The sequence below is a fragment of the Lemur catta genome, chromosome 14 (assembly GCF_020740605.2).
Source record: "Lemur catta isolate mLemCat1 chromosome 14, mLemCat1.pri, whole genome shotgun sequence".
In the NCBI taxonomy this organism is placed as follows: Eukaryota; Metazoa; Chordata; class Mammalia; order Primates; family Lemuridae; genus Lemur; species Lemur catta.
In genome coordinates this window covers 21016041-21076988 of record NC_059141.1, presented here as the reverse complement: position 1 = coordinate 21076988, position 60948 = coordinate 21016041, and the positions used below count along the sequence as shown (strand labels likewise).

General features: G+C 42.1%; 1 protein-coding gene across 7 annotated transcripts; it reads right to left on the bottom strand.

The window, feature by feature from the left end:
- Positions 1 to 1223: 1223 nt before the first annotated feature.
- On the bottom strand, positions 1224 to 42216 carry STN1 (STN1 subunit of CST complex). Of its 7 annotated transcripts, none has more exons than XM_045568459.1 (11): positions 42157 to 42216; positions 35728 to 35891; positions 29315 to 29410; positions 23938 to 24009; positions 18158 to 18325; positions 17324 to 17447; positions 16049 to 16223; positions 12144 to 12239; positions 11327 to 11446; positions 8250 to 8322; positions 1224 to 1990 (listed from the first exon to the last, which is right to left on the bottom strand). In XM_045568459.1, the coding sequence occupies exons 2-11, from the start codon at positions 35858 to 35860 to the stop codon at positions 1833 to 1835; spliced, it is 1215 nt and encodes a 404-aa protein (XP_045424415.1). In that variant the 5' UTR covers positions 35861 to 35891; positions 42157 to 42216; the 3' UTR covers positions 1224 to 1832. The 7 variants fall into 7 exon arrangements, with proteins under 7 accessions (XP_045424415.1, XP_045424416.1, XP_045424414.1 ...); XM_045568460.1 differs by lacking the exon at positions 42157 to 42216 and adding an exon at positions 36531 to 36546; XM_045568458.1 differs by lacking the exon at positions 42157 to 42216 and adding an exon at positions 36208 to 36372.
- Positions 42217 to 60948: the final 18732 nt, after the last annotated feature.

The window sequence follows — 60948 nt, the reverse complement described above, 5'->3', positions numbered from 1 at the left end:
ATGCAGAAAGTATTTCTAGGAGGAGGGGAGCAGTTAACTATGTTTGTGTTTACATGTGCTCCATTTTTAAAGACATACACACAGAAACACTCTGCATAGATACATACATACACACACAGGGAACTTTAGATCAATGGTATTATACAATATAAACAGATCTATAACTTGATTTCCCTCTCACTGTATCTGCTGGGAACATAGATTTAGTGAGAATGGCAATACTATCTGTTTGCTCCATCATTTTAGAGGCTGCATAGTATTTCATTGTGCACATAAACCACAATTAACTTTTTCAGTATAGATATATATTTTCCCCAGTTATAGAATTCTGGATTACACAGCAATAGCATCTTGTGCTATGATCCTTTTACACTTGTGTGGTGACCTCCTTGAGATAAACCCCTAGGAATGGAGTTGCAGTGTGCAAGGATGTGCCCTTTTACACAGACTCTAGACTCCTTCCTGGGCAGCTCCACTACTCAAAGATGTATTCACTATGGAACAGCTTCTGACCTCAAGGAAGAACCGCCGGGATGTCATTCCAGGCAGACCCTATTCTACAGGCACCCTCTCAATACAGGGCAGCTGTCTGTATAATCACTGTTAGAAACCAGCAAAGGTTTCAGTCATTAGAAAAGTCCACAACAGACATAATCTGCCAGTACTAGCTCTCAGCCTGACACACTGAGCTGCAGCTGACTCCTCAGTGTGAAAACCATTCCATTTCCAGGGCGGGGGGAGCAACTCTCCAGGCCTGCAGTCTAGCCGAGCCACTAAGGGTTTACTGCATCAAGAGCAAATGCAGCAGACAAAGACAGCGTCTTCTGTGCAATGTGCCTTCTGTGAAATGACTGTAATTAACTCCAAATCTTTCCCCACACTTTATTTTCGCTGGTTTGATCTGTCATTTTGCTGTTAGAACAAGCCTACTGCATACCTCAGATGTTTTCCCTTTACCTTGTCATTCCGAGCAAAAGCATGACTCCATCACCTGTCTGGGCACAGACCGAGTCTTTGTCTGGTGGTGTCAGCACGTCCTGCACACTCAGCAGCAACCTTGAAAATAACATCTGCTGCCTGCCAGGCAACGGCTGACAGCCTCTGGGATCTTCAGGGACATTGAGGGATGATGCACTTAGTCATGCACCTCTGTAAGTGCACGGAAATGTACCGAGGCACCTTTTGATTCAGAGGGAAACAAATGGAAAATGACAAACACAGAGTCAGGCCTGGGATCCCTGTTTATTCCCATCTCCAGGTAGCTCTGTAAGGAACATAAATCCAGACCCCAGGCCCCACCACTGGTGCTTGAGCTACAGAAACCACAGGCAAGTGACACTCAAAAAAGGCAGTACCCTCCTAAGCCAGTTCTTAACCATCAAGGGAGGCCCACAGAAATGCCTCTGATAACCTGAAGTTTTAAAAAGTCTAGAACTGTGTGGTCTGGCAGTGTGTGCTTCAGTTCCACAGCACGTGGGCCTTTGTCCCGTGGTGTCCCTCTGCCACGTAGAGCCTCCACACACACATGCCGAGGAAGCTGCCAACACTGTTTTGTCCCCATTCTGCTCCATCAGTGATGCCCAGCCAAGAGGTCAACAGGGAGGGTTTTCTTGTATGTCATGGTGAGGTTAGTTATTGTCTCTCAAGGTTACAGCAGGAAGAAGGAAGCCAACAGCATTTATGTCAAATTCCATTCTCTGAATGACCATATTTTGTAGTGTATTAGGAGGTAACTGCCTTCATATAAGCCCTTGCAGGATGTGTAAAATCAGAGCCTGGGGGTGAACACCACTTCATCTTTCTCGTCCGCACGTGTTGTCTGCGGCCTCTGCTCAGAACACCGTGTAGTAGTGCTCCATGGTGCTGACGATGTCACTCTGGTCCTCCAGGAGCTCCAGAACCTGCCGCAGCACAGCCTCACTCAGGCCCGAGTGGATGCTCAGGCGAGCACAGGCCAAGATGTGCAGGAAGTGGCAGCCCTTCTTGGCGTCTGTGGGAAAAAGGCAAGAGGTTGAGCTTGGACACAAGTGTCAGACACTCCTCTGCCCTCTCCCTCCACACCTCCTGAACTGGCACCTGCATTTTGACAAGATCCTCAGATGAGTTTGATGCACATTAAAGTCTCAGATGCACTGGTCTAGATTATAACAAAAACAAAAACAAAAAAACCTCTTCTTAGGCCCCATATGTCATCACAGCAACACAGACCTGCTGCTCAGGGACTCTGACATTCAACTTTGAAGGATTCCCAATAAATGACTTTATATCCACAACCTAATGGATTTTTAGTGTTTGATAAGCTTTTTTCTCTAGTGCAATTACACATGTAAGTGCACATATTCAGTGCTAAACCTCTAGCTACCCCGGTGGGCGCCCCCCTGAGATGCAAGCAGAGCTGGTTTGCTGCGTCCCCTGTATTCCTTCCCGTAGTCCTGATTTGATGAGGCTGCCATGGTGAGAAGGGATTCCTGCCTTTGGCCTGTTCTCATGTCTCCCTTTGTGGCCTCTAGGAAGTCTTGTCTGTGATGGTTGTGTTCTATAATAGTAACCTCTTACCCTCTGCCCCAAACTAAGACGATTTGGTATATAATGATACAAGTTCGGGTTTAGTAACCTCTTGCCCAGTTGAAATCAATTATTTAGAGCAGTGGTAAGTCAGGCTGAGGGTCGTGACCATTAGGGGATCATGAAATCAATTTTTGTGGGTTGTGATTAGCGTTCTTTTTCTTAGCAAACAGACTAAAATAGACCAGAATAGAAAATTACAGAATATATTGCATTATAATTGGATAAGGATTATTTTGTGAAACTTTATTTCATATATATATATATATATATATCTTATGCATCAGAATTATATAATTTATTGGGACATGACATAAAATGTATTTCTGAGTCAAAGTCGAACCTCATTGCTATAAACAGGCCCTTCCCAGTTTTCAGTTTAAACTCCATGGCAGGGCCAGGCATGCCCTTCCCCTGTCATATACCAGCACCTGGCACACAAAAGCTGCTCCACACAGCCACTGAATGTTGTTTTCAGATGAAAAAATAACAGGCTCCAGGAAGGTGCTCAAAGAAGCATTGCGGTGTAGGGCAAAGCATGGTTCGAGATTCGGTGTGCCTTTGTAGCCTTGGCAAGCCAGAGCATCCATAAGCCACAGTATTCCCAGCTACGGGGAGGGGACCACCTCTGAGGCTCAGACTCGGCTGCAGTGGCTAACGAAGACTTGCTGTATTCTGACCTCTAGTGGCTGCGCCCACTCACTACACTTCCTCACTGAGATTGCGGGTCTCCACATTTCCAGGCTGTTTCTTCAACACCCACTCGATAAAGGCTTCCTAAACACCTACAGTGCCTGTAGCACTCAGCAAGGGGGAGCAAGTAGAGCGTGGGAGACAGACAGCTGCCGCCGGAGTCCATCAGACCTGAATTCAAGTCCTGGCTCTACGACTGGGGCCAAGCGGCTCACAGTGATACGGTGGTTATGTGGATAAAAGACCCACGGTGGGTACTTCTCGTGGGGAACTAATATGATTCTATCATTATATCCATAACCTAAGAAGATGAACGTAACTTAGTGTCTGCTCTAAAGAAGCTTCAGGCTGGGCACGGTGGCTCCCAACTGTAGTCCTAGCTACTCTGGAGGCTAAGGCGGGAGGACTGACCAAGGCCAGGACTAGTTTGGGAAACAGCAAGACTTTGTCTTAAAAAAAAAAAAAATGAAAAAAATTATCCAGACGTGGTGGCACAGGCCTGTAGTTCCAGCTACTCGGGAGGCTGAGGCAGGATTGCTTGAGCCCAGGAGTTTAAGGCTGCAGTGAGCTATGACTGCACCACTGCACTCCAGCCTGGGCGACAGAGCGAGACCCTGTCTCTAAAAAAGAGGCAGAGGGGAAAGGAAAGGAAGGAAAAGAAAAAGGAAAAGACTCACAAGGAGGAAAAGCTGAATAGCATGGCGGGGGGGAGGGGGGCACCCTGGTGATGGAGGGTGAAGGATGCCAACCACACCAGCGCTCACAGCAGAAAGGAGGACCAGGAATTTCCGTGCCACTTGGCTTTTAACCTTAGTTTTTGTAAGGCCCAGATGCTCAGGCTCAGAGTTCTAGCCATACATGGGCCCCTAAGCAGCGATGCTAACTGCCCCTGAGGCCTTCAACTATTTCTTCATAAAGGCTGCTTGTCTGTCTAAGGGTTGTCTGGTGAGGCTGTTCAAAAGTGACCTTCCAGTCACATGGGTAACATGAACTTAGACTCTTCTCTATATGGGTAATTATTAGAAAATAGTAAAAGGAGTAAAAGCCAGCAAGCAATTCCCCAGCAGTTAGCACAATGATATCACTCAACTCTTCTGGAACAAACCCACAAGCCAAAGCACACTTTTCTGAAGTGTCTGCCTTGCAGCCAGTTATCTTAAAATGCACCTCAAAGTTATCAAAAACGATAACTGCACTTTATATTTTTCCAAGTACATTTGCATATAGCCTCATTTATTCCATGCCTCCACCAGGAACCCCAAATGCCCATGCTCTAAAGACCCAAATCATATTAAGATAAACTTCAGATATAATCCACTACTGTAACTACAAAAGGTTTGGAATTGCTTTAACAGTCTTTTAAAAAAAATTGTCATAAGTCAAAAAAACATTACACCAGTGTGAGTGGTGTCATAAGGTGTTCAGTTTCCACACAAAGCAGCAGTACTATCCAGCTCTAAGGACAGTAAGAATGAATTTGAGCTACACACATGTAAGCTTTTTAAAAAGCTAATGGTATAAAGTCATCATCTAGTGAAATGCTGCCATTTTAGAACCCACCCATCAAATGTTCATCTTCTTAGGTTTGAAATAATTTGGTCACATAGGAGAATATTCCTGTGCTTAGAAAATAAAAGCTGAAGTTTTTAGTGACTCTAGCTAAAATCTGTTTTCTGTACTCACTTTTCAATTTTTCTATAGGTTGGATCATTTTCAAAATAAAAAGCTGGGGATAAAAAGACATCTTCAATGTGGAACTCTTTCTTTTTGGGTAATTTGACATTGTTGCACCAATATTTAAAGCCAAACTCCAGGTTTTTTTTAACTTTAGCCCAACAATAACAGCAAAATCCACACACAGATTCTATCTGAAACGCCCTCCTTCCAGGGCAATGTTAAATAGAGAGTGAGGCTTCCAGACTCCAGGCTAGAGAGTAAGGGCTATTACCTGTGCCATCAGGAGACAGAACTTTGTTTTTATTTAACCCTTTTTTGGGTAGCCCTAACTACATGCATAAACAATTCATTTACTTCTCCAACAACCCATCATGTAGATACTATTATTCATTATCCCCATTTTGCATAAAAAGAACCTGAGGCACAGACTTGCCCAAAGTTACATAGCTGCAAAGTGGCAGAGCTGGGATTCAAACCCAGGTAAGGAGGCCCCAGAGCCCAGCTCCTCACAAGGCCACACTGCCCATCTTTAGACAACCCATATCAATCCTTCCGGGACCCAGACTGGGCTTGATGTTCATAGTTCTTTCATTATTGTAGGTTTAGCCTTTGCTGAGACACTCATAAATGACTAAAGATTTCAAGTCCTTCTACAAGGAAACACTCAATGCTATATTTTGTATGAAAGGTTAGAAACAAACTAAAGGCCCAGCAGGAATGGTTAGATCAAGGGTCTATCTACACATATAATGGGATACGGTACAGCTATTAAAGAGACTGGGGCACTTTTACATGTACTGTTGCCAAATGACCTCCAGAAGCCGATGTTACACCAAAAATACAAGATGTGGGACAATGTGTATTGTTTGTTAACCTTTACTTATGTTTTCTCAAGAGGATAAACTATACAAATATGTTTGTGAGAGCACATGACATCTCTAGAAGGATATGCAAGAAACTAGTAACAACCACTGCCTTTGCAGAAGGGAATACGGAGGCGGGGGTGCAGTGCTGGGAGGGAGTCTGACTTTTTTGTGTGCACTTTTGCATTGTTTGATTTTTTTTTTTTTTTTTGAGACAGAGTCTCGCTCTGTGGCCTAGGCTAGAGTGCTGTGGCATCAGCCTAGCTCACAGCAACCTCAAACTCCTGGGCTTAAGCAATCCTTCTGCCTCAGCCTCCCGAGTAGGTGGGACTATAGGCATGTACCACCATGCCTGGCTAATTTTTTTCTACATATATTTTTAGCTGTCCAGATAATTTCTTTCTATTTTCAGTAGAGATGGGGTCTCACTCTTGTTCAGGCTGGTCTCGAACTCCTGACCTCGAGCGATCCTCCCACCTCGGCTTCCCAGAGTGCTAGGATTATAGGCATGAGCCACAGCGCCCAGTGTGTTAGATATTTTTATGATGTGCACACATGATTATTCAGAATAACCGGTAAGGCTATATGTTATGGTATTATGAAGAGGAACAGTAACAGCAGATTCTAGGACAGTGCCTATGAGGTTTTTCATCAGCATTCTTAGTTACTCAGGCTCCAGAATTCAGCTCGTGGGAGTTGGTTAGTGGCAGGTGATTGGCTTGTGGCATTCTGAGGCTGGCTGGTAGAGTCTGTCCGCCCTGACACTTACTGAAGCAGGAGCTGGCCTGTGGGTGGACGCAAAACCTGCCATTCTTAGAGCCCCTCTGGGCACCTAGGTTGTTAGGTCCTCCTAAGAAATAAGCGTGAATTCTTTTCATTTGCTTCACCAGCCCTAGGCTTAAATCTATTCCATTCCGAATTCCAGATCAAAATAAGCATCTGGGCCAGTGCGCTGGCTCACGTCTATAATCCTAGCACTCTGGGAGGCTGAGGTGGGAGGATTGCTTGGGGCCAAGAGTTGGAGACCAGCCTGAGCAAGAGTGAGACCTTGTCTCTACAAAAATAGAAAAATCAGCTGGGCATCGTGGCATGTGCCTACAGTCCAAGATACTCAGGAGGCTGAGGCAGGAGGATAGCTTGAGCCCAGGAGTTCGAGGTTGCAGTGAGCTACGATGATGCCACTGCACTCTAGCCCAGGCAACAAAGTGAGATTGCCTCAAAGAAAAACAGAAAAAAAAAGCATCTGGCCAGGGGGCCTGGGACTAGGATGAGTACAAGGATATTATCTTGGGAACATCTTCTCATCCCTTCTTAGCTGAACAATCCCACATTGCACTGCTCTCAAAAGCTCCTTCGACTGTGGATAGACAGGGTTTTCCCTCAATTAAAGGATACTTGTTGTTCTGAATGAAGTGAACAGAGTTCATTCACTTGCATTAAAAGAATAGATTCCTTTGAGTTTATTTTAAGATGTGTTGTCATACCACTCTGGGATCTGACCTCATTGGTTCTTAAAGGCCAAACAGGGCTGCATACCATAAACACCAGGGCTGGTGACCTGGCCCAGCTCCACCCACTGACTCAGTTGGGCGCAAGCCCAGGCTCAGGGATGTATGGGCTGAAAGAACTGGAGGTGGACTTCTCTGCAGACCAGGGGACCTGGAGTCATTAGCAAACCTTTCCAACACTTGTTATTAACATATGTTTGCAAATAGTAGACTTTGAAAAGTCATCTTTAAGACTGATCAGTTTACATGGGATTTAAAGATAGAACTAATGCTTTCTTCTCTTTCTAACTAGTGTGAAAATGGTAATGTTCATTGTCAGATGAGCTACAGTTTGAGTGTCTAACCACTAGGGGCTGAACTAACTCCACTAAAACCATTTTCTAAACCATTTCTTTTGCAAATTGTTTCCAAGATGAATGAATCATATCACCCATAAACTGTAATGTCTAAACCCATTCCTTCCAACACTCAAAGGCTTTCAAGTTCAGAGAGAGGGAAATGTCAGGTTCATGTTCAAAGAATAAAGGGCAAGCATGAAATAAGAAATCACACAAATTAGAGAGAACATAAGAACGAGAAAGATATCAAAAAGTCCTGGAGTGGCGGCTTACTTCACCGTATCAGAGTCATCTGGGGAGCTTACCTGTCCACCCCTCCCCATCCCCTACAGAATCAGAGTCCCCAGGGTGGGAGGTGGGCTTGTTTAAACGAGCTCCAAGGTTGCATCTTATGTGCAGCCAAGGTCAGAACAAGTGTGCTAACCTAACACCCACTTTAGAGAGGAGGAAACAGAGGCTCGGAGAGGGCTGGTGCCCTGACCATCCTCTCCCTAAGTCACTACTGGGAAAATCTGCAGGGCTCCTGACTCTCCCCTCAGTGCTCTCTGGGAGGAAGCATCCCCTTCCACGGCACCAGGGTGTCACCTGTACATGGTACCACTTACGGTTTGGTTTCTGGCAGTCTTCCCGAATGATCCGGTGGATCTTTTTGTGCAGGTCTTTGTCTTCTCTGGTTACCTAAATAGGAAAAATAGTTCAGAGAGAGAGTGTGTTCTTAGGTAACACAGCAGTTGTGTCATCCAGACTCCCAGATTGGCATTTAGGATAGTTTCTAAAGATTTCATAACAATCCTCCTCCCTACTCCAACAACAGGGTTTTTGATACTCGGCCTATTGTCATACCAGTTTTGTCCCCAAGCAACTCACTGCTCCTTAGTTGGCCCAGAGGACACACCCCTGGGAGTTGGTTCATTGAAGCCATAAAATAAAGAAAAGCTGGAATTATGTACTTTTAAGAAGCAATTCTCTTCTTTAAACACTTGTAACATGTTCATAAAATTTCTTTTATTTGTTATATTTTTGAGATAGGCATAAGTGATCAAAGCCTCCGATCTCTGCCCCACGACTCCTTCTTCTGGGCCCTGACACCTGTCTTGTCTTGTATCAGTTTTCTTCCTTCTCCCAACCACAAGGAAAAATAAAAGAAAAAAACTATAAGGACAAGCTAGTATGAGAATAAAACTAGCCTATCCACTGAAACAAAAGGCAGATAATAACCTAGTTTCTTTCTCAACCAGCTCAGGTAAGAGGAAAGCAGCAAATGGGTTTCACCTTCATGTTTAAGAGTAAATCTAATAACAGAGAAGAGAGAGAGAAAAAGAGAAAGGAAATAAGAGAGAGAGGGAAGAAAGTGAGAGAGAAGCATTCAAACAAACAGCTGTAAGTTTCCTCCTTAGAGACAGCCCAAGACTGCGTATGACCAGACTTACTGGAGATGCTGGTAACACCTGCCTGTTCTCCACTCACAAGGTCGTGGTGAAGATTAAGTAAGGTAAGGTGCGTGAGCTGCTGAAAGTAGGAGAACACTATACAAACACAAGTGTTGACTTTACTGTGATAACCATTTCCCTGAAGCAGGGCCTCAGGGGAAAGGAAATCTACAAGGCAATGGAGGAGTAAAGTCAGAGAAGGGGCCAAGAGACCTATTCTTGCTTGATTACCCTGTTCAGACTCACAGTGATTCACGGGAGGAAGTGCCCGGCCCGCCACACCTCGCCCTGCACTGCCGTTCCCAGGAAGGGCAGCTCCCTGCATGCCTGGGAGGAATGTGTGTCCCAGGGGCTGACTCAAGGTGAGCTGCCCCAGGAACCTCTCCAGCCTCCCAGGAGGCAACCAGCTCAACCACCCGCACCGGGCCTCCCATCCAGGTGGTATCCTCACCCTTACACAGACTGGGATACCTCTTTCACAGGTTGTTCTCGTAATATGTAAATCATAGCTTTACTTCCCAAAACTCTCTAAAATGAGGAATCACCAGGGTATATCAAAATCAGGAAATGTCCTATTAAGAAAGGCTTCCTCTCAGGAATCTTGTCTATAAATAGTGAGACTTCTGGGATACCTTGGAGTGTGGATCAGTCTCTAGAAGAATCACATGTGACTGAGGCCACATCTATCCTACCATTATCAGTGGTCCTGAGGGGACCCATTTTCAGCTTAGCTCCTCCAATATTAAAGGAACGCAGCAAGAGGCGAGCTTTTAACTCAGAAAGAATGAAGAGAACAAGCAGTTGTATTCCTGTTGGGACTAACAACTGGCACAGCCTTTAGGGAGGCCAATCAGACTGTGCTGACCAAAAGCTTAAGTGTACACACCCCTTAGTACCAGCAACTCTCCTTTTAAGAGTCAATCTTTTTTTTTTTCTTTTTTTTTTGAGACTGGGTCTCACTCTGTAGCCTGGGCTAGAGTGCAGTGGTGTCATCATAGCTCACCGCAACCTCAAACTCCTAGGCTCAAGCGATGCTCCCACCTCAGCCTCTCGAGTAGCTGGGACTACAAGTGCGTGAAACCACACCTGGCTAATTTTTTTATTTCTTTTGTAGAGGTGGGCTCTCAGTACCTTGCCTAGCTTGGTCTCAAACTCGTGGCCTCAAGCGCTCCTCCTACCTCAGACTCCCAAAGTGCTAGGATTATAGCCGTGAGCCACTGTGCCCCGTCTTAAGAGTCAATCTTACAGAAATACTGACCTAAATTCATAAAGATAGTTGTGTAAAAATAGCCCTAGCAACACTATCTGTGAAGCCAAAAGTTGGAAACATAGTAAGTGTCCATCACAAAGGAATGGCCACAAAATTGATAGCAAGTACCCATAGTATGGAATGCCAGGAGGACACTGAAAGGAATGAGGTAGATGTCTAAGTACTAATGTGGAAAGTTGCCTGTAATGTGCTATTTTGGTACCAAAAAAGTCACTGAGCATTACTTAGAGTAGCAGTTCCCAACTGTCCTGGGGACATCTGGCAGTGTCTGGACACATTTTTGGTTGTCACAACTGGGGAGCTGCTGGCATCTAGTGGGTGAAGGTCAGGGATGCTGCTAACTATCCTACGATGCACAGCACAGTGCCTGTAACAATCAATCATCTGAGGTTGAGAAATCCTGATTTAGAGTATGGTCACATTTTTTATAAAACAAAAAAGCCACAGGAGCACATTTTTATATGCGTGCATTTGTAAACATACAGATAAATGTCTAGAAGGATATATAGTTGTCCCACAGTAAATATAGGAGTTGGGTCCAGGACCACCAGCTTATACCAAAATCTGTGCATACAGCTGGCCCTGCAGAACCCGAGTATATGAAAAGTCAGCCCTCCTAATATATAGGTTTCATATGCTCGCATTTGGTTGACAGAAGTCCACATATAAGTGGTGGACCAGCACGGTTCAGACCCATGTTGTTTAAGGGTCAACTGTATTGTTAAAGGAGGTACACTGGGGAGAGATAAGGGCCAACTTTCACTTCTGACTTTATGTACCTCCTTAATAAGTTTTAAAAACAGTAAGTTGTTATTTGTAAGTAATATATTTGTCTCGAACTCCCAGCCTCAAGCAATCCTCCTCCTTTGGCCTCCCAAAGTGCTGGGATTACAGAGGTGACCCATTGCGCCCAGCCTGTAAGTAATAAATATATGTGTAATTGAAGCTATGAAGGAGAAAAATTAAGTTGAAGGTCTCTTACGTAGTACAGATTATCAAAACCACCATCTTTCTGGAAGACGAGTCCTTTTTCCTGCAGTAGCTGTATAGCATTCTTAAATATACTATGAATCGCCTTGGAAGTGATTTCCTTATTGTCCACCTGTGCAAAGAGGAAAAAAAAAAGAAGGAAAGAAATAAGTCCTGCCTAATAGCATCTGAGAACAACTCCCTAGACCAACTGGTTCATGAATTTGCCTAACAGGCTTTTTATCTGCTGAGTCAGAAAGATGCAGAAATGTACCAGCCTAGCAGGATGTATCTAGGAGTACTGAGAAGTGTGCTCTGGCAGGCCCATGCTCCTTAACTGTTCCATACTTTAGTTGTGCTTTTTTGTTTAATTCAATAATAGGTAGCGGAGAATCAAAAAGGTACTCTTGCTGTTGGACAATCTTTGACTTATTTTTTATACAGAACCAAAATACTGTATACATATTAGCCCCCTTCTCCATTAAAACTGTGGCTATATATAATCTCTTCCTAGAGACTTCAAGGATATTTACACATATTGAAATAATTTGGGGATTCTGGCACAGAGTAAGTATTAAACAGTAAGTGGAGGGCTGTGGAGGCAAACAGCTGTGCAGAGACCCACTGGGGGGGTCCCCCAGGCTGAGGGTGGAGATTGGCCCTCGAGCGAGGCAAGAACCCACCTGGAAGGGACCTCTGCTGCTGTCAGCTCTCCATCTCCTCACTTTCAATACTTCTTCCCTTCTCTAAGAGACAGATTTGCCTAGAGAGGCTAACAGGTCATCCTATTTTTTATTCCCAAGGAAGCTAGGCTATCACCTATGTCCCACCTTGGTTAACTGGACAGTGTGCTTCTCGAGTTGGGGACTTTGTACTTCATCTCTGCCACCCCCTCCCTGGCACACGTCAGGCGACCAATAAAGTATCTGTGAGGTGAGTGGAAACAAGAATCCCACTAGAGAGGCTGTATCCTTATTAGTCCACTGGTGATTTTCTATTCCTTCTCAAAACAAAGAAAATCATGAACAACAACTGTCCTTCAAGGTACAGATCCATTTTTAACAGGATAGAAATTTATCAAGATATTAAAAAGATGAGAGCTCCAAAGAAATGTGGCCAAGCTTCCCAAAAAGTGTTTGAAGGCAACGTCCTACCTCTAATGAAAGGTACTTACAAAGGCCATCTAGGGCAATATCCATCGTTGATGAAAAAGAAAGTGTGGCTGAGATTTGCCGATGACATTTCCTCAAGGTGACAAGGAAAGAACCTCCAGATGGTCTCAAATGTTGCCAATTCCATCCCTAAAGAAATCTTCTCTTTCTAGAAGAGGCCTTCCAAACAGGTGTTTTGTTAATCTAATAGATGCTGTTTCACAAACGTGCTCTCCCGGGCTAAAGACGACAGTCTAACACTCTTAATTAAATTAATAGTCTAAGGTTTTCCCTAACAGAACAAGCTGGAGAACGTGGTCATTAGGACGTCAGGGCCTAAAAACTGGCAAACATTCCAGGGTATGACAGCATCCATTTTCTGAAGGGAGAATAAGGCTGAGAAATATTTGACAACTCCCACGGGCAGAAAAACTATCTGGGCGTGTTTAAAATAAACACCTCACCTAGCAATTGTCAGTCGTATTTCTTTTTATTCACGAGGGCTTAGGGCAAAGCTGCTTTTAATTTCATACATGAGTGCTCTTTCTTAAGGGACCCTCAATCAACCTGATAGAGACTCCTTCACAAACCTCTATAACCACTTAATCTTTATAATTCTGAGAGCTATCTTCTCTGGTCAATTTAACGTAAGGATTCTAAGGGTCGGGTTTATTACATCTCTTAGCAAGACAGAAATACACTGGAAACTAATTAGAAATGATTGTGACACGATTATTCCTGTCATTAAAAATGATGGTTATCCCCAGACCAGACAGAGCCTGGTTCCTCCTTCCGGACTTCAGTAAGATCAAGTAGCAGGAAGAGAGAATGCTGGGCCTGGGAGATTAAAAACAGTTTCAGCCGTGAACAAGAAGGACTCCACAGAAATGGCTCCCTGTAAATATAAACAACATGTGAAGCTTCCTTTCCAAAAACATTTGCCTCAGCTGACCCGGGGACTTGTTTCCCTGGCCTGATTCTAAAGACCAGTCTCAAGGGTAAAGCCTCAATCGTCTCTTCCTCCCAGCAGCTTTTCCTGGACAGGGATCTGTGTCTTTCTTGTCTTTTTCAAAAGAGCAATAACAGACTTGTCAGATTTAGGAAACCGAAATTGCTCACAGACACAAACAGCCACTAGCTGAACAAGCCTTACCAAGCCTCTCCTCATCTCAGGTCAGGAACTGGGTGGATCCTGAAATATATATAGTCCTCACTCCCAAACAAACTCAACATTCATCCAGCTGTCAAAGAAACAATGGTTTTGCAAGACCTGCTTATCATGTTTCTGGATTTGCTAAGAAGGGCCAGTATGAAAAAAAAAGAAAAAAGAAAGGAGGAAACATTCAAGCCTGCTCTCTCTCTGCCTCTAAACTATAACGCCACCACAATGATTTTTTTGTTAAGCTTTCATCTGTACGACAACAGAAAGTGCCAAAGGATCTAGGGTTTCACCATCATTGTGAAGCATCTTTAGTCTCCCAGGCCTCTATTAAACCGAATTCAATTTAATGACACTGACCTCTCCAACCAGAGCAATGTGAGGGACTAATTCATAATTGATGGAAAAAAGTTTCCAAAGACAGCAAATATAGTGCCTTATTCATTTCTTTTTAAACATGCAGCACTGGGCACACACAAGTTTCTGCTCTAAGCATTTTTAAAAAGCTATCACACTAAAAGTTTTCCACAGGTCATTCTGAATGCAGGAGCCTTTTAGTCCTCAAAGAGTCCTTAAGTCTCTCTCTCTCACTTAATTATAGCTATCACAGAAGATTCTTCATGTGAAGAATGCGGTCTTCACTAAGCTTTAAATTTCCTTCCAAACATGCTGATAGAGTCATCAGAAGTCCTAGGAGGTCAATTTGGCTTTGAGCCTCCTCTAAATGATTAAGTGGGCAGGTCAATCTTGCTGTCAGCAGACAGTTGGAGAGCTGCAACTGTTTAGAAGCAACCTTGGCAAAGAATAAAGCAGCCAGTCATGACCCTTTCCACCTCGGTGTTTTCTGAAATTATATCCCTCTTCTCCCCATATGAAATCATGGGTCACTGGGCACATCAGCCTGTTGCCTAAAAGAGATAATTAAGTGCACAAACAAAACTGAGACGCAGTGGCCGTGCCTAGGAGGTCAGAAGGGTGACCTGGTATCTGTTCTAATAGAATCGCGAACAACTTATGTTACCTAGTGAGGGCATTCACAGCAGCCCTGTTGGTAATGGCAAGAGACCAGAAAACATGGGAATGGTCCAGGAATGGAGAGACTGGTTAAATACATTACGGTTCACATCACAAAAGACTGTAGTGGCAAATCCATGTACTGACAGGAAAGGATCTATAAGACGTGCTGAGCCATGAAAAGCTAGGCCTCATAGTAAACTACAGCTTGCTACCATCTGTGTAAAAAAGAAAGGGCTATAACTACTTACAGTTTATAGCTGCACAAACCATATCCAGAAGGATATTCAAGAGACTAGTAATGGTGCTTGTCTCTGGGAAAAGGAAGCAGGCGAGAAGATGCGAAGGAATCTTACTTTTAACTATATGCTTTCTGCGACCATTTGAACTTTTAAAAAACCCCACTCATTCCTTCAATCAACAAATAATTACCGAGAACCTGCTTTATGCTAGCCCTGTTCTAGGCCCTGGGTGGAGAGCAAAGAACAAGAGAGACACAGAATTTAAATTCTGGTCCAGGAGCAGGTGGGCCAACAAATAAATACTAGTGATATTACAGATACGAAAACAAGTATAAGAGTCAGAGACCAAGTGGTGATTTATCAGAGCGAATGGCCAGGGAGGGCAAGAAGGTGACACTTAAGCTGAGATCACTCCCTGGTAGGGTAAAGAAAAGAAATAAAAATAAATAAATGGTGTTACAACATCAACAAACCTAAGAACTGTAATGAAAGGGAAAGCCTAAAACCAAAGTCTCAAACAATTCTTTTTTTTGCTAGACCTCATGTTTATATAGGTCAAATAATTCTTAATTCCAAGCAATAAACAAACACCAAGCAACCAAACAAGTTCACCTACAATACTAGGGGTAAAAAATACAGAGGCAACTCTTTTTAAGAAGAATAAAAACTTACTTAAGTGTTCTTGAAATTTTACGGATAAACTAGACTGAAGACAACTTGGTCTTTATTTAAACTCCCAAAACACAATAGGTTAACCTTATTCTGAAAAAGGGAGAAAAAGTCATTAAAAACCATAGTTCAGGTTAAAGACCTTGCTGATTAATAAATCATCTTGGATGGGTAATTATCTCCTGTCATCTACTTCCCCCTCACTTGGCTTCTGCTGAGATTAAACACACATCTCAGTGAGTATTAACAGCTAAGTACTGTAAACCTTATACTATTATTATTTTGTACTTGACGATTAAGTGTAATGAGATTAAGTAAGGAGGGGGGAAAGGGCAGGTACAGCCTCATTTCAAGTTCTTAGTGGTCAGTTGTTTCTTTCCAGAATAGAAACATGTGATAGAACCATCACCTCTGTTCCCTGGCCCACCCTGTTAGTCTTAATGCCTAACTGCAGACTTGGGGCAGCGACTGGAATTCTCACGTGGGCAGGCTGCACTCACTTGGTCGGAGCCGGCGCTGTGAATCACAGGCTGATTGGCAACGGACAGCAAAGACTCCACTATCTCCAGCTCCTGCTGGTAAAAGGTCTGCACTTTGTTCTCCATGAGGAATTCTTTGGCTTTCTCACTTAGCAAACTCGTGAGACTGGTGAGGTCCAGGGCACCTGGATTGCTGCTGGGGGGAGAAAAGCCCCACAGGAAACTGTCACCTTTGTTCCTTTTTGGTGTGCAAAAAACAGGAAGTTAGGTAGAAAATGCAACACTACATTGATGCTCGTTTTTGACATAAAGAGTAATTCATACAATGAACATTGTGCAGTTATTTAAAATTATGAGGTGGAACAATAGGAACCAACAGAGCTAGCTATTCATGATAGATTGAAAAAAAAAAGTCAAGCTGCAGAATAGCATGTAAGGTATGGTCCCATTTTTGTATAAAAGCTAATGACAACCTGCAAAATATATGGGTGAATATTCACGGTTGTGTAAGCACAGATCTAAAAGAGTACACATCAGCCTAGGAACAGTGGTAACCTCTGGAGAATGGTACTAATGTGGGAGACAGGAAAATGGATAATTTTCACTTTTTATTTTACATAGGTCTATAGTTTTACTTTAATATAGTTTTTTGAATATGTAATATATTCACATGTTAAAAAACATTAAAGGGTACACAGTGAAAAGCTCTTTTATTTTCTTTCCATCCTACCTCTCAGTCCCCACCTCCAGAGAGCTGCTGTTATTGGGTGTCTCTGGCTCCTCTCAGAGTTCTATGCATATATTAGCATATAATGCATATAAATATGCGCATATTCTTGTTCCTCCTAGTCCTCCCTGGTTGGGAATGACTGGTGTAGCTTTTCTTATAGGCTTTTGGTTACGATGTGCGATGGTATAACATTTCGATCAGGATGTGCCTGGGTGCAGTTTTCTTCAGGTTTCTTGCCTTAGGGTTTGTTGAGTTTCATGGATCTGTAAGTTTATAGTTTTTACCAACTTGGGAAAATGGTATTATTTCTTCTAAGTGTGTTTCTCTGCTCCCACCTGCACTCCTTCGGTGACTCCAATTGCACACATATTTTCCTTACAACAACCCTAGAACATCTGTACTATTATCTTTGCAGATGAGGAAACTGAAGCAAACAGAGGATTAGAGCACTTGCCCAGAGCCCCACAGCAAGAAGCAGATGATTCAGGATTTGAACCCAAGCTGATTCGAGCATGTGGGCTCCCACTGCTTGGCTACGTTTTCAGCAGTGACAAGACACAGCTTACCTCATTGCCTCTTCTTTCTCTAGGGCTGGGCTGCAGAAAGGCTGGTCATAAACTTTCCTGTAGAGCGTGGGCAGCTCAAGCATCCTTGCAACTTGAACGTCCCACACTGGATCATCCACTTTATCTAACAAGCACCAGAAAAAAGAAGCCACAGAAATGACATTGAGATCAGTTCTTCCCCCTGTCCAAAGTGCTAGCAAGACAACAGTAAATGAGGCACTGGGTGGGCCTCCTTTCTCATGGGTGCTCAGGGGTTGCCAAGTGGTTCCCAGGCATCCTGCAAGAGGGAATGCAATGCCCCAAGCGCCACAGGTGTGGCCACGGCTTAGGCTGGGACTGGGAAGGCACATCAGTGTGTCATTCCTCTGTTCCTCTGGTGGACAGCCCCTGTCCTTGAGATTTCCAACTGAAAACCAGCCAGCCCAGCACAAAGGGAAGATGATGGAGGACTGCCATATAGCTGTTTTCATTTAAAATCAACAGACTCAATGGTGTTCAAGAAATTTCCATCTTTGAAGAAGATGAATACTCTGCCCTAATGGATTGACACTTAGACCTACAAAGTACTTTGGAAACTCTACTATGTTGTCCAAATAAACTTGCCAACTATATATAGTAAATGATTCATTTTCTTTCCCAATTTATAATTACTTCTCTACAAAATTAAGAAATGCTGCTTTTCTAAAGAAAGCATGTTACACAATGTTATTCCTCCCATTAAATAGAGTTAAATCTTATTTGAACTTTTTGTAAGTCTGACTTCTAGCTGAATAGGAGTTTACTAGACACACGCCCAGAATAACAACCAATGTGGCAAAAATCTTTTACACTTACAATAAGCGGTGGCATGAATTTCTCGCTCTTCCCTGTACGTGCGGATATAGCCTCTGATTCGGACAACATCCCCAATTTCTAACTTTGTTCTCTGTTCGATAGCCTCTTGTAGCTTCTTAAGTTTTGAGGCTAAGCTCTGCTCTCCTGCTGTACTTGGAGCAGCTGTAGCTGTTTAGAGCCAGAAGGAAAGAAAGTTATAACACAATCTCCTCTACCCATTTGTGACATGGTTTTAGGGTAAGACCGACACAATACATTTATTTATTCTACTTCTGATTAGTGGCTCTACTGTAGGAAATCCGCATAACCTTTGGAAGTCCTCTGCTGAGCAAACGGTATAAGCTGTAATTATTCAAGAGCAGAGTGCAGGGAACGGAGTCTGGGCGCAGGCCCTGTGGGGAGTTCCAGTGCGACTCCAGCGCCTTCTTTCTGGCCCCTGCACTGCCAGTGCAAAGGGCTCCACATAGTCCAAAGCTGAATTCTGGGCAGAGTTCAGCCAGGCATAGTGGCAATAGGTCTAAACAACCTTTCCATGCGTCCTTGAAGAGAGACTTGTCCCACCTAGGCGCTCAACATCCTAATGTCTCACCTCTCCTCTCTGTTGGGCAACTAGGCTAATCTCTGTCTCTCTCTCTCTCTCACCACACACACACACACACACACACACACACACACACACACACACACACACACACACACACACACTCTTTCTCTTACTTTCATACCACTTAAAACTATAAACTTCATGGTGACAAGAATCCAATACACATTCAATTATGAATAATTTCTATCACTGAATTTTACTTCCAAATTGTATTAAATAAGAATAGGGGCCAGGCGTGGTGGCTCACGCCTGTAAACCTAGCATTCTGGGAGGCTGAGGTGGGAGGATCGCTCAAGGTCAGGAGTTCGAGACCAGCTTGAGCATGAGCGAGACCCCATCTCTACTAAAAATAGAAAGAAATGATCTGGACAGCTAAAAATATATATAGAAAAAAATTAGCCAGGCATGGTGGCACATGCCTGTAGTTCCACCTATTCGGGAGGCTGAGGCAGAAGGATTGCTTAAGTCCAGAAGTTTGAGGTTGCTATGAGCTTGATGCCACGGCACTCTGGTCTGGGCAACAGAGCGAGACTCTGTCTCAAAAAAAAAAAAAAAAAAAAGAATAGGCACGAAGGTCTGGGTACTACAGGTGTTCTATGGACTTTACAATGTATCAGCAGGTCTAATGCTCACAACCACTTCTGTTTATTATTAACCCCATTTTAGAGGGGAGGAAGCCAAGTCATAGAGGGCAAGCAACTTGCCCAAAGTAAAACGGCTAGTTAGCGACAAGCTGGCGCTTGAACCCAGGCAGCCTCTAGCTTCAGAGCCTTCCTGTTACCCTTTATTCTCCGCTGCCAGCCCCTGGAGATACTCACATTTTCCAGGTACAGCTGGTGGGTGTAAAAGATTTTGTGTTCTGTTTTTCTGCCTAGCATAATTTTAAATATACACATGTATCCACAGAATCTACACAACTCACATTTTATATAACAATATAATGTTCTGTCTTGTTAACATGCCACAGTTTGTTAGCTAGTCTTACTAAATCTTTCCTTCCCTTTTAACTATTTTTAAATTTGATTTTATCACTAGCACCGTATGTGGGCAGTACAGCTTAGAGGTGAGCACTTGGCTACTGGGGTCAGAAAGACCTATCTTGAATTTCAGTTTACCTCCTACTAGCTGTGTGAATGTGGGCAGGCTGCTTAACCTGCCTGTGCCTCAGTTTCCTCTCTACTCTTATGCCTCAATTTCTTCAATTATGAAATGGTGATGATAGTAGAGTTTAATCTCATACACAGAGATTTTGTGCATGATTTAATTTAACCCTTATATTATGTGCTCAGCACAATTCCAGATCCATAGGAAATACCCAATAATGTAAGATATTTGTAATAATGAAGGATTAGGCCTTCAAGACAAAATTATCTTGTTTTCTTTGGGGTCTTTCATTAGGGATTACTAAATAAAACAGTACAAATTGGTTTTAAACTACATTATATATTGTGAGAACATTTGCCAGAAAAAAAATCATCAAACCTCTGTTTTTACATGATGTCAGCAATGCATGCATGCTCACAGCTTCTACATTTGCTTTTTGCTTTTTTATTTTTTTATTTTTAGAGACAGGGTCCTGGCTCTGTCATTCAGGCTGCAGTGCAGTGATGTGATCATAGCTCACTACAACATTGAACTCCTGGGATCAAGCAATTCTCCCACCTCAGCCTTGTGAGTAGCTATGATGCACACCACCATACCTGGCTAATTAAAAAAAAATTTTTTAGAGGCAGGGTCTTGCTATATTGCTCAGGCTGGTCTTGAACTCTTGGCCTCAGTGATCCTCCCACCTCAGCCTCCTGAGTAGCTGGTGGATTTTTAATACCTTAACAAATACATAATGATTCCATACGTTTTATTTTGCTTTTAAATTATAGGAGAGGCTATATGTTTTTATATACTATGATCTACTCTCTGTTATTTCTTTATGGATAAGCCCATCATCAAAATTAATCTAATACAATTTTGATAACCATGGCTTTGTAATGTGCAGAGGCATTAATTTTCTTTTAATACATCTACTAAACCAAGGGAAACAGCAATGTAGGGAGCACAGAGAATTTGTGTATGCAGTGACCAATACCTAGGAACTCAGGAACACCCAAGAACAATCAGCATTAACGCTGCTTAGCTTACTGTGTTTCTTAGAAAATCCCCAAGCATTGGCTGGGTGCAGTGGCTCACACCTATAATCCTAGCACTCTGGGAGGTGGAAGCAGGAGGATTGCTTGAGGCCAGTTCGAGACCAGCCTGAGCAAGGGCAAGACTCCATCTCTACAAAAAATAGAAAAAATTTGCCAGGTGTGGTGGTGCTCACCTGTAGTGCCAGCTACTTGGGAGGCTGAGACAGGAGGATCGCTCACGCCCAGGAGTTTGAGGTTGCAGTTAGCTGTGATGACATCACTGCACTCTAGCTGGGGCAAGAGAGCAAGACTCTGCCTCAAAAAAAAAAAAAAAAAAAAAAAGACAGAAAATCCCCAAGTACTATTTTTTAAAAGGCTGTTCTGTGTTCCTATCCCCAGGTCCTCTTCTACTTAGGCTGAATTTTAAAGGTATATATAAATTTCATTGCCATTATCCATATGTTATAGGTGATAATAAATGCTTCATATAGCACCATTGAAATGATCAGACTGATGGTTGGTCTGAGGAAAAGAGGTCTGGCTTTCATTTAATGGGTGAGCCAAATTGCCAAATGAAGGCTCAAGCTGTGTAATTTAATGAATATAATGAGATGGCTGGAGCTTGACGGAACTTCACTTTAAGCAGTCTATTCCATCATGAAAGATAAATCCCCTAAAATTCTAATATTAAGGGCCAGGCTTTTTAAACTTTGCTCATAAGCTAAGTCCAAATGGTACATTCAATGTGACATTTATGGGAGTTAATATTATATTTTCATACTTTCACTGACTGGAACATGATTTTGACCCAGATTAAATTTTGTTTAAAAAAATTAGTCTTCATTGGCCATTTTCCAATGGAAAGCTTTTAAACTGAGGGCAATTAAATTAAAAGGAGAGAATGGGCTAGTTGGGAACAATTTAAAAACATCACTTCACATGTAACATGATGAGAATCATTTTTAGGCTTTCTCCTGGTCCTCTTATACTCTCTTTGTATTTGCAAAGCAATTGTGAATTAAGGCTACCCACTGCAATTCTTCATCTATTCATCTGCTTACTGATATTTTAAAAAACTCATTCAGTATTAATAGCTATTTTGTTGATCTAAAAAATTACTAACTATAGCAGTTATATAATATTTCTGATGATGCCATCTCTTTAAAAAGAGTTAATTTTTTAAACTAATGTCTAAAAAAGGTGTGCAAACTATAGCCCACAGTCCAAATCCATCCACACCCTGTTTTTGTAAATACAGTTTTCTTGGAATGCAGCCATGCCCACTTGATTATGTATTATCTATGGATGCTTCTGTGTTACAATGGCAGGGCTGAATAGTTGAGATACAGACCCCATGGTCCCCAAAGCAGAAAATATTTACTATCTGGCTCTTTACCAAAAGTTTGCTGACCCTCCATCTAAAACACGTATGCATGTTCAAACTACACCTTCTGACTGAGGATTGTGACAATAACCATAAACCCATAAGTGATTTTAATACTGCTATGGTTTGAATGTTTTTGTTCTCCTCAAAACTCATGTGTTGGAAAGTTAACGCCCAATGTGACAGTGCTGGAAGGTGGGGCTGACTGGGAGGTGTTTAGGTCATGAGGGCTCCACCCTTCTAAATGGATTAATGCTGCCATAAAATGGGCTTTTAGGAGTGGGTTCTCCCTGTTCTGCTCCTCCCCTCTGGAGGATGGATGCAACATTCAAGGCACCATCTTGGAAGGGGAGACCTGGCCCTTACCAGGTACTAAAACCTTGATCGTGGATGTTTCAGCCTCCAGCACTGTGAGAAATAGATTTCTGTTCTTTACAAATTAGCCAGTTTCAGGTATTCTGTGACAGCAGAACAAAACAGACTAAGACAAATACTCTAGAAATATATAAAAATCCAGATATCTGATTGTCTTACAGGTTTATTTCTTACCCATGAGATACCTGCATAAAACCCTGTTGTCTTCCTTAAATTTATCTGCAAAGGTTCCTAAGCAAAGCAGTGTTGTTGATTTAGATGTTCCCAAATTAGGAACGGGAATTCCAAAGTTACATGACACTGATAGCAAAATTTTAAATGTAAATACATCAGAAAATGAAGCAAATGACAATGCCACTGGTCAGTATAGTCAAAGAAGGAAGCTGAGACTCAGACAAGTAATGGCCAAAAGGAAAAAAGAAACCATTCCAAGCATTAGACATTCTCACCACATATAATACAAGTAGATACTATATGTTAACTATTAGAGCAGGCAATGTTTATTAAACAATCCCAGCATGTATGGCACCAGACTGTGTATGTTGTAAAACACAGACAAACAAGGTTCCCATTTCTGTAGCTTTTCTAGAGCCAAAAATGATCACCAATATTGCATAATTTTTTTTATTATTAATAATATTATGAACTTAACTTTAAAAACTAAGAGTTATTAAAATATATTCAAATAACTCCAATTTTGTTTCAGTTATCGTCAATATGTTCAATACACAATTTTAAAGTTCATTTTCAGTTTATATTACTTATTGGATAACTTTCAAAGGAATTCTATCTTATCTTCTCATCAATCTTAGAATTCCTGGTATATTTTTGGAACATTAATAGAGATTTCAGAAAATCTGGATCATGGTAGGACAGAAGTTAGTGGCAACCATGTGGGAGGAACAACCTTCAGAATCTTCTTTGGTCAAGTGATATAGCCAGACCAAGGGATTCAGACCTGACTGGTAATTAGGCTAAAACATCTTGACTTACATAATAACTGGTATGGTAAAAATGAACTGCTCAAACTCCCAGTAACCTGCACACATTCCTGAAGGCTTAGGAGGAAATAAGCACCAAAGAGACAGAAGAAGGAAGAGCCCCTGGTTCCCCCAGGGTCCCAGTCTTCCGAGCAGCGCTGCTCTGAGCACATGGGTATGGTGCTTCAAGTGGATCAGTGTAATTCACCAGTGGATAAAGGTGAAAGTTTAGCCCTATAGCTGTTTTGATGAGCTACTTCGAATAAAATCCATTGATTAGCTGAAAAGTAAAGGAACATGGCAAATAAAATTACCTGATGAAGACTCTTTGGTATTGCTTGACTTTTTCCAGCAGATGCAGTTTATAACTCCAGTGCCATCATCCACTGCAAGAGAACGGTAGAAGGGCAGAGGAGAGATTTGGGCATGGCTGGTAAATTAGCGTGTTGTCACTACATTCAGCCAGCCCGAAAGACGACATTTCACAATGGCCTGGAGGGGCAAATCCCTTATCAAACTCCCCTTCCACCTTTAGAAACAAGCTCTCAGCATACCCTAGTATGAACTGCTTGCCTGCATAAGTCAGTATAATAATACATCAGCTCAACGAGATGTATGTATTCAGCATTTTACTTACCCTACCTCAAGGGTACCAATGATTCTTGTCTACAACTCTCTACTAAAAATGATGTTCTCAGGAAGTTAAGTGCAAAAATCTCAATGACGGCTCACATAAAAAAAATCAGCCTTTCCCTCCCACCCTAAAACAAGAAAGCATCACATGGTCTGTGGTTAGAGGCACAGGCATTTAGAGCACAGCCTTCTGTCACCATTTCTCTTTGCTGTTGTGCTGACTTAACAAAACAAAGCATTCCAAGTCATTTGGCCTGGGCTTCTCTTTGTGGAAGAGCTTCTGCCCAGTCCTCCCCACTGCAGGGGATGTAAGGAAAGCCAAGCACATCACAGAAGGGCACCATTTTATTTTTATAATAGAAAATAATTATTCCCTGGCAACAAAAACAATACTGGTCTGGCTAATTTCATTCCTAGTGCAAAAAAAAAAAAAAAAAAATCAAACAATTCCTATTGCACTTGGATTTATAACTATAGAAAAATTTGGAGATGGTTGCTACGGGATAATGGGCATTTTTTCTTTGTCTAATTTCTGACAAACTCAAAAGAGAGGTTGCTAAGCATTGGGTCAGTAGGCCTCATAATTAAAAAAAAAATCATCAACTAGACTGTTATAAAAGCACACATAATGTAGAAGAAATATAAGGCAAAAATTTTTTTATTGCTGGCTTAAATCTGTGTTGAAAGAAAGCCAAGAAGAATATTTCTTATACAAAAATAAATCCTAGATGGGTTTCATTTCATTAAATATACAATAGGTAAATTAAGAAGACGTGGATAAATATTTTTAACCTTGGGCTTATAGTTGGCGAGGACAGACTTCTTTAAACAGAACCTAAAAATGAGAACTCATTAGAAAGTCAGATACGTTTGACTACCTAAAAAATAATACTGGACAGCAATTTTCCAAATGGTAGGGTTAGTGCTTTAATATGTAAAGAGCTCATATAAATTAATAAGAAAAAAAATGGCTGGACCTGGTGACTCACGCCTGTAATCCTAGCACTTTGGGAGGCTCAGACAGGAGGATCACTTGAAGCCAGGAATTTGAGACCAGCCTGGGCAACAAAGTGAGACCCTGTCTTTACACCAAAAAAAAAAAAAAATTAGCTCGGTGTGGTGGCATGCACCAGTAGTCCCCACTACTTGGGAGGCTGAGGCAGGAGGATCGCTTGAACCCAGGAGTTTGAGGCTGCAGTGAACTATGATGACACCACTGCACTCTGGCCCAGACCCTGTCAGAAGTCAGCTCTTCCAAACCTTCTTAGATGCACAATCAATTGGATTCATCAGGAATAATAAGAACACTAATGACCATGTCCATTTATTCAGTACTTACTATGTTCCAGGCATTGCTAAACAATGTAAGTTGGGTGCAGTGGTGCACGCCTGCAGTCCAGGTACTCAGGAGGCTGAGGCAGCAGATTCACTTGAGCCCAGAGGCTGTAGTGCACTCTGATTGTGCTTGTAAATAACCACTGCACTCCAGCCGGGGCAACGTAGCAAGACCCCATCTCTTAAAAAAATTTTTTTGAAATGTATATGTCATTTGACTTAGCAGTTACTTTCACTAATTTATCCTGAGAAAAATGGAACAACTACACAGATATATACATCTTATATAAGGCTGTTCACGTAGTATTACTTATAATACTGCAAACTGGAAATATTAAATGTTTATAAATATGGAATTGGTTAGTAAGTTACAGTGACATACTATATAAAATACTAGAATAAAAAATTATAATGAAGATCTATGTTCACTGCTGTAAGACAGAAATTTTATACATAATCTTATATATAATCTGATATATGTAAAACATTAAACACTATATTTTGACAGAAATTGGTTTTAAGACATTAAATGCTAATAGAAGCTTCTTTTGGAGTTTGGAGAAGGAACTCTATATTCAATGTATACATTGACTATAAGCCTACCTTCATAAACTTTAAGATGAGAAAGAAATATGAATAAAATTACTAAGGAAATAAAGCATTTCTATATTTCCTCAATATTATGAACATGCTGGGAATATTAGGAAGAATGTTCACCTAAACACTGATACTGTTTTTGCCTGATTTATAGTGTTTTACATGACTTTTATGTACTTCATTAATATTTCTCTAGCTTATATTTTTTTTATAACAAGTATCATTTTAAGAAGCAAAACAAATCAATAAGGACATTTTGAGTTTAAAAATATATGACACTTCTAGGCTGGGTGCAGTGGCTCACGCCTGTAATCCTAGCACTCTGGGAGGCCAAGGCAGGCGGATTGTTTGAGCTCAGGAGTTTGAGGCCAGCCTAAGCAAGAGCAAGACCCCGTCTCTACTAAAAATAGAAAGAAATTATATGGACAGCTAAAAATACATACAGAAAAAATTAGCCAGGCATGGTGGCACATGCCTGTAGTCCCCGCTACTTGGGAGGCTGAGGCAGGAGGATCACTTGAGCCCAGGTATTTGAGGTTGCTGTGAGCTAGGCTGACGCCATGGCACTCTAGCCTGGGCAACAGAGTGAGACTGTCTCGAGAAAAAAAAAAAAAAAAAAAAAGAAAAATATATGACACTTCTAGATACACCATTTCTCTGGACAGTTGGAAACCTTGACTTATGATAGAAAGTAAAAAAATTAGCATATGTACACATTCTAGAAAATATGAGGTCATTCTGGCCTTGACTGTAGCCTCCTAAGTTAGGTCTGAGCTGGAGTTGCTGCCAGGTATTCTGTGCACTCTGGGCACTGCCACCAACTCCTCTGACTTCCCAGGTTTGACCTCTCCCAACAGCCCCCAGGCTGTGGCGCCCAGAGGGCTGGCTGCTGGAATGCCCCAGAAAAGAAGCATCCTTGCAGTGCAGCACAACATCCTCCCAGGCTGGGCACCACCCCCTGAGCCACTGGCCTTTTGTTTCATCCCTGGGACGAGTCAATGTGAGCAGGAAGCACCCCCAGCACAGGCCAGTGGTGAGTCAGGGGAAGCAGGACCTAGAGCAGCAGGGAGGGGCCACCTGGTAGGTGGCCAAGAGCCAAGCTGGGCTTGAGGACAGCAGGGAGAGAGGCAGCTTTCCCAAGAACTGAAGTCACAAAAGCATTTCTACTCTCTATTACTTCAATGTTCACATGCTTTTCATCTTCCCCTAGCCCCCAGATGTGTCATGCTCAGACACTCACTTAGAGAGAAAAGCTTATTGGGAAAGAGTCAAACATATCACCTTAACCTTTTCATAATGGGAAAGGGGTTAACTGAAGTCTCTTTATGTCACATGCCTAATATCTAGCCTGGTTCTAGAGCCAGGACTACAGGCCTCAAACAGCCTCATTTATTTGATCTGAAAAACAGAAAACTAAACACCAGACTCAGTTGACTTTTTCTTTATAGTGGGAGTTGGGGGTGGGAAAGAAGGGGAGAGAAAAATCAGAGTGAGTTATACAAGACTACAGAGCACAAAGGAAATCAGTAAATAGTACACTGGACCCACAAACCTCTACCGGTTAAACCTTGAGCAAGTGAGTGAGCCTTAGTTCTCTCATCTACAAAGTGGAAATAATATCTGTCCTTTCTATTTCGAATGATTAGGGGGAGAATAACATGACATAATGCACGTAAAAGTGCTTTGTGAATTGAAAGGCACTATTATTTCATCATTGGTGTTTGGAGAAGAATCACTTTATTATACTATAGACAATGTACTTGCCCACAGCTGGGTACACTGCAGAAACTTAGCAAATGTTTGTTGAGTTGTCTGGAGAAAAACAGGCCCAATATCTTTGGAAAAATAAAGCAGAGACTCAGTATGGGAATGCCTGACAAGACAATCTATTTCAAAGTTAAAAAAAAATATGCTAGGAAAAAGCAGAAGGCAGAAGAGATCTCATCCCTCACATGTTATTTTACAAGCACAAGACAATCATCTTCAGGAAAGTGAATACATGTTGAAGAAAGGCAATGACATTGTATCTATAAATTATCAATCATGTGGGGACTGCCAATGATTTGTTCCTGGTCACAAAGTTCAAGTGCCTTCTGTTTTTCCCCAAATAGAGTAAGAACATAAATCCAAGGCAACACCACCACAAGTGACAATGTCAATTCCAGCAAAGGTCTGGAATTCAAAGTTAAGCTTCTCACAAAATATTTGGCTTGTCCTCTTAACGACAGAGAATTTTAGAGTTGCACAAGGCAATGTATTAAAATGCTTACAGTCAACTTGCCGAAAAAAATCAAGACTCATCACACTAAAAGCACATTGTAGCAATTCCTCTGGTGTCCAAAATATAAAAATTCTCATTTAGTTTCCATGATCATGAAGGAGGGGGAATTTTCTGATAATGGATATTTACCCCCTTTGACTACCAAAAGGCTCTTTTAAAAAAAACTGTTCTGGATATAAATCTTTAAACTTTATTTTTCATACCTCCTTGTTTTGTTAAAGTCTACTTAATCTGGTCTTTAAATTTTATTTTATTTTTGAGTTTTTCAAATTACTACCAACTTTTTTTCCCATTTCAATAGATTTAAGGTGTAACAAGTGTTTTTTTGTAACATGGATGAATTGTACGATGCTGAAGTCAGGGCTTTTAGTGTATCCATCACCAGAATAGTGTATGTTGTACCAGATAGGTAGATTTTAATCCCTCAACCACATTTCATCCTCCCCCTTCTTAGTTTTCAATGTCCACTACATCCTTTATTGGCCTTTTCTTTTCAAAGCAATCTATATAACCATGTACTACCACCCTTTGCTATTTACAGCTATGCCCTCAGGTATCAGGTGTCTGTCCTGTCCATGGGTGATTCTAGACTGCTGTATTTTAATTGTTCCACCTCCTAGCTCCCAGCAGCTATCACATCACCAAATTCATCAGTGTCATTCCCACTTGCTGCCTCATTTGACGCTCAGTCCATGTCTGGGGCTCCAAGGGGCTCCCCACAGAGGAAAGTGCATGGGCTACGTGAGGGCCCCCAGCTGCTCTAAAAGGCTGGGTGGCTTAAAATCCAGATTTCTGTCAAGTGGGGACCTTCTACGTAACCCCATTTCAGACACAATTGTTCTTACCTCCATAACCGTAGAAAGCATCTTTTTCTCTTGTTCCAATGACTGTTCCCAAGATATCTACCTGTTTTATTGGATGCCCATTGTAAAAAAATATACCTAAAATTAAAAAAAAAAGCGAAGTCTATATAATGTATGACATTTCCTGATTCATTAAATGTTAACAGGGGTGGGAGGGCTGTGAAAAATCAGTGGCATGCTGTTTACTGAAAGTCCAGACTTCAGAATCAACCCTTAACAAATAGCAAGCCCCAAGAAATTCAGATGTCTTTTCCTCAAAGGTCTTAAGTAGAAAGCTTGGCTTTAAAGAAGCCAGTACAAAAAAAGAGAAAACCAGTGTTGCCCAAGTAGATTTCGTTAATTTGCTCTCCACTTGTGAAAGTGAAATGTACCTGCCTGTGGAATGCTTACAAGGGGCCCGAAAACAGTCATTACAGGATGGGACCAAACATAGTGTTGTATTTTGAGTGACTGGAAAAAGGACAGAGAAGGAAAACCGTGAGAAAGGTTTCTTTGGCTTGTTGTAACAAGTGCTTTTCTAAGAAACCAGTCATCATTTCTTTGAACTGGCAATAGTATTTTTTTAAAAAAATGGTAAGTAGGTTACAAAACCCTACTCTTTGGGGCCAGCAGATTACAACTCAAAAAACTTCTCCTTTTAAAACTCTATTTTCAAAACGTAGAGGACAGAAACCAGCAGACAAGTTCCTGCCAGAGGAGAAACCTGAGAGGGGGACCTACCCACTGACATCCAGAGGCCTTTTGCTGACTTGGGGACAGGACACAGGCAGAGGGACTCCTGGGGGCGGTGAGTCCCTGATGATACCAGGGCTGTCATGGCTCCTGCAGAGGTTCCCCTCTGCCCCCAGCCCCACCCCAGCATCCTCACCTGAGCTCCCTGTTTCAGCTTAAGCTGCTTGTGCTGTGTTCCTGTCACCTGCAACTCAAGAGTCTCTGCCTAACAGCCATTTGAGCCCCCCCTTTCCCCTCATGATGGCTGAATTCTTTACTTTCAGAAACAGGTTATAAACTTTTAAATGGCGATTTCCTTTTTAAATAAATATATGAATTGTAAACTTGATCACTTCAGGCATTTGGCCACCTCTGCCCCTCACTACCAAGCCTGGTCAGAACCTCTATTCTCCCCATCCATGGAGGACCCTGTGGCCTGAACCCCAATACCCCTCAGAACCTCCAGATTGGCCTCTGCAGGTGGTTCTGTTTTCCTTACAAAGGAACTGGGGAACAGTCGCTTAAGGCAGAGTTCAAAGGACAAAGAGCCTTGGTGCCTCAGTTGGACAGAGAGATGGTAGGAGAGTGAGAGGTGGCTTGAAGAAACAAAAGGTGGCAAATTTAGCCAAAGGCAAGACCCTCTCCCTCCCCAGAGATACACCTCCAAAGATGTCTTGGTGATTGGAGACCATTGCCAAGGTGACCTTGGGGAGCATGAGCTGAAGATGGCAGGGCCACAGGAGGGAAGGAGCCTGGGTCACTGTGTCACCCCAAAGGAGAGCTGCCCCATACAGGAACACTTGGTTTGAATGAGGACAAAGCAGCTACAGAGCAAATCCATGGTCCAGGCGTGGTAGCTCACGCCTGTAATCCTAGCACTCTGGGAGGCTGAGGCAGGAGGATCGTTTGAGGTCAGGAGTTCGAGACCAGCCTGAGCAAGAGCGAGACCCTGTCTCTACTAAAAATAGAAAGAAATTAACCGGACAACTAAAAATATATAGAAAAAATCAGCCAGGCATGGTGGCGCATGCCTGTAGTCCCAGCTACTTGGGAGGCTGAGGCAGTAGGATTGCTTGAGCCCAGGAGTTTGAGGTTGCTGTGAGCTAGGCTGACACCACGGCACTCTAGCCCAGGCAACAGAGTGAGACTCTGTCTCAAAAAAAAAGAAAGAAAGAAAGAAAAGAAGAAAATCCATGAAATTTTAAGACCTGGCCAGTTCCAGTTAATTTTTCCTGAGTTCTCCCAATTGAAATCTAGGTCTCTTCTACAATGCTGCTGGTGAGACCCTTCAGTCCTCTGCCCCTGCTGACTGCACTGACCAAACACAACAGGGACAGGGGGCCTGCAAAGGAGGGAGATCCCTGTGACATGTATAGGCAAGGTCAGGCTTCCTTATGGCAGAAGCAAACTTAAAATCAGGAGAATGAGCCTCACTCAGGGATGCCCTCCACTGAAGCACACCCCACAACGCCCTGGCGAGCTCGTGTGCAGAGCAGGGGTGAGGCACGACACTGCTTCAGTCCTCTAGGTTTGCTGCTGCAGGGCCAGGTGTGGCCCACTGTGGCCCAAGTTCCAGGCTGATCCCTGGCTGCAATCAGCCCTTTCTGCTCCCCCAAATGCACTATATAGGTAATGCTACTTTCTATTTGTGCACTGAGCAGAGCAAAATCTCAGAGAACTATTTCCTAGAACCTGGCTGGCCTCCCCTTCCCAGCCCAAGTGATAGTCTGTCCTGGCTGTCAGGTTCTTGGTCTGGTTAGAAATGGAACCCTCCACGAGGACAGTGTGGGCCACAGTGCACTGGCCATCAGAGGCGGCGCTGCAGAGCCATTTGGACCCATGGAGGACCTGCTGCCTGCAACCCACATGTCTCTCCAGCTGGTTCTGGAGCAGCAGGGTGCTCCGCTGGTGATGTCTGAAAGTCCCAAGACTCTCTGGGTCTTCCTGGGAGATCTTGCTATGTACGACTGTGGCGGTTTTAATAATAAAGAGCCAGCACACTTCAAGATGGGGAAAATAGCAGGACAAAAGTTGTTCTGCATGGGCTGAAGTCTATGGAAAAGGCAGTTGAGAAGACTGGACTAATGGCACCAGCCAATGAAGTCCTCAAATCACCTGTAATGGAGGCCAGTCCTCCTATGCTACAAACTCTGTATTTGACACTTCATAAAAATCTGAACAGGCCTTCACTTGAGGACAGACACGGTGGACTTTCTCAAAAAAGGACAGAAAAGAAAGCCCTGTAAACTTTCATCTCACAGACTGATGACAACGGCTCGTCTTGAAGGACAGACAGGGTCACCCGAGGATGCAACAAAATCCCTCCAATCCCAAGTGACTGATGCAAGAACCATCTTAAAATCATCATAGAACAACAGAGAACAAGTTCAGAAAAAAAAAATAACAGATGGTTTGAATAAAAAAAAACTCAGAGAAAAATCAACAGAAGAGGAAAAACACTGCTTAGAAATACAGAAGAAACCTCTCAAAGTATGTAGAAACATGAACTACACGTATCAGATGCACAGCCTCTGCAAGAAGATGGCTGCAGACATGGAAAAAAGAATGAGAAGAGCACCACTTTCTTCTATCAGAACGAGATCCCCTTCCATGAGAAGAGAGCTGAAGAAAGTTGGATGGCAACTCTGCCAACGAGAGAACGCCCAGTGAGCTCAGAAAATGATTACAACAAATACCAGTGGCCATTCTGTTTCTGTGGTTCCACATGTAGCCCACAGAGGCCTAAAAGTCCTCTGGACCATCAGGTCCCCAAGGAGGAGGAGGACCAACCTGTGATGGCTCAGGGATCCAGGGTCACAGGCACATTTGAGTCAAGCTTTCAAGTAGTCAATCCAGAACATCCACAACCACAGCAAGACATCTGCCTGTTTTCTCTTTTAAAAAGTACTTTTGATTGATCTTTTTAGTTTAACTGTTATTATTTAATCAGTGTTATACTTGCTCATACTTAAGTTTGACAGCATTAAAATGTCTACTATTTTTCAAATATATATTTATTTTATTTAATATAATTCTTATAAACATATTATTTCTACTTCATTGTACCCACTAGAATGACGGGTCTAAGTATTGTAGCTGATTTAAATAAAAGTTTCATTATTATTTAACCCATCATTAAAGTTTAACATGGATAGAGACCTTTAAAACAATAAAGACCACTTCTATATGTTGTGAGCTGTTATTAAAAATGAATTTTTTAAATGAAAAAACCCCCCACAAAAACCTAAACACTACCACCATCACAAATTTATCAATATTTTTTATTACTTTACCCTAAATTCAGGTTTAGGGGAGCTGACAGTTGTAATCATTTTACAATGCAATTCTGACACTAACTACCCAGAGTTAGGTCAAATTTCACAGGTTAAGGACAATCCCCCACAAAACTACCCTCACTTCAGTAAGGTCACTTCTCACTAGCCCCAAATTGGGTGAGGGTCCTTAGGCCATCTGCACTACTGACCAACTGGCTACAAATTTGAGAGTTCCCAAGACTCCCTCAGGTCTGGTAATTTGCTAAAATGACTCACAGAACTCAGGAAGGGGCTACACTTATGATTACAGTTCTACAAATAAAGAGGAGACATCAGGACCAGCCAAATGAAGAGAAGCACAGGGCAAGGTCTGAGAGAGCACAAAGCTTGTGTCCTAGGATACATCACCCTCTGACACATCAGTGTATGATTACCAACCAGGGAAGCTCGTCTGACCCCAGGATCAGTTTCTACTGGGGTCTCATAATGTAGGCATGATTAACCGAATAACTGGACACATGACTGAACTCAATCTCTAGCTCCCCGGCCCTCACTCAGTCCTGTGTAGGACTGATATAACCTGGCTCAAAAGCCCAACCCTTTAATCAGATAGTTTATCTTTTGTGCATGGACAGCCCCTCCCAATCTCCACAAACCCTGGACCCCTGTCCTGAAATTACCTAGGGGGCCCCAGCATGAGATACCTCATTAGCATAAACTCAGGTGTGCTTCAAGGGGCCCCGCATGAATAATGAAGACACTCATCACTCAGGAAACTATAACTTAGAGGTTTCCCTGGAAGAACCCAGGGCAAAGGCCAGCCAAATTCTTTATTACACAACATATTTGTTTCACATTTTATCATTCTGGGGGTTTAACCTCTGTTATTTTGTTTAAGACGTTGTTTGCCATTTAAATATTCCTAAATTTTATGCAGTCAAAAGCTTTCTCTTTATGGCAAATCTAACCAAACCAAACACAACAATAACAAAACAAAAAGCTAGACTAGTGGAATTTCCCACCCCTCAGAACCCTATGGTATAGGCTAAAGAAGACGACTGTGAAATGATGACTGATGTCTGTTTCAACCACGAGCTTTCATTTTAAAAAACACATTGAAAATATCCTTACCAGTGAAAGAGCAAAGGCAAAGATCACTTGTCCCTGTTTTCCTTGGTTTGTTTTTAATACATCACACAGTCCCTCACCCACAGAAGAGTTAAGCCCCTATCATGTCCCTGACAGTTGCGTGCTCACCCACAGAAGATCTTTAAGCAAGGCTGGCATTTGGTGTGAATTAATTTCTTCCTGAGGAGATGAACTATGAAGAATACCACACTGTTCTGGAAAATGGAAAGCTGTGGAGGAGGCTGGCTGCCTTCCAAGGGAAAAAACAAAACAGACCATTTCCAACAATAATCAGGAAATAAAGGTGTGGTGAAAAATCCGCACAAAAGGCTATAGTGTAAGGTCATCCAAATATATCTGTACATAGAGCTGGAAACAGACAAAACCTCATCTCATTAAAAATGTGGACACTTGAGATTCCTGACTACTTCTGACTCATAGCTTGCTATTCAGAAGGCCCTTCATTGGAAACCCTCACTCAAAATAACAAAAGGAGTTTAACCAAACTTCTCAACTAGCACAATAAACACGTGATGATCCACCCACAGCACGTGAATTATTTAAATCTACCCTAAACTGAATTTGCTGTATTTTTAAGTATGATAAACTTGTCTTTAGTAACCACTATTCTAATTTTAAAAAATTCTTTTAAACTTCACATTTATAATGCCTTGCTGCTTCGCCTGCTATTTCTTGACAGCGCACTACACGCCAGGCACTGCTCTAAACGCTGGGATTAAAGGTGAACAAGGCAGATGATGTTCTCCTTCTCAGGGAGTTTATAACATTTTGATTCTGATTAATTCAAAACAAAGCAAACCCTCACAAGAAAACCAGGCATGGTTAAGCCCCATTTTTACAAAGAAGAAACCTAAGCTTTACAGAAGATGAGTCACAGGTGCAGCTTCACAGAAGGCGAGTCACGTGCACAGGCCAGGTGAGTGGCAGAGTTAGGAGGAGCCAGGCCTAGGAATACCTGGTCCAGTGATCTTTCCACCAAGAGCAGGTCCCAGAAAAGACAACTGAACAGTTTTAGATATGAAAGACCCCAAACGCAGGTAAAAAACGTTCATTACAAAGGTTACTCCCCCAAACACCTATTGGAAAAAAAAAAAGATTTAATCTGTTTTTACTTTACAAATAAATGAACTCATTCGAAGGCCCAGGCTAGGTCATTTTCAAAGCCTGCAGCAGGAAAGGCTCTCCCGAAAGCCCCTAATCCCAGCTTTCTGCAACTTTGGGGGACTGAGCCTAGGGCATCCATCATGAACAGCCACATACCTGGCACCTGGCGGGACTCTTTTAAATCCAGGATGTCCCTGATGTAGAGTTTTGCAAAGGCTAGAAACACAGGATCCAAACCCCACAAGAGGGAAGGGGTCTCCTCTTCACACTGGCTGGATTCAGACTCCATCAGGAGGCCGGGCTGTGGTTTCCAACCAACCCTGAAAAGATGTGCATCAGTGAGTCAAGGATCTAGATGAGACACACAACAATCAGGACGTGTGGTGTTTAATGCGGGTGAAACTGGCACGGCCCAGAAGCTGCTCCCAGATGGGCGTCCAGATTCTGACAGGGGTAAACCCAGGGGCCCAGGGCCCAGTCAAACGCCATGCCACGAGGCGTGGGGAGAGGCGTTCCTCGTGCGAGGACCCGAGTTCCTCATGGCTCTCCCACTGTTCTCCTTCCCCAAAAAGACCAACTTCGAAATGGCTAAACACCAACTTTTCACTTTGGGGAGATATGTCGATACGGGCGTACCCTGAAACCGCTTTATATGGGTGGGGTCCAGGGAAGAATGGGCGCCTTCGTTGCCACGCACGTGGCTTGGGCACGGTGGATGGATCTGGTTGTCGCTCTGCCTGTAAACCTTCCGCTTTTCGGGATGGGCCCAGAAAAAGAGCAAAAAGGAAACAACAAAAAAAAAAATGGGCCCGCCCACAGCCCCTCCCGCCGCCAGCAGCTCCGTCCCTTCCGGCGCGCGGAGCCGCGCGGCAACAACCCCGCCCGGCGCAGGAGCCGCGGGCTCTGAAGTTCCGGCCAGCACCCTCCCACCCCGGCACCGCCCCGCGCGGGGGACTAACCCAGGTCTCCCAGGCAGCGAACTTCCTCCCTGCGGCCGCGCCTCGGTCACGGCTCCGCCCAGCCCGCCGAGGCCCCGCCCCTTCCTGCGCCCCGCCGAGGCCCCGCCCCAGCCCGCCGAGGCCCCGCCCCAAGCTCTGCTCCAGGTGGCTGTGCAGCTGTGGGGCTGTGGGGCGTCGTTTTGGCTCAGGCAGGGTCCAAGTGGCAGAGATCTCGGAGCTGACTCTGAAATTCCTGCTGCTCAAACCATGCCCTCCAAATCGCCCTTTCACCCCATCCCCTGCTGGTGACGGGACCCTAAATAAAGATTTCCAAGAGGTTGGGACAGGATCAAAGTATATATATATTTTTTGGTTCCTGATATGTTAAACAAACAAAAAATTAAGGCAGTGCAAAAGGAGGGCTGCAATGTGGCATATGTTAAATGTTTATTTACGGTTGGTAAATGATCTACTGACATACACGCACTGGGACTCTACAGTTTCACTTAGAGATAATGTCAGTATCTAAATTTGAGCCGTTGAGTAAGGTCTTGACTCTGCCGAGCACTAGCCCTACAAAATCATGACAATACATTTTGTCTGCTTTCCTCTTACTGGGTCTACAATCTGGAAAGTTGTACACTTAAGAACTTTGAAAAGCTGGCATTTTGGTAAATCATGGCCACCTTGATGGTGCTTAGTCCCAGCAGTTCTAATTTAAAGTGAGAAAAGATAGCCACGTTCCACTCCCATAAAGAAGCTATGTGCAGACATTACTCCAAATGGCAAGAGTTCTCCCTAATTTATAGGTACCCTGGAAAATGGCAGGAGGATTACAGGTCACCCAGCAGACCATTCTGGGGGAGGCAGATTGTGGCCAAAGAGATAATTGCTAAACTATTTATCAGAGAAGGAACTCTAAGCAGCTGGGATGGAAAATGTGTCATTAAAACCATGGCATTTAATTACCTCCCTGGCCACTGAGAAGCTAAAAAACAGAGTCCTTGGTAGAGTACAGCATTGCCCAGATACTACTGCAATGAACAGTTGCGTCTGTAGCGTTTAAGATTTAATCAAGAAAAGCCACCCTCCCTTATAGGAGGCAGGTTGTCATCAAGGAAACACACCCAGCAGGACAGGTGCTTCCTGCTGACCTGCCAGATGGGGAGAGACAGGTTGGGTGACATTTTCCTGACTGCACACATCTACTTCAGGGTGGAACCCAAGAAGAAAATCACGATTGGGTGTACTCAAGAGTCAGATGATTTTAGGAATGACTCTCATGGCTCTCAGGGGTAGAGTGCTGGATATAAGAGCCCTTGGGGACTCCACGTTTACTGCCAGCCTTGGGGAAGGCCACACCCATGTGATGTAGGCAGAGCAGACTGCCCTGATGTCATCTTTTACAACGAAGGGAGGACTCTTTGGAGTGTAGGGGTATTCCTTGCCACCTGAGCCCAAAATCTGAAGGAGTATGTTGTAAATGAAACATAAGGTGAGATGTAGAACAGAATTTCCAGACTGCAGAAGCGTCTAGAGGAATTTGGGAGGATCCTCTTCCCTTCAGTTTCCATCACGGCAGAGTCCAGGTTCACCAAACCACTTCCTGGACACGTGTGGTTTGGTGCCTGGACACGAGAAGGGACTCCTGAAATCTTCGCCAACACTGCAGCCTGGGATTCTGCAACACTGCAAAGTAGATACTTCAAAACCCAACATTTAACACTTAATGCCAGGACTCTTTCTTATGGCTTCTCATCATGAAACTTGGTAAATTTGGTTTTGAAGACATTTTTCACAGAATAGACAATCATTTCTAGAAAGTTAAGATTTTAACAAATTCTTCTAGAAAATGAGGGGATTGCAGCGCATATCTCATACCTCAAAGCTCAAACTATCTTGTTTTAAACATTTTTGACATCTTATAGGTAGAATGGAGTTTGTCTACTTGCAACTTGGGTTAGATTTTCTGCTTAAAGTTTATGGTTGACAAAGATTTCCTCCTTGACCAAACTCTGACCAGGCTCCTTTGAGCCCTCTTCTCAATTAGGCCTCAACTGTAGCCCATGAAGACTTGAACAAACACTAGCATAGTTTCTGACAGCTCAAGGCCACATTCCTAGGATGACCCTAGCCTCCTATAAAGTGCCCACCTGAGAAAACTCAGGGCTGCCAAAAGAATGCACTATTTATACTGGCCAAGACCTGAAGACAGGGCCCCTGTCTCCCAGGCTCGGTGGGAGGGTAGAAGCCTAACTTCAGTAAGCACCAGTTAGCAAACCTAGATGGGTTTCACAAGGGTCAAGCCCCCTCCCCCCGTCCCACATTTTGTAATTTGTCACTTCCCAGACTCTGCTCAAGCCCCAGCTATTCCTCCCCAATCCCCCATCCTCAACTCATTTTCTCTTTAAAAAGCCTGATTACCTCTCTACTAATCTGAAGGGAACTCAGTTCTTCTGCCTATGGTCAGTAGTTCCTGAATAAAATCTGTTTTCACTGCTTTAATGTGTGGCTGTGTTTATCTGACATTAATAAAGACAATTTATCAACATTCTAATTATGTTAATGTTACAACCCTGGGGGAGACACCTTCAGTGACTCAGCATACCTTGAGCACTGTCTGTGTGCTTTGGCACTGGGCTGTGTGGGGGCCACTAATTATGTCACTGGAGCACAAAGAATGAAGCCGGTAATATATTAAACAACAAAGCAAGAGACTAAATTGTGATTAAATACAGAATGAGTGGCCTGGATAATAACCACCATACGAATTACAGGAGTCAATGGAGGGGCCTCATTAAGTGAGATAACAGTAGCCACTGGAACAAGATAAGCAATCAATGCATAGAAGCTATTATTTGCATTCACTATGGAGGTGGGATTTAAGCTGGGCTTTCACCCTATGGAGGAGCTGTTCTTCATTCATTGATTCAGGAAGCATATTTTTTAAAGCACTTGTCAACCACTGTCCTAGATAAGACAGATTGGGGTTCCAGCCCTCGTGGAGCCTCCATTCTGTTGGGGGGAAAAGGAAAGGACAATAAACAAATAAATGAATAAAATAAGTACAGATTATGCTCAGTGCTTTGAAAGAAAAAAGTTTTTTATGATTGTTCAAAACAGGGTGTGCGATCTACTTTATATAGATCTGCTTTCATAAGATGAGATGAAGTAACATTCAGGCTGAGACCCAAAGAGTAAGAAGCAGCCACACCACAAAGAGCTCAGGAAAGAACATTCCAGTCAGCAGTCAAAGCAAGGGCTACTGTCTGGAGGCAGCAAAGTACTCCCCTGTTCAAGGAACAGAAGAGAGAGTGCAGGAGTGGCTGTGTAGGCAAGTGGAGAGACAGGCAGAAGGCAGATCCAAAGGACCTTGTAGGCCATGACAGGTTGGGAGTGTATTCTTAATCTCCCTATATGTAAGGGGGGATAATATTGTGATGGGTGGGAGCAGGGCAAAGGCAGCAGGATGAGCAAGTCGTGTGCACTGGCAAGCCCACCCAGCAGCCTGGTTGGAGAGGGCAGCTGCAGTGAAAGCTGGCTGGAGACCAGAGTTTTAGCTAGGCTCTGAAGGACTTGAATTAGCTTCTCCTTTGATTCCCTGTAAGCAATAGGGTGTTGTTAATTACTGATCAGAGGAATGATTTAACGAATTAAACATTTGTAGGTATACCTGCCATACCTAACATACTATATGGTAGAGAGTACAAAAATATGTAAGAAGTGTTCTCAATTCAGTTTACTGAATCTATCCTGAAAATTGTGTCTTAGGGCTATTCACCAATTGATGGTGAAGAAACTAGAGTAAGAAAATATTGTTGGGCTCATGGCAGTGGGTCTTGCCTACATCACTTGTCCTTCTGCCTCCTCAACAACTTTGTTCAACCCCCTATGAGGTTACCCACCCTCTCTCTCTGGCTTCCTCTTGGCACACAATCATGCTCTCCTGCTCTCTTTAAATGTCATCCAGCTTTAAGAAAATAGGCCAGGTGTGGTGGCTCACACCTGTAATCCTAGCACTTTGGGAGGCTGAGGCAGGAGGATTGTTTGAGGCCAGGAGTTCAAGACCAGCCTGAGCAAGAGCAAGACCCCATTTCTACAAAAAAATAGAAAAATTAGCTGGGTGTGGTGGTGCATACCTGTAGTTCCAGCTACTTGGGAGGCTGAGACAGGAGGATTGCTTGTGCCCAGGAGTTGGAGGCTGCAGTGAGCTATGATAACGCCACTGCACTCTAGCTGGGGAGACAGAGACCCTGTCTCCAACCTCCTTCCCCCCCCCAAAAAAAAACAAACCAAAAAGAGAAAAGAAAGAAAGACCTAGGCCCCTTTAACTACTACTGCCCTTTGGTCCACTTTCTTCCTCTCTTTCAAAGCTAAGCTCCCTGGAAGAGTACTAATCCTCCTCTATCCACACTTCCCTACGGTGTTTCTCAAATTCAACCCACCTTTATTTATCTCCCCTTATTCTTCACCCAACCCCACCCCAGCCTCCCACCCCACTGACACTGCTCTCTGAAGATTTACAATTACCTTAGGAGATTCAAATTCTCAAATGCAATGGATACTTTTCTTTCCTTATCATTCTTCAGTTTTTTTTTTTTCCGATTCTCTAGCATTTGATGTTGATTTGATCATATCCTCTCATACCCTGCCTTGGCTTCCTCATATCATCCTGTCTGGTTTTTCTTCTACCTCTCTGTTTCTTCCTCAGTGTCCTCGTCTACTGTTTATCTCTTACATGTTGATGTTCCCCAAGGTTCAGTCCTCTGCTCACTTCCCTTCTCACCCTATGCATTCTCTCTGAGTAGCCTCATTCAAAAACCAATATTCCAGGGACTCTCAGTTCGTCACATCTGGCCCAGAACTCTCTCCTGAGTCCCCCATATGAATTTCCAACTGGACTCTGCCGGGTACTCCAAACTAAAGCTCTTCCCCCACAGTTCTGCTCCTCCCTTCCTTGTCAGGATGAATGTCACTATCACCTGCTGATTGTCTAAGTCAGAAACTGGGAGGTTTCAAGGACACTTCCCTCTCTCTCACCCTGAGATGCAATTAGTCACGAAGACCTGTCAATTCTGCTTTCTAAATATGTTCTCTTAATTTAGCCTCACCTCCCTGTTCCTACTGCCATCGCCTTAGTCCAGGCTTTCATCATGTATCGCCTGGATTACCAACACCACCATCCAACTAGTTCCTCTGCCCCTAGCCTGGCCTCCTTCCAATGCACCATCTACGCTGCTGCCAAGAGGAGCCTTATAAAATGCAAATTAGATAATGTTACTCTCTGTTTAAAATCTTTCAATAGCTTTATGTAGTCTGCCGAATGAAGTTCAAATTCCTTAGCATTTCATACCAGGTTTCTCCTGGCCTGGACATGACCTGCCTCTGCAGGCTCATCTGGCCCCAACCCCTCGTAGCTATCCCACACTGCAGGCCAGCATCTTCCCAGCACTGTTCTCAGGGGCACTTCCTCAAAATATTCATGAAAGTCCGGCCAAATAGTGAATGGATTTAAACACAGTAATGTACATTGAGAATATCCAAGAAAGGAACAGAATGGGTAAAGTTTTGAGTACCAAACTCTAATGAACATCTTAAGGAACTCAGTTGGGGAGGAAATACAACTGAAGGTATTGGGAAAACTTACGGTTCCTAGAATATGCCATGCCCTCTTTTGCTCTGTCATCCACTGTAGTCACCAAACATGAAGCCAGAGGCTGAAGCAGGAGGATCGCTTGAGCCCAGGAGTTTGAGGTTGCAGTGAGCTGTGATGAGGCCACCGCACTTTAGCTGGGCAACAGAGTGAGACCCTGTCTCAAAAAAACAAAAACAACAAACAAACAAAAATTATTTTTAGGATAACATTTAAATTGCTCTCAATTTTGAAAAAAATGTTTTAGTTATTTTTATGTATTATAATCTAAGGATTGCAATATGCATCTTTATTTAGTATTATATAATCTACTTCAGATTAATACTAATTTAATTCCTGAAAAATATAGAAATTTTATTTCTTCACTTCTTCTTTGTGCTATTATTGTCATCTATATTACATCTGTATATGCTATAAACCCTACAGTACAATGTTATAATTATTGCTTTATACAAGCTCCTGTCTTTGAAAGACATTAGACAAGAAATGAGAAGAAAAATTACTGTAGAGTGTTTTAAAATAGTTCATATAATTATCCCTTCTGATACACTTCCTTTCTCCCTTTGGGTACAGGTGTTCCAAATTGAATGAGCCCCTTGCCGGGACAGAGGAGCATGCTGGTGCTCACAGCTTGCCCTGCCTGGACAGAACATCTATGGTGACCAAGCAGGGGGCCAGTACAAGGATGGAAGCAGCCCCAGGCCAGAATGCCATAGACTCCCACTGTTCTTACCTGAAGTTCAGCTGTTTTTCAAGCGTAACTGCTTTTGTGCGTGCCTTCGATCTATTCTCAGAGTGCTGAAATGGTTGTTCTGGCCAGTTTTGTCCAGCTTTGTGACTGCATTTTGGGGAGATGTTTTGCTGATCTTCTCAATCTGCCATGGCTGGAAGCCCTTGATGGTAGGGCTGTTAGTTAACAGTAAGTCTGCTGGGTCGGGGGAATGAGGTGGCTCAAGAATTCAAGGGGTGAAGGACTGAGTAGCAGAACAAAGTCAGAAATTGCCTGGTTGGAGAAAACAGTTATTCGTAGCCAATCCTGCCTCATGAAGTTTGAAGGAGGTTCCTGTGTCAGCAGAAGGTGCCCTGTGAACCAGGGTGCAATTCACCAAGAGCTTCCTGGAATGAGAAGAACCAGAAATGACAGTGAGAGATGGCTGAGAGTGAGATACCCGCTAGGGCCTCACGTTTAAAACAAGTAGCTCCTTCCTCCCCAAATGGTCTTGATCAAAGGGGATCCAGAGATTAGGATGATGACCTTTGCAAAGACGAAGAGAGCAGAGGGATGGGCTGGGGTTTATCCTGAAGAACAGAGAATGACTTTATCATGAGGAAAACTTGTGTCCCAAGAGACTAGTCTGAGCCCATGAGAGAGAATTTCACTGTTTGTACTTGATAAATCCATATCTTGGAGAAAGTAGAATGATGGTTGCCAGGGGCTGGGGGGAAAGACGAATGGGGAGTTGCTGTTTAATGGGGTACAGAATTTCAGGCTTATACAATTAAAAGAGTTCTGGAGATGGATGGTAGTGATGGTTTCATAACAATATGAATATACTTAATACCGCTGAACTGTAAGATGGTAAATGTTATGTGTATGTTACCACAATTTTAAAATTCAAAAGAAAATCAAAGATTAAAAAAAATCTGTGTCTCAGGGCAATACTAGACATGGTTTGTAGAGTTTAGTAGACTTATGTGATAATCACCTGTGCTCTACATTATGCCTGGTCATTTCCACCATAAATCCAGTGTCTTGCCAAGGGTGGAGGTTCCCATGGTTACTCATAGTTTATGAGATGGACGGACTTTTTTCAAAATTGGACTTATGCTCATAATGAGATGAGTGGAAACGATCAAGCCTTGGTTCTTCACCTTAAGTCTTAGGTGCACCCACTCTTCTGAGAAAGTCCAAGAGCGTGTTCTGACAGACGACAGATGTCCTCATGGGGCAGAGCTGGCAACACGACTACTCTACTACCCACCAGCTACTAGCGAGAATACCAGCTGGAAAACATTTTTGTCTTATTCTTATATTTCTCTTACCATAAAGATGCTACAGCTGGGTGCATTGGCTCATGCCTGTAATCCCAGTACTTTGGGAGGCCAAGGCAAGAGGATTGCTTGAGGCCAGGAGTTTGAGACCAGCCTGGGCAACATGGTGAGACCCCAGGTCTACAAAAAATAAAAATTAAACAAATTACCTGTGTGTGGTGGTGAGTGCCTATAGTTCCAGCTACTTAGGTCGCTGAGGCAGGAGGATAGCTTGAGCCCAGGAGTTTGAGGCTGCAGTGAGTAATATCCATGCCACTGCTCTCCAGCAAGACCCTGTTGCTAAAAAAAAAGATGCTACAGAGATTGTAAGGGAGCTGGCTAAGGAGTAAGTTTTGGAGAGACTGGATTAACAATCATCATAATAGGCCAGGATAAAAGGATTAATACAAATGTCAAAGGCCGGGCCTTGGTGGCTCATACCTGTAACCCCAGACCTTTGGGAGGCCGAGGCAGGAGGATCACTTGAGCGCAGGAGTTCGAGACCAGCCTGGGTAACATGGCCAGACCCCATCTCTAAACTAAATAAATAAAATGTCAAAAAGAAATGAGAACTTTCTTTTTAGGCAGGACTTTTATAAAAGCTTGTAATCTTGATCAAATAAATTATATACAGATGAACATACAATTTTAAAAGTAATCTAAAATGATGTGTTTTCCAATTTTTTAAATGTTGAGTATATATTACTTAATAACAAAAGTTATTTTAAAATTAGCATCCCTTTGATCTCACAAATGTAATGTTAAGTGAAAGAAGCCAGACACTCTAAAGAGAGTACTATTGTACGATTGTATTCATATAAAGTACAAAACCAGGCAAAAATGTTCTGTGCTATCAGAAGTCGAGACAGTGGTTACCCTAAGGTGGGGTGCAAGCGACCATGAAGGGGGCCTTTGTGAGACTACTGGTCATTTAGTGTTTCCTGATCTGTATCTATATTGTATTTCAATAAAATATTTTTTCAAGTCTGCATCCTTAGCATTTGAAGTTGCATTAAAAAATGAATGTGTTAAACGTATAATACCCCATATTTTGTGTTATTGTCACTTGCATAGACAAAAGACCATTTTAAATGTTAATGTAATTCAAGAGAAGAGATAGAGCATCATCCTGTACTTTCCTTCATTATTTGACATGTGCCTACAGGCTCAAATAGCCATGGCATTTCATAAGCATTAGCATAAAGCCGGACAACTGAATAGAATTGTGTTTCTCTTATCAACTTATAATTCTCCCCAGGGCTAATTTCAATCAAGGAAAAATTTAACTCCCCAATGATGTCAAAGACAGCATATTCCAGAGGTTAATTAACGAGTCACCCAGAGAAGATCGAACAGCTATTATGCTGACACGTTCAAGGGCTAATCGGTTCTGATGATGTAATTTGCGGTAGTGCTTGATGTCTATTAGCCTGATGGGTGACAGCTGCTCTGGGCCCGGATGATTAAAGTGTGAAGCACGGGGGTGGAGATGGGGGTGGGGGAGGAGTGCTCTCAAATGGAGAGAGACTTTTATAGAGCCAGAGTGAATACAACCTAGTTATGCTGGTTATCCTACCTGGAAAGCCTGCCCATTCATCTCCTCTTTATTTATACAAATTTTACCAGGCCTAACACAATCTCAACTCCAGCCTCCCCTCAGCCAAGACCACCCCAGTCAACACTGGCTGCTGCTCCCTTCCCTGAACTTACTTTACAGTCGGCATCACACACTTTAGCACTTATTTCTTCCCTAGTTACTTTGTGAATGTGTAACTTGTTTCTCCAACTTGACAGTAATCTACTTAAAGACATCATTTTTTCTATATCCTCCCACAGCATGAAGGATGATAAGCACAAAAATTAAATAAAAAATAACTGGATCAAAATGTTGATAATTGTCCAAGCAGAGGGATGATTACATATGGATCTATTCTAGTATTCTTTCTACTTTTGTGCATGTTTGAAAATTTCCTTAGTAGCAGAGTTGGCAGATTTAGCAAATAAAAATGCAGGATGCTCAGTTAAATTTGAATTTTAGGTAAACAATGAATAAGTTCTTATTCATTATATTATATTTTGTTATATCACTTATAATATCATACCTATTTAACTTAATCATATATTTATAACAATATTATTCATACTGTAACATTATGTATCATTTTTCATATTATTATTTTATGTTCCTATGAGACATACTAAAAAGTTACTTATTTTATCTGAAATGTGAATTTAACTGGGTAGTCTGTATTTTATCTGGCAACTCAACTTGCTAGAAACTTAAAAACATAATGGTGATTAATCAATGGGCTAAAAGAAAGTGAACTGTAGAAACACCACAGTGTCTCTTAGAGTGCAGTGTAGTCTGGTGCCACTTGCATTAGAATCCCCTGTGGAGCCTGTTAAAAAGGCAGCTCCCAATGGCCTCTAGACCCAGCCTAGAGTCACCAAATTGGTATTTCTGCTGGTGGGACTGTGCGTTTGCAGTAAGTTTTCTATGTGATCCTGATGCTCGTGCTAGCCAAAGTGATGTCTATGATGTTTCAAGTTTTTCTGATTTGATCTTTTATTTCCTTACTGTGGCCTCATTTTAGCAACTTCTCAGGGACCTGACTTGAAAGATATTAATATTCCTATTCAATGATTCATTCAAGATTATAATTCAAATAAAGTCACAAATATTCTAGGAGCCTTGTTTAGTTAAGCTACTCCTTAATATTCATCCAATAACCCAACATTTAACTACTGGTATATATCCATTGTTTTTTTTTTTTTTCTTTTTGGAGATAGAGTCTCGCTCTGTTGCCTGAGCTAGAGTGCCGTGGCGTCAGTCTAGCTCACAGCAATCTCAAATGCCTGGGCTCAAGCGATCCTTCTGCCTCAGCCTCCCGAGTAGCTGGGACTACAGGCATGTGCTACTATGCCTGGCTAATTTTTTCTATATATTTTTAGTTGTCCAGCTAATTTCTTTCTATTTTCAGTAGAGATGGGGGGTCTTGCTCTTGCTCAGGCTGGTCTCGAACTCCTGACCTCGAGCAATCCTCCCACCTTGGCCTCCCAGAGTGCTAGGATTACAGGCGTGAGCCACCATGCCCAGCCATCTCTGTTAAATTTAGTTTGTCTAGTTTTTCTTTTAACAATCCCGAGCATGCATAATCAAGGGGTGGATAGAACATAAAATTGTATAAGGAAAAATTCATTGATAAGAGAGCATTCTCTCATGATATGGGAGTTCACCTTGGCGAGGACCCCAGGGGGACACTAGCTGTCACACTGCTAGGATGTCTCTTGGAAGTTAGAGAAAACATCACATCAAATTGGTCTATTTTATCAATAATATCGTGTTAATCATACTAGGTGAGCAAGAAGTACAAGTATGTTGGAGGCCTTGATAAGACACTTGTGCTTCAGACAGTGGGGGCTCTGCCAAGGCAGTGAAATTTTCAGACCACACAGTGCCACATCAGTATACATGCTGGGCTATACGGGACATCCCCTCCAAAATAAAGGACAAATGCTTGCATTTCACGGCTCCACTATGGAAAACGAAGCACAGTGCCAGATAGGGTTCTGGAGGCAGCATTTTCCACACTCAGAAATACTGCTTCTGCTCTTTTGATGGTAAATGGGAAGACTTCCTGCCTTGACCAGGGCTTTAAAGCAGGTCCAGGATGTAGAAGAGTAGCCCTGCCACTGGCACCTTTCTAAGCAGCAGACCACATTCAAAGTGGCTTACGTTGTCTCTAAACTCCTTCAACAGCCCCCTCAAACCTTCTGTGAAGAGGTATCTCCCATCAAGGGTGGGTGCAAGCAGCGGTGGAGTTTTACATCCAGATTCACGTGCTGTAGGGCAAACACTCTACTGGGGACTTGTAAACCCTGAGACCATGGAGCACCTGAGTACTCCTGGAATTTTTCAGAAAACCAGGGAAATGAAGCCAAAGATGGAATGCGTGGGGAGGCCCCAGCTGATGACTGGGTTGCACATCTAATTCATCATTATACAAACTAGGAAGGTGTGGAAGAGTTGTTAAACATGCAAAAAATGGTTTGAGACCAGCCTGAGCAAGAATGAGACCCCATCGCTACTGAAAATAGAAAAATTAGCCGGGCATGGTGGCGCACTCGTAGTCAGTCCCAGCTACTCGGGAGGCTCAAGCAGGAAGAGCACCTTGAGCCTAGGAGTTTGAGGTTGCAGTGAACTCTAGGTTGCACTGCACTCTAGGCCGGGTCACAGAGTGAGATCATGCCTCCAAAAAAAAAAAAAAAAAGAAATAAAGAAAAGAAAAATGAGTTGTAAAAAGCAACAAAATGGTAATGCTCTTTACAACTGTTCTCAATTTGCATATAAAATATAAAGGTACTGTTGAAGCTCTAACCCATGTTTCCAGACTAGCCCAGAATGCCCAGAATGTGGTTATAATTAAGACTCTGATATAAAATTGTGTTTCTTTGGCTTTTTCCCCAGATACCAGGTGGCATCACCAGGCCCTTGTCCTGCTCTGCTCCAGCTCCCTGGGAGTCTGTCTGCTGCTGAGGCTGCCAACGCCTAGGCCAAAAGTGTGCCCGGTTTCTGCAGCAGATGCCTGTCCTGACAGCGTGCTTCCCTCTGCCGCAAGGGCAGTGAAACCGCCATCCAGGCTGCCAGCCCCCACGCTGCCACTGCAGCTGCTGCCCAGTGAAATTGCCTTCATAGCCTCTCCCCAGGACAGGAGCTGGCTGGGGGACAACTTGGGTAATATGCACTCAGGTGTACTCAGCAGTAGCGTATCTAGTGATTTGATACCCAGAGGGTATAATTTTTAAACACCCTTCCATATGACAAAATAATTTTCAGTAATAATCACACACAAAAAATGAATAGTAGTGGTGGCCAGAAATGAAATGCAACAGTGAAAAACTTCTTTTTTTAAATATATAATCATGCCCATAAATAAATAATAAAGAAAAAAAGATTACAGTGCAAGAAAAGGAGATATATATTTACAGGATTAGTAACTTTGAATTATATGAACGTACTTTTTGGCAACATTTTATTATTCATATTTTCAAATATATAGCAGCAAAGTTGGAGAAATTTTACAGTAAACACTTACATGACCAGCACTTAGATCTTACCAATAGTATTTTAATATACTTACTATCACATAGCTATTTATCCATTCTGCTATCCATCTACCAATCTTATTTTTAAACTTTTACTTTAAAATAGTGTTAGATTTACAGAAACGTTGCAAAGATAGTTCTATACGCCCTATGGGGGAGGAGCCGGGACTCCTGAGCCAATCCTGGGAGGAAGTGGGGCCCCCATGCCCCCTGGAAGAGGAGGTGGGGCCTCTTGCCCTACATGAGAGGAGGTGGGGGCTCAAATCCAGTGTGAGAGGAGGCGGGGCTGCCACGCCCTGCATGAGGGGAGGTGGGATGGCCACGCCCTATGTGGGAGGCGCAAGGACTCCTGAGCCAATAGTGGGAGGAAGTGGGGCCCCCCCATGCCCCCTAGGAAGAGGAGGTGGGGCCCCTTGCCCTACATGAGAGGAGGTGGGGGCTCAAATCCAGCGTGACAGGAGGTGGGGCTGCCGTGCCCTCCGTAAGAGGATGGGAGGCCCCTTGCCTACAGTGAGAGGAGGTTAAGCCAATGCATCTCCCAACTGCTAGAGCAGACGGTGCTGTCACACCCTGCATGAGGGGAGGTGGGATGGCTATGCCTTATGAGGGACCATTCGGTCACGTGGCCTGTGGGGTGGTCATGTGGGCTCTGGGCTGGTCATGTGGCTGGTCAGGGGAGCTGTGGGCTGGTCATGTGGCCGGTCACGTGGGCTGTGGGCTGGTCACGTGGCTGGTCACATGGGCTGTGGTTAGAGTAAAGGATAGCCTTAGTGTTAGGGGTTAGGGTTAGGGAGCTGCTGGCTGGTCATGTGGGCTGTTCACTGGTAAGGTGGCTGGTCACATGGGCTGTGGGCTGGTCACATGGCCAGTCACGTGGTCATGTGTCTGGTCACGTGGCTGATAACATGGACACACGGCTGGTCACGTGGGCTGTGGGTTAGGGTTAGGGTTTAGGGCTAGGGTTAGGTTTTAGAGTTAGGGCTAGGATTAGGGCTAGGGTTACAGTTAGGGTTGGGTCAAGATCAATGGCTGTGAAATTGTCACGTGGCCAGTGACCTGGTCAAATGATGGTCATGTGATGGTCATGTGGCCTGGTTATGTGGGCTGGTTACGTGGTCATGTGGTGGTTCCATGTCTGGCCACTTGGTCACATGGAGGTCACGTGGAGGTTATGGTTAGGGTTAGGGGGTTAGGGTTAGCAGTTAGGGTTAGGGTTACGGTTAGGTTTTAGGGTTTGGGCTTAGGGTTAGGGTTAATGTGAGGGGTTAGGGTTGGGGTTGGGGTTGGGGTTAGGGTTAGGGTTAGGGTTGTTAGGGTTAGGGTTGGGGTTGGGTTTGGGGTTGGGGTTAGGGTTCCCACATACGCTGTACCCAGCTTCCTCTATTATTAATATATCAGTATGGTACATTTATCACAACTAATGAAATGGTATTGACACATTTTTATTAGCTGAGCTCCATTGTTTGATCAGATTTACCAAATATCCTTTTTCTTTTCCAGTAGCCCATTTAGGATATCACATTACATTAGTTGTCATGGCTCTTTAGGCTCTTCTGGTCTGTGCCAGTTTCCCAGACTTTCCTGTTTCTCAGACTTTCTCTGATGACCTTGACAGTTTTGAGGAGTACTGGTCAGGTATTTTGTAGAATGTCCCTCAATTTGAATTCAACTGTTGCTTTTTTTCACGGTTCGCTTGGTGTTACGGGTTTTTGGGAAGAAGACCACAGAAATTAAGTGCCATTCTCAACGTCATATCAAAGGTACACACTATCAACATGACTTTTCCACTGGTGATATTAAACTTGGTCACCTGGTGCAGATGGTGTTTGCTGGGTTTCTTCATTGCAAAGCTGCTTTTCCCCTCCTTTCTACACTGCACTTAAGGGGTAGGGAGTTATGCTCTACGTCTTTGTGGGGGAAATTATCTGCATAAATTATCTGGAGTTCTTCTGTATGGGAGTTTTGTCTCTTTTCACCCATTTATTTATATATTCAATAATTTATTTATATTAGCATAGACTTATAATTATTTTACACTTATGATTATAGATGGCTGGCCGCAATGGCTCACACTTATAATCCCAGCACTTTGGGAGGCTGAGGCGAGAGGAAAGGAGTCCAAGACCAGCCTGAGCAACATAGCAAGAGCCTGTCTCCACAATAAATGTGAAAAATTAGCCTGGTATGATGGTGCTCGTCTGTAGTCCCAGCTACTCCAGAGGCTGAGGCAGAAAGGATTACTTGAGCCCAGGGGTTTAAGGCTACAGTGAGTTATGGTCATGCCACTGCACTCCAGCCCAGGCGACAGAGGAAGACCTTGTCTCAAAACAAAAACAAAACAAAATAAAAGATTATAGTCCAGTGCTTTTTTTTACCCCAATTTATCCATCTTTGGCCATTGGGAGCTTTTTTGCTTGGCTCCTGTGTCCCTTTAATATACCCCCGTTGTTTTTGTTTTTTGAGCATTTCCTTGCTTTCTTACACTACAAGATGCTCCAGGCTTGTCTTGTATATTCTTTGGCCCAGTCCTAGAATCAGTCATTTCTCCAAAGAGCCCTGGGTCATTTTGTTGGGAAACAGTATTAGAAACCAAGATCTGGGCACTAAGTGTGCTTGTTGCTATGGAGTATTGTTGCTTCTAGGTCCTTTCAGTGGATAGGGCTAAGCAATATATGATGTATCCCAAAGGGTGTAAACACACATACCTGTAATTATTTCTATATCCATCCATCAATGTCTATATTAATCAAAATGTCAGTTCATATTTATGTCTGTGATTCTAATCCACAACTACACACCTCATTATAGCCTCTTCCCCTTGCTTACCCTAAAGCTTCCCTCTCTGAGAGTGAGCATCTGCCAGCCACTTATTTGTTCAATCCCAGCATACATGTACAGCAGTTCTAGAATTGTTAACTTGTACCCCTTAACAAAAACCTTTACCAACTAGAGTATAGTGCTAAGTACAATTCCTTTTGTCTTCAGTCTTACTGTTTCCAGTCATCTCCAAAACTACGTAGTGCTTCCTTTCTTCCCAATCCCCCTCAGTGAGGTTATGCTATATGTGTGTAATACAGTTAGATTCTTTTGTCATTGTCTGTATCTCATCCTGGGATCCTCCATCCTTCTAGTTGATTTTTTAAAATTTTGCATACATTATGATTCACTCTTCTGTAAAGTTCTAGGAGTTTCAACAAAAGGACAGTGTCATATATCTACCACAGGTGCATACAGAATAGTTTTGTGGTCCCTCAAATCCCCTGTGCCTCACGTAGTCAACCCTCTCCTCTCCCCAACCCCCTTGCAGTAACTGGCTCATCTGCATTCCTTCTCTATAAGTTTTGCTTTTTCCATAATATAGATTTTTCCACCATGTAGCCTTAGCATTCTGTCTTCTTTCAGCCAGAAATATGCATTTAAGATTCATTTCTACTGTTGCATGGATGAATAGCTTGTTCCTTTTGAAAAACAGGGATAAAATATACCAATTTTAGTTGTATTACAGTAATGAATAATAGCATTTTATGACTTGACTTCTGCAAATTGGCTAATGACTTCATCAAAATTGATATTTGTTTCTTCATATTCAAAAGACAGTACAACTGGATTTGACTATCTTTACTCATAGTTGATCAAGAATACTCTTTATTAATTTTAATTTTGAAAAGTTTTTTTCACACAAAGTAGCAGATGTGCAAAAGTCACAGAAAAGGTATAACCTTAGGGCTGATACAAAGGAAAAGATGTTCAATCTTACTATGAGAGAAATGCAAATTAGAATTGTGCAGTAATATTTGCACTTCTCAGATTGGCAAAGATCAAAGAGCTTGATGACATAATGTGTGGGTGGGGATGTGGGAAAGCAGGAACATTGCAAGTGGAAGTGTAAATTGGAGAGTACTTTAAAATTATAGCAATCGCTATCAAAATTACAAATGCACATATCCTTTGGTTTCACATTCTGCATATACGAATTATTTCTGTGGGGTGTTTTCATATGTATGAAATGAAGTATGTGAAGATTATTTATTGCAGCATTATTTGTAATGGCCTACAATTAGAAACAATGTAAATGTCCATCAACAAAGGGTAGAATAAATAAATTATATTAATTAAATTAAGTTATATGCTATCATTAAGATAATATGAAAAAATCTTACAGATATATTAAGTGAAGAATGCAAGGTATAGAACAGTGTGTATAGCACCCTTCTATTTTTTTTTTACAAATATTTGTTTGCATATGCAAAAGTGATATCTTGAAGGACACTTAAGACATTTATAATGGTGGTTGACTTTGGGGAGAGCAGGTGGACCACAAGTTGCTAGAGTGGAAAGAGACCTACTTTTCATTGTATACCCAAAGACATTGTATTCATTGTCTTTGTGAAATTTGCACCATGTTATGTAACCGTGATGTAATAAATTAAATTTTAATTTTAAAATTCTCTTTAAAGAGTATAAACTAACTACAGAGAGTTGGAGGGGGTTGAGAGCCTTGTGTATCTGGATTTAGCAACATTCTGCCCACAGGTAAAAAAACGACTAGCTTCAGTGAGTCCAGCAGGGTTAAAGGTGGCCAATATCCCAGTGAGTCTTTGGTCAGGTAAGAACATATCTAAGTCTAAGGATCAAACACGTAGGCAAGGAATGTAGCACATAGATAAATGGTTTTTTTTTCTAAACATATTAAGAGAAAACTTTCTAAAAATGTAAAGGAGATGTTTATGTTGAGGATTCAGGCCTGGGATTCACCCTGGACATCTATCTCCCTTCATCCACATATCTATGAATCATCAAATCCTACCACTTTAGCCACCAAAAAATATCACTAATATCTAGACTTCTCTGTACCACCTCCCTAGTCCAAGCCACCATCAACCCAGACTGGCATTCCCTAATCCTTCCATTCTAAATTAGAATCCCTAGTAACCTCTATTCTCTTTCACAACACCCTTTATTTTTCTTCAAAACTCTTATGCATATATATCTATTGTTGTACTTGTTTAATTAATGTCTACTTCTCCAACTAGAATATAAACGTGGTCAGGGACCATGTTGGGTCTACGGCCATACCACCCTGAACGTGCCCTGAAGGTAAGCAGGGTCGGGCCTGGTTAGTACTTGGATGGGAGGGACCATGTTTGTTTGCTAGTTACTATATTACCAACTCAAAAATTTGTGTTAAGCTGGGAGAGGTGGCTCACACCTATAATCCTAGCATTCTGGAAGGCTGAGGCAGGAGGATCGTTTGAGCTCAGGAATTCGAGACCTGCCTGAGCAAAAGTGAGACCCCATCTCTACTAAAAATAGTAAAATTTAGATAGGTGTTGTGGTGCATGCCGATAGTCCCAGCTACTAGGTGCAAGAGGATCACCTCAGGAGTTTGAGGTTGCTGTGAGCTAGGCTGATGCCACAGCACTTTAGCCGGGGCAACAGAGTGAGACTCTTGTCTCCAAAAAAAAAAAAAAAATGTGTTGAATGAATGAATAAGCCAGATACAGAACCCACCCCAGAAACATAGTTGTCTGCATAATGGGAATTTTAAAAACCAACACTGAGGAGACTACAAGGAGGTAAATTATCAGAAACAATTATGTTCTTGGTCATGGAGGACAGTCTAGAAAATATGCTAGATCTTTTAGTCTCTGACCTGCACAGATTTGCCATACACTGAGAATCATCAACCTAGGTGCTCCACCAGTGAGGCACAAGACCCTAATACTAGCAAACTGAGCAATTCTCCCTCCACTGGGAACTTCGTTCTCTCTATTCTGCTTTGGTGTGGAAGAGCCAAGAACTTCTTATTTGAAGACATGAGGTCAAAGACTATATTGTTTTAGCAGCATCTCTCTAGCAAGTTTGCACAGGTTGAGTATGAATCATGTGGAGTTCACAACAAAGTTTTACTTCAGGCATTTTCTAAAATAACTCCACAAAAGTTTAGCTCTGGTAATTGAAGATGACATTGACCTCATGCACTGCTAATGCACATTTTAAAACTCTCAGGGAGTTAGAAATAAGTCTCCAGTGATTATGTTACCAGGTTATAATGGTCAGGAGCACTTTGTAGATAATTTGCTTCATGTTCTGTTGTATTGTAATAATTTATTTATGTGTCTGTCTCTTTTGCCATTGGACTGTGTCCTCCTCAAGGGTAGGAATATAAGAGGAATTCAATAATATTTCTTAAATGAATAATCTGAACTCAGTACCTGGATTTGACTCTTGAAGGAAGAGAGTTTATAGAAAGAGACAGTTATTCACCACTTATTAGATCTGTTACCCAAGGTAGACCATTTAATCTCTCTTCATACCCTCCTCTTTTAAAAGAATTATGAAGAATTTAAACAGAGACAAATATAAAGAATTGTAAAATTAACATTTACTACTTAGCTTTATATAATTTTAATATTTTGTTAAATATGCCATGTGTTCATCAAATCCCATTTCATTTTCCTCTTCCTGAATACACAACAAGATTGTGTTTCTCAGACTACTTTAGAGTTAGGTTGGTACCATGAGACTAGTTCTGCCAATGGGCTGTAAGCAGATGTGGTATGTGTCACTTCCAGTGTAAGCATGAAAGAATGACTGAGTCTCTGGGCTCTATTTCCCTGTAGCAAGATTCTGGCAGCAATGTTTTCAAATGGTATCAGAGGACTCTGGAGCCTCCGTCAGTCTGTACTCTGAATGACTCTATGGATCAGTGTTTGAGAATCTCTCTCACTCTACATCTTTATCAACATGGAGTTTTGTGAGCTTTTAAAACTTTTCTGCCTGTGTAATCCTAGCACTCTGGGAGGCCGAGGTGGGAGGATCATTTGAGCTCAGGAGTTCGAGACCAGCCTGAGCAAGAACAAGACCCTGTCTCTACTAAAAATAGAAAGAAATTAGCCAGACAACTAAAAATATATAGAAAATATTAGCCGGGCATGGTGGCGCATGCCTGTAGTCCCAGCTACTTGGGAGGCTGAGGCAGAAAGATTGCTTGATCCCAGGAGTTTGAGGTTGCTGTGAGCTAGGCTGATTCCACGGCACTTGAGCCCAGGTAACAGAGTGACACTCTTGTCTCAATAAACAAATAAATAAATACATAAAATAAAACTTTTCTGCCCCATACAATGGTGTGAAATCATTGCTTTAATTTGGATTTTGTTGATTTTGTTGATTATGAGTGATGTTGAATACCTTTTCAAATGCTTGGGTTCTTCTGTGAGTGCCTGTTTGTATCATTTGCCCATGTTGGTTGGGCTGGAGAGGGGTGAGTTTGTTATTCTAGTGTATTTTAGGAATACTTTATATATTTTGTAAACCAATCTCTTATCAGTTACATTCACTGCAGATACTGTCTCCAATTGTGAAGCTTATCTTTTTACTTTGTTTAAAGTATCTTTGTTGCACAGAAGTTTAAATTTATCAACCTTATTATTCTTATGTTTTGTGTAAGAATTCTTTCTTATCTCAAGATCATAAAGATATTTTTCTATATTTCAATTTGGAAGTTTTTTTTTTCTGCATTGATTTGGAATTAGGACTTTTAAAGACTTGTTTTTCACTTGTAAGTCTTTAATCCACCTATAAAGTAACAGTTTGGGTGTGTGTGGGGGGATGTAAGGTAAGAACATTATATTTTTCCATAAAAATAGCCAATTTCCCAAGACCATTTATTGACTAGTCCATCTTTTCCATTGGTGGTAATACAACTTTGCCATATATCAAGTTTCCATTTATGTAGGGGTCTGTTTATAGTCTCTCTTTTCTTTTTCCTTGGTTTATTTGTCCTAGGTCAAGGCCATCTTGTCTTAATTACTATAAATTTGTAATAAGTTTTGATATCTGGTAGTGTGAGTATCCATGTTAATTTTCATTACTCTTTTCTCTATTGTTGACTTTTTGTATTTCAATATGAACCTTAGGTTAAATTTGTTAAATTCTACAAATAACTAAGTTGGGAATTTGGTTGAAATTGCATTTGCATTCTGTTGTTATTATTGTGGTTGAGAAAGAGTTTTTTTACTATTACATTTTCTAGTTAATACTGATGATGCATAGAAATGTTATTGATTTTCACATACTGATTTTCCTACCCAGAAATCTTGTTGTGCCCTCATATTAATTATGTCCATAAAGTACCTGGAATTTGTAGGCAGTCTATGTTATTTAATAAGAATAGCTTTGATCATTTATTCCCAATTCTTATATTCCTCCTGTACAGTATTGAATAGAAGTGGTGAATCTTATTGTTTTAATGAAAATGGTCTTAAAGTTTAACCATTTAGTATTTTGTTTGCTCTGTGGTTTGTTTTGCTGTATGTTTTTGGTGGATATATTTAAGCTAAGGAAATATATTCAAATTTTTAATGCCTCAGTCTCCTCATCTGTAATATGTGGATATCACTACCTGTTTCATTCATTTTGCTAGGCCATTGTGAGAATTATATAAGATATCATATAGGAAAGATCTTTGAAAATAGTGAAGTACTGTATTCAGATGTCAGTTAATGTGTGTGTGTGTATTGTTTCTTCACTGTTGTGTTCCCAGTACCTTAAAACATTTTCTAGAACACAGTTGGTGCTCAATAGACATGTGTTGGATAATTGTAAAGAGAAAGTATTAATATTAAATAGACGTTGCAGGCAAAGTATTATTTTTTTACATCTTAACAGGGATGGCAAAACTGAGACATGCATGCTGCCATTTCCTGGCAAAAATCACTAGTGGCAAAAATCACTGAACTATCTCAGAATTCTTCTTCTGAGCTTGGACTGTCAACTTCAGAATCCATTTCAACTCGGCGTCCTAGGCAGCCATTTCCTATCTATTGTAATTGGCATACAAAAAAGAACTACCAATTTACTACTGGTTTAGTTCAAATACAACCAAACCAATAGCATTTAATGTTTACTTGATTGGGCATATGGTACTGTTATGAAAGAGATATTTAGAAATCAAGGGTTTCTCATTTCCAAAGGTAAATATCCATGGGAGGGCTACGTAATCACCAGCATGTAACAAAGCTCGGTCTGTGTAATTGGTTTATTCTTCTTGTGTACTTCTTCATAAGTTGAAAACACAATGATATCTGTTAAGTAAAACAGCAACATCAGGCCTATATAAATTTTTTCTCTTTATTAGTAAAGTGCTTTTTTAAAAAACAAGTTTATCTTCCTTATTATATTGCTAGCTGGAAATGAGAACTGTGAGCACCATTTCAATAAGTGGATTAAAGGTCTTTATTTCTAAAAACTTTTCCTGCAAAGCCTACTGAATCTTCTATTTCTGACAGCTAGAAATTGAAGTGAATCATACTAAATCATCCCCTCACAAACAAGAACAAAGAAGCCCTAAATTTACAAAGTAATTGTAAAGTATATAATTTTATTTTGTATATTTATGTTGCTTCTCATGTTTCATTTCCTATTTTCAATCCTTTTAGGCTATTAATCTATGATTTCATGTAAAAAGGGACATTACTGAGTTTCTCTTCCCAAACATTTCCACCTGCCACTTTTCTCCCACTTACCACAAACTCCTGCCAATTTTTGCCCTAGAATATACACCATTTAGAGATTAAAGATAGAAATGTAAGGCCCATGTTACTAGAAGGGCCTGTTCATTTCTTGAGAGCTAGGTGATCAGTGAAAAAGTATCTCATATCGAACCACAAACACCTTACATCTAAAAAGACTTTTGATTTCCCTGTGGTCCTTCATACCATCATTTCTCACTTTGGCTCTTAGGAGGTGGACATGCTCCAACTCTGCAATCACACTACTGGGCTTTTAGAAAATGTGTCATAACATTCAAAAAATTCAGATGCTATATTCTCCACCAATCAACTTTGCCAAAATCTAGACTTGAGGTTCTTATAAAAGATTAAAATTTCAAAGCTAGTACTTTGCAGTGAAGGGCACACATCATCATTATTTTGCTTTAATCTGCAAACACCTGACAGACTCAAGGAGCAAACATGGCCCGGAACCAGAATTCCAAATATTGCAAAGTCATTGTTGCTTCTCAATTTTCATTCAGCTGATTCAACAGCTATCAAGTAAGGAAGTGTACATGATATAATATTATATGAAAAAGGGAGTTTACAAAACAGTACAAGATATACATATATGTGCAAGATATATAAGGTATAGATATATAAGGTATATATGTATAATATATATAGCATTATACATAATATAATGTATTAAATATAAAACATTAAACAATTTAGTTAAGGTCTCTAAGCCTCAATTTCCTCTTCTGTAAAGAAGATGATAATAATACTATCTATCTCAGGCCGGGTGCGGTGGCTCACGCCTGCAATCCTAGCACTCTGGGAGGCCGAGGAGGGTGGATCGCTCAAGGTCAGGAGTTCGAGACCAGCCTGAGCAAGAGCGAGACCCCGTCTCTACTAAAAAAAATAGAAAGAAATGATCTGGCCAACTAAAATTATATATAGAAAAAATTAGCTGGGCATGGTGGCGCATGCCTGTAGTCCCAGCTACTTGGGTAGCTGAGGCAGTAGGATCGCTTAAGCCCAGGAGTTTGAGGTTGCTGTGAGCTAGGCTGATGCCACGGCACTCACTCTAGCCTGGGCAACAGAGAAAGACTCTATCTCAAAATAAAAAAAAAATAATAATAGTATCTATCTCATAGCATAGTGGTGAGTATTAAATGAGATAATTAATGCAAAGTACAGTGCCTGGCAAGAAAGTATACAGTAATACATAGCTATATATTATTATATAGACTATATATTATTACCAATATTTTAGAACAAAGACAAGGTGGATATATAACTAAATCCTAAGAATGGTTATTTGGGAGTGGTGGAATTATAGGTGATTGCTATTTTCTTTGCTTTGCTTTGACACTATTTCTAAATTTTCTCCAGAGTCAATATTACTTTTTTTTTTTTTTTTTGAGACAGAGTCTTGCTTTGTTGCCCGGGCTAGAGTGAGTGCCGTGGCGTCAGCCTAGCTCACAGCAACCTCAAACTCCTGGGCTTAAGCGATCCTACTGCCTCAGCCTCCCGAGTACCTGGGACTACAGGCATGTGCCACCATGCCCAGCTAATTTTTTCTATATAGATTTTTAGCTGTCCAAATCATTTCTTTCTATTTTTGGTAGAGACGGGTACTTTTTTTTTAATAAGAAAAACTCAGAAGTTAGTTTCCTTCAACCAAAAGTAATCAGGTGGTTCTCACTCACTGGAATAATGGGGGTAAAAATGAGATGAGCAGTATTTATGAAGGGTATAGAGCTGCCTGTGATAGAGCATTATAATGACCCTCAATGAATCCCACCCCTCAGTCCATGTCCCTTTGCAATGTGACTTTGCTGTTCTTCCCATCAATAAATGGAGTCTAATTTTCTACCCTTTGAATCTGTATTGGCTTTATGACTTGCCTTGTCTAATAGAATGTGATGGAAAGATGCTGTGTGAATTCCAGAGCTTAGACTTCAAGGGGCTTTGCAGCTTCCACATTTGCCATCTTGAAGTCCTGAGATGCTGCACATGTGAGAAGCCCAGGTCAATCTACATGAAGGACAGCCAATGGGCTCCAACAAGCATCCAGCACCAACTGCCAGACATGTGAATAAGACCATTGTGGAACTTCCAGCTCCAGGCAGGAGGTCAAGGACCACAG

What these genes read in the sequence shown, in the direction of transcription:
- STN1 (XM_045568459.1), bottom strand. Translation starts at nt 35,860, where the DNA reads ATGGAGTCTGAATCCAGCCAGTGTGAAGAGGAGACCCCTTCCCTCTTG. An exon ending in AGAGTCCCGCCAGGTGCCAG is followed by an intron (nt 29,411 to 35,727) that starts GTATGTGGCTGT and finishes TTTTAATTTTAG; the next exon opens with GTATATTTTTTTACAATGGG. An exon ending in GAGAAAGAAGAGGCAATGAG is followed by an intron (nt 16,224 to 17,323) that starts GTAAGCTGTGTC and finishes TTCTCCCCCCAG; the next exon opens with CAGCAATCCAGGTGCCCTGG.